Source organism: Heptranchias perlo, chromosome 2, assembly GCF_035084215.1.
Source record: "Heptranchias perlo isolate sHepPer1 chromosome 2, sHepPer1.hap1, whole genome shotgun sequence".
Classification (NCBI taxonomy): Eukaryota; Metazoa; Chordata; class Chondrichthyes; order Hexanchiformes; family Hexanchidae; genus Heptranchias; species Heptranchias perlo.
Window position 1 is genome coordinate 149,693,761 of NC_090326.1, and position 72,089 is coordinate 149,765,849.

The following is a 72,089-nucleotide window of genomic DNA, read 5'->3' on the forward strand; positions in this document are numbered from 1 at the left end:
CTGAGCGACAGTAGGAGGAAGGTGACAGGAGCATATCACCAATGAGGCCGAACACAACTGCCACAGATCCTGGTATGGCAGCTGATCTTTGTGATAAGGCTGAGAAGTTGGGTATGTCTCTCAGGTGGACACCACTAGACTTGCCTCCTGCACCCACCAACCCTCCCAAAAAAAATGTTGAATGCCCTGATGACACCAGGGGATTGGCCTGCCACCAATTGTGATGATCAATGAATTAAACCCTCAGTTAGGTATCAACTGTGGCTCAATTGGTAGCACTCTTGGCTCTGAGTTAGAAGGTTGTACGTTCAAGTCCAAAGATATAAACACAAATTCTAGACTAACACTCCAGTGCAGTACTGTGGGAATGCTTCATAGTTGGAGATGCCATCTTCTGGATAAGTTGTTAAACCTAGCTGCCCTTTCAGGTGAATGTAAATAATCCCTGGTACTATTTTGAAGAAGAGCAGGGGAGTTCTCCTCTAGCCAATATTTATCCCTCAACAAACATCGCTAAAACAGATTATCAGGTCATTATCTCATTGCTGTGTGCAAACTGGCTGCCGCAATTCCTACATTACAAAAGTGACTACACTTCAAAGGTACTTAATTGGCTGTTAAGCACTTTGGGAGGTCGTGAAAGGCGCTATATAAATGCGAGTTTTTATTTTTTAGTCCTTAGTAAAACCAACTAATTTAGGCTTTGAGATAGCTCAGTGGAGATCTCTGGCTATCTCTGAGATTTCTGACCCCAAAAAGAATTTCAAATCTTCTGCACTATAATGGTGCCAAAAGTAGTTAAGCCACTGGATCCCAACCAGAAGGTCACAAGTTTCATCATGTTATCTTATGTCTAATGTTACTCAGGACTGATGTTTGTTAGGACATCTCCCAATCACATCTGCACACTTAACCCCATTTACACTATGGCTGTAAAAGTAAGTTTGTTCTGCGTTTCACCTCTTTGAAATCAAAATGCTTTGTGAACAGCGAAAGCTAATTTACTCTAGTGTTACAGCATACTTCCTTCCTGGGTTGGGTTTAGCACCAGAACACCATGAGTTTGAGTCCTAGGGCTGCCTACCACTCAAACATCTTTGCCTCATTTAGGTAGTTTTTCATAATTTACCTGCCAGAACACACAGTAGTATACTTGCCAATATTTCATCCACGACCACCCCTTTCCTTTGTCAGAATTCCTACTTGACCCAGAAGTTTCTCCAACTGAACCTTGGAAAAACCAATGCCATTCGCCGGAACTTCCAACTATGGCGGTGGTGTAAAATGGCACGAGAAGATTGGCCGCCCCTTATGCACCCCATCTGCTTTTCCATTCCTTGAAAGCTGATCAGTTACCGCCTGTTCTACATCCCCACTGAAGTTGAAAGTTCCGCCCATTATATCGGGCTCCTGCCAAATACTCCGTAACCTTCGCCCCAATTCTATTCCCCCTCCCCAGCTGCACCCTAAGGTTCGACCAGATTGTGAGCTGCTTCGCTGTCCTGTTCGAATCTGAGCTGGGCCTCAGACCCCATCTATCACTCAGGTAGCACACTTCCACCTCTGCAACATTGTCTGCCTCTGACCCTACCTTGCCCTCGGCGACACTGAAACCTTATCCACACCTTCATTGCCTTGAGGCTCAACCTTTCCAATGCCTCTTTGCAGGCTTTCACCTTACATTAACTCCACCACCGGATTCTGTCATGCACTCAGTCCCACTTGCTGATTACAGCGGTCCTTTCTAGTCATCACTGGCTTCCTATCCCTCAAAAGCACTGAATTTAAAATCCTTGCCTACCACCTGCCTGATTGACGCGGTTGGAGGCCCAAACTATTTTCATGGTCCGGCTTCATTAGCGTTCCATCTGCGAGCTGCTCGCACTTTTGGAACAGCTTGCTAATCAGAAAGTCTGACGACTTCATCATGGAACCCGACTAGTGCAGTTAAGTTAAGGGAGGGTCAATCTCAGGTGAGGGCTATGGAGGGTCAGGCATTGGGAAGGCGGTGTGAATTTTGTGGGGTCAGCATTAATTCTCCTCCTGGCCCCACAAAAATCATTTAAGAACCTTTTGCTCATACTTTTATAAGAAGCCTGCAGCCATCCTTTGAAGGACCACTAGTTGGACCACTCTAAACCAAGTATCAATGGGCAGAGCGTGTAGGGCGCCAAGTACCAATGGGCAGAGTGTGTAGGGCGCCAAGTACCAATGGGCAGAGCATGTATGGTGCCAAGTACCAATGGGCAGAGCGTGTATAGCGCCAAGTACTAATGGGCAGAATGTGTACGGTGCCAAATACCAATGGGCAGAACATGCATGGCATCAAGTATCAATGAGCAGAGCATGCATGGCACCAAGTATCAATGGTCACAGCATGCATGGCACCAAGTATCAATGGGCAGAGCATGTGTGACATCAAGTATCAATGGGCAGAGCATGCATGGCACCAAGTATTAATGGGCAGAGCATGTGTGACATCAAGTATCAATGGGCAGAGCATGCATGGCACCGAGTATCAATGGGCGGAGCATGCATGGCACCAAAGTATTAATGGGTAGAGCATGTGCAGCACCAAGTATCAATGGGCAGAGCATGCATGGCACCAAGTATCAATGGGCAGGGCATGCATGGCACCAAGTATCAATGGGCAGAGCATGCATGGCACCAAGTATCAATGGGCAGGGCATGCATGGCACCAAGTATCAATGGGCAGGGCATGCATGGCACCAAGTATCAATGAGCAGAGCATGTGCGGAGCCGCCCCACCCATTGTTACTTCAAAATTGCATCAGGATCCTATTGCCAAGAAGGGACTCTAATTTGTTCCCTTCCCGTTTCCTTCAGGCACCTGAGTCGCACATTTCAAGGCCCCCACCAATATGGCAGTGACCCAGACGTTAGCGGGAACAGGGCGGTAATTGCTGCATTGCCAATTTCATGGCGCTACCGCCCCATTTCCACCCAATGTGTGGATGAAAATTTGGCTCTATTAAGAAAGAAAGCAATAATAAAATTAACCTCCTTAAAACGTATATTTTTCACCATGCCGACTCCCCTTCATCTACTGTCACTCTGCCTGCTTTCCCATGTTGAGTGGCTTGGGATATTTTATTATGTTAACGTCACTATACGCAGGCATGTCATTTTTATTTGGTAAGCAACAATCAGAAGAAGATTGCAGGTAAATGTGCAAGGGGAATCGGGAGTGGTGGAAGATTTCTGATAGAATCCACATTGATCCACTTCAATGGCCTCTCCCATTAAGTATTCATGCAGTGACATCGACAGCAATCAGGGAGAATGGTGCGCTGGGACCATCAAGCCCTTCCTAACAGAAGCAGATGGAGTTGCGGCAAGTGGCCTGCAAAGGCAAAGGAAACTAAGAAAACAACCTTGTCTAAGGCCCTCATCACCATAATTCACACATGCAGGAAGTTAAGGTACTGTGGGAGGAAATTCAATAAGGCCCATTTTCGGGCGCGGGTAGCGTGATCCGCTATTACCCCGCGCCTGATGGCCCCTACGCAGGCGTCATGTGAATTTCAAGCTGCCTGCTACTTACCATGATATCTCTGTGCAGCCAGCACAACTGCGCTGCTGCGAGGCTGCACGGAGAATGAGGAAGTCGGAATTGGGGCGTGCTCAGCGCAGATCATCAGCAGCCTGCACCTCTTAAAGGTCCACTAGGAAGAGGGAAAGATGGCCGCAAGGATGGCAGGACCGGCGCGAGAGAGGGCTCCGTGCTTCTTGGATGATGCACTGGAGGTCCTGGTGGAAGGGGTGGACGAAAGGAGGGCCAACATTTTTTTTATTCATTCATGGGATGTGGGCGTCACTAGCGAGGCCGGCATTTATTGCCCATCCCTAATTGCCCTTGAGAAGGTGGTGGTGAGCCGCCTTCTTGAACCGCTGCAATCCACGTGGTGAAGGTTCTCCCACAGTGCTGTTAGGAAGGGAGTTCTAGGATTTTGACCCAGCGACGATGAAGGAACGGCGATATATTTCCAAGTTGAGATGGTGTGTGACTTGGAGGGCAACGTGCAGGTGGTGTTGTTCCCATGTGCCTGCTGCCCTTGTCCTTCTAGGTGGTAGAGGTGGCGGGTTTGGGAGGTGCTGTCGAAGAAGCCTTGGCGAGTTGCTGCAGTGCATCCTGTGGATGGTACACACTGCAGCCACCGTGCGCCGGTGGTGAAGGGAGTGAATATTTAGGGTGGTGGATGGGGTGCCAATCAAGCGGGTTGCTTTGTCCTGGATGGTGTTGAGCTTTTTAAATGTTGTTGGAGCTGCACTCATCCAGGCAAGTGGAGAGTATTCCATCACACTCCTGACTTGTGCCTTGTAGATGGGGGAAAGGCTTTGGGGAGTCAGGAGGTGAGTCACTCGCCGCAGAACACCCAGCCTCTACCTGCTCTTGTAGCCACAGTATTTATATGGCTGGTCCAGTTAAGTTTCTGGTCAATGGTGACCCCAAGCATGTTGATTGTGGGGGATTCGGCGATGATAATGCCGTTGAATGTCAAGGGGAGGTGGTTAGATTCTCTCTTGGTCATTGCCTGGCACTTGTCTGGCGCAAATGTTACTTGCCACTTATCAGCCCAAGCCTGGATGTTGTCCAGGTCTTGCTGCATGCGGGCACGGACTGCTTCATTATTTGAGGGGTTGCGAATGGAACTGAACAGTGTGCAATCATCAGCGAACATCCCCATTTCTGACCTTATGATGGAGGGAAGGTCATTGATGAAGCAGTTGAAGATGGTTGGGCCTAGGACACTGGCCTGAGAAACTCCTGCAGCAATGCCCTGGGGCTGAGATGATTGGCCTCCAACAACCACTACCATCTTCCATGTATCCACAGGATGGCAGGAGACCCTCCAGACTGCATCTCCGCAGGCATTGGCAGGCTGTGGTGCACGAAGTGAACACCAGGAGCATGGCACCATGCACGTGTGTGCAGTGCCGAAAGAAGTTCAATGATTTGACACGAGTGATCAAGGTGAGTGAATGCAAGTGTCAAGTGGCACATTCTACCAACTGCACCACTGCTCCACGCATCTCACTCCCCGTCACCCACCCACCAACAAACACTGCCCATCCATATGCGATTCTGTACTCGGCATGCTGCATCTCACCCGCACATAGTACCACACGCAACCACTACTCACAGGTCACATACACTGGCAGCTATTCAACCACGACAGGCACATCACCCACACACCTCGCAGGATACTCACTGACACACTGTCCTCTGTCTTGCAGGAGAAGGTGGCGCATAACCGCCGGCAGCAGGAGGGACCTGAGAGTAGATGGGGACGCTTACACATCCTCAATCCCCTAGAGGAGACAGTGCTTCAGATCATTGGGCGGGCCGTCGCTGCAGCCTTGACAACATGCCGCGCTGGAGGTCCCGATGAAGGGGTCTCTGCATATCTAATGCTCCTTCTCCTTTCCCGGATCTCCCTCCGTCCATAATCTTTTCTGACTCACGTGCTGCAGATGCTGTCAGCACGCACGTCTGACTTGCTCCTCTCCCCACTCCACAACTCAACCTGTTTCCCTTTCTCATTGCAGATACCCAAGAACAGGTACCGGCACCATCCGAGGAGGAGGAGGAGGAGGACACTGAAGCCACACCGTCGCTCGATCTCACACTCTCTTCCACCAGCTCAGAGACTGCGCGTCGTGTAGATGCTAATTTAAAAGAGGGATCTACATGTGGTGAGACACCGAGCACAAGTGTGCAGAAACCGAGGTGGGGAACAGATACCACAGGTGCCAGTTCACCGGAGGGCGAGGTCACTCACTGGTTCTGCTGCAGATAAGTCAGATGAGGCCAAGCTACAGAAGACGGCTGATGGACGTACACCACCAAATGCTTGGGGCACTGGAAAGCCTGCCAGAAAGCCTGTACACAACAACAAGGGGCATGGAGGAGTCCAGCTCCAACTTGTGCAGATCTTGGAGCCCATCCTTTCCAACATGGAATGGGTGGTCACCTCCATCAGCGCACCTGTGGAACCCACCATGAAGCAACATCTGATGACCGATGTCGCAGCTTCCATTGCAGCACAGATCAATGTCATCAAAGGTCTCAAGTTACGGTTGCTGCTCAAACTGCTGCTACGAAGCTCAGACTGGTGCTATTGTGGCTCTGGGGACCACTGTGGAACGGGGCTTCCAGGACGTCACAGCACTCCAGTAATCCGTTCTCCAGCTGATCACCAGGATTGCTGAGACATCGCCCCAGGAGAGTGGCAGTGGCGCCATGGCAGTCGGACCTGCTGTCCTCTCTCAGGACGACAGCATTCCTGCTCCCACCCCTGCCACTCTGCCAGTGCCCGTGTTACTGCCTATCAACCAGTCAGGCCAGACAGCTGCAGCCCATACAGAGATTGTGCAGTCTGAAGCTCGGCACTGTAGGACTCCTCCAGACCTATCCAGGCAGTGGAAGCCTTGTTTGAGGAGGCCTATGGTGTGCTCCACGATGTTGCGTGTGGCAGCATGGCTCTCATTAAAGGCCTGCTGTGCACATGTGCATGGGTTCCTGACCGGAGTCATGAGTCATGGTGTGAGGAGATAGCCCTTGTCGCCCAGTAGCTAGCCTTTGACATGCCGAGCTGGGTGAAAGATAGCTGGCACGTTGGACTACCGCATGACGAAAGCATCGTGACTGCTCCCAGGGTAGCGGGCACGACCTCCATGATTCGATGCATGTGGTCACACACCAGCTGCACGTTGAGGGAGTGGAAGCCCTTTTGGTTGATGAAGACGGCCGAGTTGATATGCAGGGCATGCAAGGCAATATGCGTGCAGTCAATGGCACCCTGCACCATGGAGAAGCCAGCAATGCGGGCGAACCCCTGTGCTCGCTCGTTCTGCTTGTCTCTGTCAAGAGGGAAGGTGATGAACCTGTTCCTCATCTGGTACAGTGCATCTGTGATCTCCCTTATGCAGCAGTGCACTGCACACTGCGAGATGTTGCACATGTCGCCAGCAGAGGCCTGAAATGATCCTGAGCCGTAGAAATTCAGCATTACGGTTACCTTCACAGCCACAGGCAATGCTGTCCTTGCCCTGCTCTGAGGCTGCAGTTGTGGTCGCACCAGTTAACAGATCTCAGTCATGGCTTCCTTGGTGAACCTCAGGCGTCAGATGCAATCCTCCTTGGTCATGTTGAGGTCAGAGAATTGATCCCGAAAGGCCCTCATTGGATACGGCCTCCTGCTCAGTGCCTTGCGCCTCCTCATCCTCCCTCTCCTCGCAGCTTGACCTGCTGTGCGTGGCCTCTCTGCATGCTCCCAGTCGTGCTCAATGCCCAGCGGGAGCTCTAGCAGACCACCCATGCTTGGCAGGAATGTTGTTCAACCACGGTTGTAACTTTCAGAACCATAAGGCAATACCTGCCAAAACACTCTCAAATGTATTGTAGCAACACTCTGTAAGTATAGGGAGCTTCAAAAAACACTTCCTATTCCACCAGCAGCCAGAAGCAATCATCCAGCAACTAACCTGTAAATCCTGCATGGTCCCTTTAAATAACGCTGGTTGGGGGTCCTCCAAGCACTTTAAGACATGTTCAGATGGTCGGGGTTAAGACAGTGCGTTGAGTTGAGCGTTAAGGTCCAAAATGGTGTCTTATCACTTTAAATCAACGTTGCACACTGATTGCACGCATTTTCTCCCTACTTTACATGCTTCCGGCGTTCGGTATTTACACATGCGCTAACTCCTATACCAAGATGGCATCCGCGCACATCACGCTGGAAATGTGCGTGCGCAGCCAAGATGCCATCTTGGATGTTCGAGACGCCACGTAGCGCCGAAACAACGGGCGCTACACGGCCCTGCAATCTCAGCTTCCACTTGTATTGTCTAAACATTCAAAGGTTACATTTTCTGTGCAATGTGAGCATGTTGCTGAGTTCAAAAATGTTTGAAGAGATTTAAGTCAGCATAATGGCTCTTTACATTTGAAAATGAAAGAAAATCCAGCGCACATTTAATAGTTTGAAATGACAGGATATGAGTGAAACGAGCCTTTACTTTGCGTATTGTATACACGAACAATAAAATAATTCATCATGCATTACCTATTCATGTCTCATACAAAACAGTACCCACTCATAATCTTCCATTGACAGAAGTCGATATGGAATAATGTGCAAAATAGATTTTAAAAGTTGTATTTCGTATTTGTTAACTCTTTCACTACAGCGATTGGAAAAACCTAGACCAACGAGTTCTAAGTCACATTGGCGGCCGTGCCTTCAGCAGCCCAGGCCCTAAGCCCTCACTAAACCTCTCCTCTCTGCCTCTCTCTCCTCTTCTAAGGTGCTCCATAAAAGCCTACCTCTTTGACCAAGCTTTTGGTCACCTGACCTATTATCTCCTTATGTGGCTCGGTCTCAAATGTTTGTCTGATAACGCTCCTGTGAAGCTACTCAGGACGTTTTGCTACATTAAATGCGCTATATAAATGCAAGTTGTTGTTTGGCTTAGTGATAGCATTCCCGCCTCTGAGTCAGAAGGTGCAGCGTTTGAACCCTACTCCAGACACTCCTGGTGAGTGGATACCAGAGCTCCGGCTCTGAGTTCTGGGATCACGTCCAGTGGGGTATTTGTGTCTGGTGGATGTGGATGGCCTCACCCCTCATTGTATGGGTTGTGGGAGTAAAAAAAACTCCCGCCGTAAAGAAATAGCCACTCTATCAGCTGGTATAAAGATGGTTGCAGCCATAGAGGGAGCATTCATGTCATGGCCGGTCAGACTGTTAATCAGCCTGTGAATCCTTGCACTCCTTCACACTACCCTCCAAGGGAAGAGTGTGAAGGTACAAAAACAACAACATTAGGATCATGAAGGAGCAGGAGTGCTTCATCCAGGCCCAATAAGCTCACCAGGCGTGATTGGACCCTTGCAATCGGCCGCCCGCACGATGGTGGACCCTCCGATGGTGGATCCCTCTCCCCATGGTCGACCCCCAACCCGATGGTGGACCCCCCCCCCCCCCCCAGTAGACCAAGTAGATAGAGAGAAACTGTTCCCATTGACGGAAGGGTCAAGGACCAGAGGACATAGATTTAAGGTGATTGGCAAAAGAACCAAAGGCGACATGAGGAGAAACTTCTTTACACAGTGAGTGGTTAGGATCTAGAATGTACTGCCTGAAAGGGTGGTGGAGGCAAATTCAATAGTGGTTTTCAAAATGGAATTGGATAAGTACTTGAAAGAAAAAAAATTGCAGGGCTACGGAGAAAGGGAGGGGGGGTGGGACTGGCTGGATTGCTCTTGCGGAGAGCCAGCACGGGCTTGAAGGGCCGAATTGCCTCCTTCTGTGCTGTAACTATTTTATGATTCTATGATTCTATGATTTGGAAGGGGATTGGTCCACAGCTGCCATTTTCCTCACTCCCTCCCCTCAATTGTGTCAGAGCCCAGACCTTCCCTCCATTCTCCCAGGTGCCCCTCTCCCCAATCCTTCCACACTGTTGGACAACCTTCCCAGTATTGCCAAATTACAGAATGTCATACCCACAGATTATGGGATTTTCCTCTCGATTCTCCCAGACCTCAGAACCTTGTGCACTGTGCTCTCAGGCCACTGACCCTGCTCCCTAATATTCTCATACACTTGCAACTCAGAGCGCTGGGACATCAAGCACCAGGGGTATGATTTTAGCTCAGAGCTGGGAACCCAGCGCATGTGTAGATATTTGCGTGGCGAACTTGGAAGTCAAGTGAGTGCTTTGCAATCTGCGGCCGCATCTCAACTGAAGGTGAGTCTTTGTGCTTCCGGGTTTCCCACACGCCAGATTGACAGGCTGGCTGCCTGTCGGAAGGGAAAGGAGCCATGAATCAGAGAGGGGGGGAGGGAGGGAGTGAATCATGGGCTGTGAAAGAAATCAGAGGTGGGGTGAAGATGAGGGGACGTGGATGACATAGGGTGGACTTGGAGAAGATCAGGGGGGTCCACCATGGGGTGGTCCACCACTGGTGGGGTCCACCAATTGGGGGGGGTCCACCATCGGGTTGGGGGTCCACCATCGGGGGGTCCACCATCATGGGGGCGGCCGTTTGCAAGGGTCTGAACACACCTGGTGAACTTATTGGGCCTGGATGAAGCACTCCTGCTCCTCCGAGCCCAAAGCAGTGCAATAAAGGCACTCACCTCATGGATCCGGCCCTTCCCGCCTGCGTTCACCTGTCGTGAATCAGAAGCGATGGGAAACCCGAGCAGGTAAGGTTAAATTTCTTTGACCTTTCTAATACTGCCCACTCGCCCCCAACCCACCCGTTCTTGGGGGTTAAAATTAACCCCCAGATGTCACACTTTATTGCGGATGCAAAGCAATTTTAAAATGCTGGGTACTTTAACAGCCAATATACAAGGTCACCAGATGCAACTCCTAAGTGTCACTCTTTGGAAGTGGCCAGCTATTCCCTTCTGAGTCCAGTGAAGGGGTACTTAATATACCTGAATTCTTTTGTTTTGTGATTCACAGAACGTTCAAGGACTTGCTATTTGGAAGCCCTGCCCCCTACCCTCATCTAGTGATGGAAACGGATTGAGAACCAACATCACTGAAAGTCACAAAGCCATTATTAGAACTGTGAAGGTAGCTATCAATGTTTTTAAATATATGAGAGCATCAAAATTAATCTGAGGTAACTTTGGAAGTAAAAATGATACAACTACATTCATTGTATATTTATGCAATAGCAAGTTATAGGGCCAGATTTATTTATTGATGTAACTGTACTATGTGAGGGGAATATATTTAATTCTTTATTTATCTACCTGCAGTGGGTGAGGAAGGTTTACTCATGTGCCCATTTTTTAATCCATAAGAAATCCCTTGAAAGAGTTCTATATGTGAATGTCTTGTGTCCAGAATGTGTTTGTCACACATGTGATCCTGTGACTCAAATTTTCCAAGAGCTCTTCAGAAATTCTCTTCTGCCCGAATACACCTCAGAGAAACTCGTTTCCAACTAAGGTGCACCCCATCCCCACACACCCCACCCCCACACTCCCCACCCCCAAACAGCCCAACCCCACCCTCCCCACCCCCACACACCCCACCCCCACCCTCTCCACTCCTCACCCTCTCCACTCCCCACCCTCTCCTCCCCCACCCTCTTCACCCCCACCCTCTCCTCCCCCATCCTCTTCACCCCCTCACACCCCACCCCCACACACCACTCCCCACCCTCTCCACCCCCAAACACCCCACACACCCCACCCCCACCTACCCCACCCCCACACTCTCCACCCCCACACATCCCAGCTCCACATACCCCACCCCACCCTCTCCACTCCTCACCCTCTCCTCCCCCACCCTCTCCACTCCCCACCCTCTCCACTCCCCACCCTCTCCACACCCCCACCCTCTCCACCCCCACACACCCCACCCCCACCCTCTCCACCCCCACACACCCCACTCCCACCCTCTCCACCCCCACACACCCCACTCCCACCCTCTCCACTCCTACACACCCCATCCCCACACTCCCCATCCCCACACACCCCACCCCCACACACCCCACCCCCACACTCCCCACCCCCACACACCCCACCCCCACTCACCCCACCCCCACACATCCCACCCCCACAGTCCCCACCCCAGCAATATCTCTCAAGTTGATAAGGCGTAACCCGCTGACACATTGAGATATACCACAGGAGATCTACTAATATTTTAAATATTCTTTTGCTTCCCTCACCCCCATTTTTTTTCTCCGTCTTGTCCTGGAGGCTCTGACTCATGTTGCTCTGTGGTTCCGCAGGAACAGGCTCTCCTCTGGGACCCAAACTAACAGGCCTTTCCTCATGTATGAACCTCGACGATGAGTGTTGGCAGGCTGACCAATCGTGAGAGGGATTACAACCAAGCCTGTCCTGTTCCCACCTGTTATTCACTCTTATAAACTTTTCAGTAAGTGTCATTGGTTAGTGATCAGGAACGGGAAACCTGAATGATTCCACTCCCCCACCCCGACCCCCTCCGACCCCAGCCCAGGTGCATAAGGACCAAAGTAGCACCTTTACCACCGCCTTGTCTGAGACTAGCTAGTGATTGAGGTCTTGCTCAGTTCCACACTGAGTTGTGTACTTACTATCTGAACCACTGGGAACAGATTATATCATCTGAGCCTCTTGGCCCTGAAATTCACTGTTGGTGATCCAGTGTGCTTTATGTAGCTGAACATTATCGGTATTGTGCTACTATTATGGATTACGTTCGAAGCCCGCAATCTCATATTGAAACACTGATTGGTGTTGGAAAGCAATCTGCAAGAGCACTCCAAACCGAACATCTTCTCTACTCTTCTGATCTGAAGACTTATTTAGTCATCTGTGGCAGAAACGCCACAGTGTAAATGTAACTCAGCCACAGTGCACTTACAGCAAAAACTCAGGAGCAGTTCAAGAATTTGAGCTTGAAGTACCTGAAGAGCTTGGAGCAGTTGGGATCAAATAACCAAAAGAGGGTGCAATGCAGCAAAACCAGTGAAACTTGCATACAATTACTGAAGGAAAAGAAGGAAAAGCATTTGGCCTCTTGCATATATAATAACAGAAAGGGCAGTCTCCATACAGACGCAACATTTCAATGCTTGAACAAAAGTTCTCAAGGTGCAGACTAACCCTTGGCACAGAAAAAAAATGAAACACTTTGGAATATTTAGTGTCCTTTACAAAGCTATATTGATTTTTAAAAGTTGTCTTTATTCCAACAGGATCATTTTGAAACTCAGTAACTTCAATTTCTCAGTGTACCTGATTCAGCTTTTCCAAATATCCATTAGGAGAGAAAAGAGAGAAACATCAAGAACAACAACCACTAAGGGAAAATCAGGACTGCTGTTGGAGTAGAAATGAACCCCAAAGAATTCTTTTGGATAGAGTTATTGCAGACAATCCTAGGACACTACAGTCTTATAATTGTGCTTAACATATTTATATGATTTTTTTTTAAATTGCTATTTTAGCAGAGGCGATAACCTACTTGCTTTAAATGGTTTAAAGACCCTCTTAAAATAACAGACAAAGGAACTTCATACAAATGTGTTAAGCATTCCCACATTACAATTGTAATTTCAAGACCTGCATGATGAAACCTTTCAGCTGCCCTCAGGAAGTGTACAGCCATGTGTGTGTAATGTAAAGACGGCAATATAAGGAAGATTACAAGGACTGAGATGCAATATACAAATGTTCCATTCCAAATGCAACTCCTAACCAAACTTTTGAATCATTACCAAAAATAAAAGCTTTTCAATTGAAATCCGTTATCTTATGGTTTGGAAACGCCCTATCTGAAATGCGAAACACTGATACCTGCACACTCTTGTACTGAAAAGCAATAAACAACTGAAAAGGATATTCTAAAATGTGCTGTATAGCAGTATTGAGCTGCCATTGTTGTTTGTGGGCACATGGAAGCTAACTTGGCGACATTCAAACTGAATTTATAAAAAGAGTCTGCAGAGGGTTCTTCATTTGATATTTTACTCTGAGGTCCTCTATTTATCTTCACCATCAGTCAGTTGAGGGAATGGAAAATGATGATCTGGGCTATGGATTGTTCCATGACTGCTGTCAATTGGCCAACAGCAGATGTCTGACAGTAGTGTGAGTTGCCTGTGTCCGTTTTCCTCTCTCCCCCTCCCCCACTTCCCCACCATCCTGCTATGGTAAGGTACTCCATCTTGTGGCCCAGTAACAAACTGACCAAACTTGTTTCCAAAGTTCTATGCGATCTAGGATGCTGAGATCACGCATCTACTTTCATGTCTAAATTTCTTGAGTGTAATATATTGGGTTCAGAGTTAAGATAGCTAAAATAGTTACTGCAATCATGATGTTTTGACTAAGTAGCCTTAGCATGCTTTTTAAGTAGAATCACCTCAATGTGCCAGTGACATTGATCCACTGGCCAAACAATAAAACTATAACTTATTGCAACAACTTGCATTTATATAGCACCTTTAACATAGAAGAATGTGCCAAGGTGCTTCACAGGAAGGAGATATTAGGAGAGTTAACCAAAACTTGGTCAAAGAGGTGAGTTTTAAGGAGGGTGTTGAAGGAGAAGAGGAAGGTGAAGAGGGTTTGTGTGAGCTGAAGTTTACAGAAGTTGGAGGATGGGAGGCTGGCCAAGAGAGCATTGGAATAGTCAAGTCTGGAGGTGACAAAACATGGATGAAGGTTTCAGCAGCAGATGAGCTGAGGTGGAAGTAGGCGGTCTTTGTGATGGCGAGGATATGGGGTCAGTAACTCAACTCAAGGTTGAATTGGATGCCAAGGTTGCAAACAGTCTGGTTTAACCTGAGACAGTGGCTGGGATGGAGGGGGCACGGGGTGAAATCAGTGGTAAGAGTACAGAGCTTGTAGCAGGGGCCAAAGATGATGTCTTCAGTCTTCCCAATTGTTTAACTGGAGGAAATTGCGGCTCATCCGAGAACTGGATGTCAGATAATTAGCCTGCTGACAGAGGCAGTGGAGCAGCAGAAAAAGGTGATGGAGAGGTTGATATGGAAGCTGACCCCAATGTCTTCAAATGATGTCACCAAAAGGCTGTAGGTTGAGAAAAAGGTATACACTGTAGTAACATCCTTGTAGGACTCCAGGAGTGAAAGGAGAAGCTACTGCTGGAAAAGCTTGGCTTGATGGACAAGGAGAAGGGGTAGAAGCAATAGGAGAGGCTGAATGGATGCTCTTAATCCTGGTGATAAAGAAGTCCATGAACTCTTTGCACCGTTATTGGAGGTGATTGTGGAGGGGGCAGGGGAGAGGAGTATAAGGAATGAGTTGCTAGTGCAGAAAAAAAGCAGGTATTATCTTTGGTCTCCAGGATGACCATGGAGTAGTGGTTGATTTTGGCAGAAGAGAGTGAGACCCGATAGTGCTTGATGTGGTCCAACTTGATCTGGTGATAAATAGTTAAACCAGTTGTGCACCAGATAAGCTCACATCTGTGCCGCTTGACTGGAGGAAGTGAAGATAGGGGCCACACCAAGACATCGACCTGGGTTGCAGAGTGTTTTACTGGGGATAAGGGCTTCAAAGGTGAAGATAAGGGAGTGATTGAGCAGATCAACAGTTGCAGAAGTATCATGGCAAATGGAAGGCCAAACACTTGGCAGTTGGCAGCTTGAAACTGCAATTGTAAGTGACTTGGGGGAGATTGTGTGCAGGGCGGATACAGAAGAAAGTGTGGTTGAAATGGGGTGGGGGAATGTGGGTGGTGAGAGATACAAAGATGTGGTCGGAGATAGCTTTGTCTATGATCGAGACCATGGGAGTAGAGAGGCCACGGGAGATGACAAGGTCGAGGGGATAGCCATGAATATGGGTAAGAGTGTTTATGTGGAGGGAGAGATCTATTAACAATTTTCTCATAATGCTCTTTGTCCAAACTGGATGGCTTGAACCCATTTGGTTGCATCTAGCTGGAATGTCAACTGTCTAATGGATGGTTGACATAACATAGAGTGTCAGCTAAGTTCAGGTGATAAGCAGCCCTGGGACTCCACACTTGAACATCCAGATGAAGGACAAGCTCTCTGCTGCCTGTGTTACTGGGCTGGGTGTTCAGCAAGCCAACCAATATCTGAAAGAGAAAGAAAAGCTCTCATTTCAGGTGTGACCCTCCGACTAAAAGGGATTTTCTTTTTAGTCTTAAAATAACTGTAGCCTTTAAGCATGTAGTATGTGGCCTTTCAAAGTGACTGTGCAAAATGTATTATGGTAAAATAATGTTTGGTATTTTGAGAAATGGCACATAAAAATATCAAGATGTTTCAATACATCAAAAGGAAGTTAACTTAATTCTTAATGCAGTCGCAGAAATTGAAGTTTAGCAGTGTAATTTGAAGGCCTCCTACATTCAACTGATGGAAGCAAATATAGTTCTCGGACATTATCAGAGCTCAGGTAAACGGCAACATTTGCCCAGTGGAAATCCCAATCTTCTGTATATTTGGCAATGAGAAAAGATAAGATTTCCATTTGACAGTGTGACTGATATAATCATTAAAAGCAATCAGTGCACTGTGAAAGATACCAACTGAGAAGTGTCATATGATGGGTGTATTCAGGATCCCCACTATCGCACTCCTTCTTTGTTAACTGTAATGAGTGTTAAGTCTAAGCGTAGTAACAGTAAAAAAACATTTGAATTTGATCAGAATTTAGCTCAATTGCCACAGAGTTTATGCTGAGGAGGTTAGCAGAAAATGTCTAGCGATTCCCAGTGGTATCTGTAAGAAGGAAATATCTCTATAAAATCTTTAAATCAATTTGGGGCAGGACATGTAGAGTTTTACATGATTCATTAGTAGGCCAGTCAATGACGGGAATTTATAATACTTGCAGCATGCCTTGGATTTACTTCCTAAGGCAAACATGTTAGCAACTAAGAATATGCGTCGAGATCAACTGCTTCTACGCTGCTGGGGCTGGGTAATGGAGTGGGGGTGGGGGCGAGAGGATATGTTATCTGCAAAGGGCAGCCAGCCAGGGTTGAATGGTGGAGGTAGTTGGGTGTTCTGGAGCTGTGCTTGAATAATCTTGAGGATCTGGGAGTTTTTATTCAGCTCTTTCCCTCAAGAAGTTAAATTGATGAGGTAGAGTCCATGAAAGGGTAAATGGAAGGGTCAGGATTGATGGGATGAATGAGCTTTTCTCCCGTGCATGATTTCTTATATTTAAGATGCAATCCTTTATTATTGCATGGCCGAGTTATGTGATATTTCAATATAAGGTGAAAGATTGAGAAGAAATGCCACGGATTGTTTTAGATGCAATAACGTCATATAAAAAAGTAAAATTCTGGCCAATAAATAACACCAAATGATACAACTTTTTACCTTCACCATTTTCCTTGTGACCATCCCAATAAGCCAGGGCAGTCAAGTGGGTGGGGGAAAAGTGAAACAATCTCCAATGTTCAAAATGCAAATTCAGTATGTACCTTCTGCTTAACCAGGCTGTTAAATATAATATTTCTTTAAATAATATATTCTGGAGATTACAGTAATACATCTCTGAACTTTGTTATTGCTTCTTTTAGAAATTAGATTTGGGACAGCGCTTAAGACACTTTTATCTAATTTGCATAATTGAGCTAATTAGACAAGTTTGACTTGGGTTGCTACTTCAGCATCATTGCCGATTAAATTATGAAGAGCAATGCATGTCACAGCTGTACCTTGAGCGTGGAGATTAAGGTGGCTCCATTCTTGCCTGCTCCACTGGTGGTGTTGACCTGGGTTAGTTACAGCAAGGGAACCCTTCCTGGCATCTTCAAACTGAAATCGATTCCTATGCTGTTATTAGAGAGCTTTCATTTGAACAGTTACACAGCAGGAACACACCAGGAAGAAATAAAGATGCATTCAGTAAATATACCATTGAACAAAATGCACACAAAGGACATCCAATTTTCTTGAACATTGAACTGTAATGTAATATTAACGTTTTTAAAGGAGAAGGTACTCTATGTGTAAGTACTGAAAGGCATCTACCTGCTCTTGTTTTATTTTGAAATACTTTTTATTTTCAAATGATTTCTGTAAATTGCAAGATTTTCAAGCCAGGGTCTCCAGATGCTAGAGAGTCTGTGTTGAAGTCCCAGAGGTACATGGAGTCATCAGATTTCTGCATTGTTCTGTATTTGTTGACATATTAGTACTTGAGTTCTGATGCTGTGTACTAATAAAAATTGTTTTCTGCAACGGTAGTGCTCTTTTTCTTTGGGTGACCGACTCTGTCTTCTGGAACTTAGGAGTGTCAGTGTTTGCTAGGGATCTCCCACACAGAAAACATTGAAAACCACTTCTCCAAGAATCATTCTATTTACTTTAATTCATGAGGAACAACTGTGCTAGTCAGCAACAGCATCCACTCCACAGTACAGGGCCAATTACATGGAATTACATAGAATTTACAGCACAGAAACAGGCCATTCGGCCCAACCAGTGTATATGCTCCATACAAGCCTCCTCTCAACATATCCCTTTATTCCTTTCTCCCACATGTATTTATCTAGCTTCCCCTTAAATGCATCTTTGCTCCACCACTCCATGTGGTAGCGAGTTCCACATTCTCACCACTCTCTGAGTAAAGAAAATTCCAGAGCCCCAGTCATTGTATAAGGTCACTACAATGGATAGGCACCGCTGGGACTTCCATAGACCAATCGTAGGAAGAGGGCTATAGTTTTCATTTAGCCATCACTGAGTATTTCTTAATGTCAGTGACATTACTGTACTTAGACACGATATTACCATTCCCTTTAAATCAAAGGAATTAGTTTGATGCCCAATAGAATTTTTTTTTAACTTAAGACTAAAAAGATGAAGCACTGTGCTTTGACCACAGTTTAGTTTGCCAGCTCTTTTTATGCTTCCTCAGTCGTCAAGCACATTGGTATTGATTCAGGCACTGATACCAAGTTCAATTTTATTTAAGAGGTACTGGTACCGAGTTTCATTAGATTTACAAATTCCTTGGGCATAAATCAGTCTTACGTTGTGATGTTACTACTGTATATATTATTCTCCAAGGTATTTTAGCACATTTCTACAATTGTGTAACTGCAATAATAATCTTAATGTATTATAATACCTTTACATGATAGCAGTGCTAGACCAGATGCTTTAATGCATATTATGCCATTGAAAAATGTTCATTTAAAAGAATGAAGAGACTTTGCCCCATATTATCATCTAGAACAAGCCTTTAACCCACCTGTAATAGGAGGGGATGAATTGGCTTACATACTAGGCTGTTCACTTTTGGGACCTGCGTTCAAAACCAGCCTACACCAATGCGATGAATGATCCAACTGAAATAAGTTTGGACAGTCTTAGTCCAGTTCCCAGTAGTCATGAACCCAACAATCCAAAACTATCCCTAATTAGGTACTAATTTGACAATCTCATTCAGAGAATCCATACAATGGTTCTTAAAATGGAAAAAAGGCACACTAATGCAGTAGGATTTGCTCTTCTGAAGTTGTACCTGAGGCAAATTGAAGCAGAGCTTTAGTCTACATCTAACCATTAATAGATAATGGGTGCCTACAAAAGGAAAACATTCCATTACATCCCTTGCCTCAATGAGCACAAAAATGATGTTGAAAAGTCTTTCTATATTTGGTTAGCTCTCTTCAAATGGATGCAAGATAAATGACATGAAGGGCCAAGTGTTAAAAACAATTAAATCTTGTTATTATTGATTATTTCATTATTATATTTCTATTCTACAACATAATATGTTCCACATTTCTCTTAGTATAACATCACTGGAAGCGTGGATCTGAAATAATTCTGTTACTGTCCCAGTTCCACCTTAATCCATTCATAATGCTCCAAACTATGATCTCATTCCAAATACTGGCATCTTATGCTGCTGTTACACCACATCATCCATCTGAGGCCATTAGTTGCACAGTGGGAAGCCTACCTGACAAGACTGGAGTCATACTGCAAACTGCTCCTAGATGTACCTTGCATTCTGCCTGCCAGAAGCAAGATTTACTCATGCATACTTACACACATATCCCCAGTGACTATATTCTAAAATTGGGAGAATGTCCTGCTTTGCATGAAAACTCAGGCATACTGGAGTTATATGCCAGCCGAGCTGTAGCAGAATGGAAAGGATTTAATTCCTTCTCTTATAATGCACGTTGCGAGTCAGAACAGCAATCTGATTCCAAGTTGTAGTTCCAAAGTTGAGTTAATGTTTAGCAGAAATTGACATTACATTGATGCAAACCTCCCAACATCTTCCACGTTTGACAGTACCTCCCAAACCCGTGACTTTCACCACCTAGAAGGACAAGGGCACTAGGTGCGTGGAACACCATCACCTCCAAGATCCCATCCAAGTCACACAATGTCCTGACTTGGACAAATATCGCCGTTCCTTCATCGTCGCTGGGTCAGAATCCTGGAACTCCCTACCTAACAATACTGGGAGCACCTTCACCACACGGACTGCAGCGGTTCAACCGCCACCTTCTGAATGGGCAATAAATGCTGGCCTTGCTAGCGACGCCCAAATCCTGAGAATGAACTTTTTAAAAAGTGGCCATATTAATGCACTTTCAGAGAGTACTGCAAGCAGGCAATATAACCTTGCATTGTCCACTTCACCACTCCAAGACTGAAACAAGTGCTCTACCAGCAAGTAACTGAACTTGTAAGGGACGGTTCATGCTTTACTAATTTAATTGAGGAAATCATGTGAATATATAGGTAAAGGAGATGTGGTGGATTTGGTACTTATGGACTCTCAAAAAGCATTTGATAAGGTGCCACAGAAGAGACTTGTTGCAAAAATTAAGGCACATGGCTTTAAAGGGAATGTAGCCACATGGATAGAGAGAGATGGTACAAGAACAAAAAATAGACAATGAGCTAAATATCAGAATGTGGTTAGTGCTGGGATCTCAGCTGTTTTCTATTTATATCAATGATTTAGACAAACGTACAACGGGAAAAATATTTAAGTCTTCTGATAATAAATTGAGGGCATGGCAAACTGTCAGGGAGGAATGTAGGGGATTTCAGGAAGACATTTGCAGGTTTGCAAACTAGGTTGATAGGTGACAGATGCAGTTCAATGCAGAGAACTGTTAAGTAACATTTTTTGGGAAAAAGATCGGGCCAAAAGGAAGTATACCCTAAATGGTCAGATTTTAAATACAGCAAAGGAAAGGAGACTTCTTGAGATGCAAATAGGTAGATTTTTAAAGGCGGCCGTTCAGGTAGAAAAGGTAATTGCAAAAGCAAATAGGATTCTGGGTTTTATATATAGGGGCATTGAATACAAAAGCAATGAGGTGATGTTGAATTTGTACGGACATTGGTTAGGCTATAATTAGAGTATTGTGTGAAATTCTGGGCTCCCTGTTTTAGGAAGGGTATTGGAACTATGGAAAGATTCATTACAATGGACCAAGAATAAGAGGCTATAGTTATGGAAAACAGTTTGAAAAATTCGGGAATTTTCACTGGAACAGTGAAGGTATGGGAGGAATCTAATAGTGGTCATCAAAATTATGAAAGATTCTGAGAAGGTAAATAATGAACAATTGGTTCCACTGGTTGATGAATCAGTAACAAAGGGGCCTAGACTTAATCTTATCACTGGAACAATGAATGAGGAAATTAGAAGAAATGTGTCCACACAGAGAATCATGAGCGCATGGATTGCTTTATCACAAGTGACTTATCGAAGCAAAGACTATGACACCATTTAAAATGGAATTGGATAAGTATTTATAAAGGAAGAACATAAAAGGGTATGGGGGATTGAGTAGAGAACTGGGACTAGAGTAGATAGCTCCAGTTAGAAAGCTAGCACCTGCAGAAGTTTAATGGGTGAAATGACCACCTTCTGTATTGAAATAATTTTATGATTCCATGAACTATAAGGAATTGATTGGTTTATTTAAAGTGGCAGGAAAATGTCACACAATCCTCAAAGTGTTACCGTAACAATCACATTGTACTGTTTTGGCTATACATTGAAACAAAACTAAGTGACGTAACTTTAGTAGATAACTTGAATACATAAAATGAGTTTAGTTATGGTCAAACTAAACACTCAAATGGATTATGCACAGCTTAGTGTGTTTGGAAGGCACATAAGAACATAAGAAATAGGAGCAGGAGTAGTCCATATGGCCCCTGGAGCCTGCTCCACCATTCAATCAGATCATGGCTGATCTTAAACCTCAACTCCACTTTCCTGCCCGATCCCCATATCCCTTGATTCCCCTAGAGTCCAAAAAATCTATCTCTCTCAGTCTTGAATATACTCAATGACTCAGCATCCACCGCCCTCTGGGGTAGAGAATTCCAAAGATTCACAACCCTCTGAGTGAAGAAATTCCTCCTCATCTCAGTCTTAAATGTCCGACCCCCTTATCCTGCGACTATGCCCCCTAGTTCTAGACTCTCCAGCCAGGGGAAACAACCTCTCAGCCTCTACCCTGTCAAGGCCTCTCATAATCTTATATGTTTCAATGAGATCACCTCTCATTCATCTAAACTCCAGAGAGTATAGGCCCATTCTATTCAACCTCTCCTCATAGGACAACCCTCTCATCCCAGGAATCAATCTAGTGAACCGTCTCTAAGACAAGTATATCCTTCCTTAGATAAGGAGACCAAAACTGTACACAATACTCCAGGTGAGGTCTCACCAAAGCCCTGTACAATTGTAGTAAGACTTCCTTATTCTTGTACTCTAACCCCCTTGCAATAAAGGCCAACTTGCCATTTGCCTTCCTAATTGTTTTCTGTACCTGCATGCTAACTTTTTGTGTTTCTTGTACCAGGACACCCAAGTCTATCTGGACACCAACATTTAATAGTTTCTCACCATTTAAAAAATATTCTGTTTTTCTCTTCTTCAGTTACAGGTACAGTTACTTCTATCTTGGCTGACCTGCTCCCTAAATGCTAATATAAACTTTATATGTATCGACAAAGAGGACACATTCCCCTTTAAATACCCTCACTAGAAAAAGGTCATTTTTTTAAACAGGAACGATTTAAACAGGAAGCTAAGGTGCGGTGAAACCATAATATCCCAGACATACTATGTGATGTTGGGTATATTTTCCAATAGCTGGCAGTGTTCTCAGGTAATGAGAGGCTATAAAAATATCTACAGTGAGAAGACCTTCAAAATATATAACTTATCATGCAATGGCTCTTCTTCAAATGGATGTAAGTTTTTAAGACTGGAACTATATACTTAAAATCTGCTTTAACACCACGCATTATTTTAAAAGTTCTTTAACTTTGGCGCATTATTGATTCTTTCTTAACTTTATTCACCAGCTATTTAACAGATTTTTTTAAGTTCAACGCATTTTGCTCCGTGAAGCAAATGGCTATTTTCTATCTTTGTGAAATCGCCGCTGCGAGCATTTACTGATAAACTTTTATAAAAACTTTATACGATGTTAATCATTTTTATAGAAGCAGAGTAGTGAAATGCCGGTTTTGTAGTTGGGAGAACATCGGTTAAACATATTTAAAAATACATGATTTGTCTAAAAGTTGGGTGAAACTAATGTATCAACAATGTCAAACTTAAGCAAAAAAAAATCTCTCGACTATCAACTCCTTCAATCAGGTTGTAGTGTTTTGTTTTAATAAAAAAAGATGTCATATCATTATATACCCCTACAACATCTTTAAAACCTGGTTATATTTTTCTTTGTTCCTTGTGTGCATGTAAAGGGGGGGGGAGAGGTCTGGGTTTGTGCTCAGAAGGTGCTCGCACTCCCACTGGATTGAGCTGGACGGTCATAAACAAGTGGGACAAACAAAAACTGGGGTGTAAATATGTCACACAAAAAAAGGGTAACATCTAGACTGTGTTTAAAAATAGTCTGCCAATGCGAGAAAAAAGAGCCAGCGCAATTATGCACATACCTCGGACGCTGCCATGGACTAGTGAATACAGTGGTTGCCATGGCTAGTGCTAGCTTCGAGGTGGACTTTGGGGGCGAGGCATTGTCTCCGAGCATTACCCAAACATAGAGCCCCGGCTCTCGGCCGCATGTCTGTGTACTTTGGGCAGACCAGGCCCCGCCTGCCTCGGCCAGAGCACAGGTTCCCTTCAGTTATCACCATGCCATTGAGTTTCTCTTGACACCCCCTTTAGGAGACTGCCAGGTCATTAGTAGACAACGATGGATGTACTTTTACTTAACTCTAAACTTTTTTTGTTGTTGTTGTTCACACGCTCATGTAAGTTTGGTCCTTCCACGGCAACGCAATGGTTTTGCCTCTCTCACGAAATAGCTTGCAGGCTGCAGGGGGAGTTATGGACTGCCTCACGTCACTCTCTTACTTTTCGTAACACAAAAAAATATTACTTTGGATCTACATAATAATCTGTGTGGCCTGGTGGCGTCTAGACTTTCCAATTTTACCACTAAACGAAGATTGTAAGTGCTCTGTAATTTCCTAAATAATGCTGGACTCTATCCCTTAGTTATGAGCATTAAATGATTTTCGTTGACCCAATCCCTCTATCCATCTATCTACTTATCTATCATCTATCTATCTGTCTGTCTGTCTCTATATATTTATCTATCTATATCTATCTATCGCTCTATCATCTATCTATCTAACATCTATCTATAATCTACCCATCTATATATCTCTTTATATCTATCTCTATCTGTCTGTCTGTCCCTGTGTGTGTATTATCTTGTAAAGGTTTATTTTCAGGAGAATAAATAAAGGTCGTCAAACTTTACATTCTATTGTTGCATTTACCAGAATAAAGAAAGAGAAAAACAATTCGCTTCTATATAACGCCTTTCACATCCTCGGGACGACCCAAAACGCTTTATGGCCAATGAATGAATTAAATGATGTAGTGAAAAGGAATAATTTAAATTTAATACATAGAATGTAGATTTCAGGTACATAATTATTGAGTGTGGATGCGTAGATTTAGGCATTCGGTATATTTACAGTTTTAACACTTTCAAACGTTCAGCGTAAAGCTAGAGGATTAAAGTGAGGACAGTGTGAGAGACCTCAGTCAGACCCACTTGTTATACTCCATTCATTGGAATGCATGTGTTAAAATGAACATTTTGTTCAAGGAAGTTTGGGCGATAGTATCGTGGCTGCCCCTTTAACATTTTCACGTGTATCTTTTGGAGATGATCTTCGTGGTGTCGAATGGAGCAACGTTGGGAACAATTCAATGGAATCGCTTCTATTTGTATTTTTGAAAGTCGGAACAATGGTCAGCAATAAGTCATCAAAACCACAGCAACTGAACGTCCCCTGCGGGATACAATCTGGACAACCACAGCCCAAGACATATCAAACTGTTATTTTACTTGATCAACACCTTGTATAAAATAATCCAATGAAACTTAACCGATGTGTTATAGATCATCCAGAAAGTTTTTATTTCTCTTTTTTTTAATAGAAAAAAAATACATTTAAATAAAACATTTTTTTAGAAAATCTCATAGCAATATTTTGACTATTGGGATACCACATGGGTCACCGTTTCCCTCCACTTTATCAAAAAATGTTTTAAACTAAGATTTCTCTTAATTTTCGCGGGGGAAGGGGAGAGGGGGGCATAATCTGTTTTAGTTTTCAACGCTGAAACTCTTCGAGTCGATGTATAAAGTCTCTAATTACAAGGTTTTTTTTATGGGGAAAGTCCCCCACTGTTAAATTAGCTAGTAGGGCATAGAGTAATATAAACAACTCGTTTCTCTTTTATTATTGTTGTTCTTATTATTGTTATTGTTTTAAAAAAGACCTGTGTGATCCCTTCATCGAGCAGGCATCGGTTTTTTTTTATGGAGCAGACGACGGGACGGCTGCTTCAGTTATGTGAAAACTTTTAATAACTTCGCGGGTCCTCCGGCCCACGTGTTGTCTGCGAAAGTTACTTTGATATTGTCCAGCGTTTTGTTTTTGAAAAGCGGTTTGCCACTGGAAACGAGATGAAAGCAATTGGGTTTTTTTTTTGTTGCTGTTTAAGGAAAAAGGAGGGAATTTAAATGGCACTGAAAAGCAAACGACAGCAGACTATCTGAAATGCGCTCCTGTTATTCGGTTTAATCGGGAACATCAACAGGTGTTTTTTTTTCAACACATCAAAGTTTATTTTTTTCCACAGTGACTGCCACGGTCTGAAAACAAAATGATGTTCGGTGCAAAGATGGCACAGACCGATACTAAATCAATCGGGTATTGAGCGTAAATTAGATCTCTGGTTATTGAAAAACAAACTTTCCCAAATAAGATCCAGAATGATCGGTGCACTTTTTCTTAGTTTGAACTGGGAGGCACGTATTTCATTCTTTTTAAAGGGGCAAAGAGATATGTTAAAAGGATGCAGTCTGTCCCGTGCCATAAAAAGAAGGAAAGAACACGAAAAATGTGCACAAATTAAACTGGTGCAAGTGTCTTGATTAATTGACGATTAACCCTTGAGTTTTGTTACTTGGAAATGTATTCCTGTGCTTTTATGCCTTTAGAGATTTTTAGTATTTTTAGGCATGTTATTTTAAACACAGATTAATGTTAAATATAAAGACATAGGTGAAAATCCTAATGCATTAATGTACTTCTCCCGCAATCATCGCTCGCTCTCCCTCTTAAGCAACTTAAAACACCTATGCTTATACTAAACCTTTTCTTAAAGAAAAATAACTTTTAGCATAGCCTCAGAACGGCGAATTTAAAAGAAAATGACCCTTGTTCGCGAGTTCAGGTAGCTTGTTGCATTGATTTGGATCCTGGGTATTTGAATTAATTTGTTAATTTCACTGCTGTGAAGTCCCTTTGCAACAGAAAGTGACCGCGATTTAAGGACGATACAAAACTTCAGAACTTTCCTGTTTAAAAATATCGCTGTATATGAACTGATACAAATATAAATCACTTAAATAGGAAGGGGGAACCTTTAATCTTTAGTTGACAAGTCTAGTCCATAGTCACGAGCTGTGCCCAGTTGCATCGGTGCTAAAAGTTTCCATTTAATAAGTTAGTTCCTGGACGGTCAAAATGCTGTCCCTTTTTACACAGTGTGAGCTGCACCTTCAAGACCATCGCCCTACGACTGTATGTATATGTCATCTCTCCGATTACCAGGTTGTTTTTGAGGGGTTGGGGGTCTGGATACGGACATCATTTTGCTACGTTGCATGAAATAACAATTCATTCAACATTAAACTCATCTTCCTCATTTGCTTTGGGCCGGATCGATCGCTGCTCATTCCATGCCGCTCTTCCCCATCCCGAAAGAGCCGGCCGTCCGTGGCGACCTGTAAAAAGATATATTTCACACCAGATATCAGGAAATGCGGGTTGACAGGGAGAGGAAAGGAACTTTTCCCTCAGCCTTCAATGCTCAAGCAGATAATGTTTTCGGTGAAGTGGCAGCCTGATTAAGTGGATTTTTTTGTGTGATGGAACACTGAATTTTTTTCATAAATATTCTGTTTGTATTATTTAAAATAAAACTGTGGATAACAAAATATTGTGTAAGTGAATGTTCTAAGATTTGAAGTATATACACTTCCTATCATCATTTTACACACATTGCTTCGGGGAAAAAAAGTACGAATATTAACTAACGGTAATACAACTGTTCATAGTTCAACTTTCTGTCAGACACACTAAGTTTCATCGACTACTTTTGCTTTAAAAAGTCAAATAGGCAAATTAAGCAGCTTCAAAAATCAGCCTTTGGACTTTATACCTGCATTTCATTAACCGTACGAGAGTCTAAGGACAAAAGTGTTCCTTTTTATTTAGAGATCGCGATACGAGGTGTTAGTCTTTTGGGAATGTTATTATCAAAAGGGAATTTAAGAAATACCGCCTTAATTGTGCAACTTTGTATATATATATATAAAGTGACAACTATTAAGGCGGTAAATCTTAAACTCCCTTTTGATATATATAACGTAAAATGACAGATGTTAAGGCATCTTTATAATAAATACAATTTTGGATTTAGAACAATTATTTACTTGCAACTGTACCGCGGTTTCGTATGTCAAGCGAGAAGATTTTACATTAAAGCCAATCAATCTCGGTGATTGATTTGCATTTGCAGGGAGGGGGGTGGCGGAGACGTAGCAATGAAAACAAGTGGTAATTGATGTTTTCATAACGAGAGGCAGTCCTCCTCCCGCTCCTGATACGCCAAATTCAGGTGAATTTTCGGAAATTGTTGGTTTTAGTGAACACATCAGAAACCAGTAGCTGCCGGCTGGCCAATCAGATCTCACCGTTGTGCCTTTTGAGGCTATATTACATTGCTGTACAGCCAGTCTCTCGTAAGCGTCTCCAGCCTTCGTATCCTTTAAACAGCATTTTGTCCCTTTTTATTAAAAAAAAACGCTTGTCAAAGCTCCCAACTCCGATGTGTAACCGTTATCGGGGATCTGAAGCTTGCCATTTCAGCACCTGCCTCGATAGGGATCGGAGGACAGTAAGAAAATCAGAAGAAAGGAAGACCAGAGAGATAGCAAGACGGCAGAAAAAGACATAGAAGCCCCGAGTAATTGGATTCAGTGGACATGATGCTGACAAGAATTGTGTTAGCGGGATTGATCTGCTGTTCTTTCGTCTCGTCTGTGAAGGCTTGTGGGCCGGGCCGGGGCTATGGGAGAAGGAGACATCCCAGAAAATTAACCCCTCTGGCCTACAAGCAATATATTCCCAATGTGGCAGAAAAGACTCTGGGGGCAAGTGGCAGATACGAAGGCAAGATTACCAGGAACTCGGAGAGGTTTAAAGAATTGACACCCAATTACAATCCAGACATTATTTTTAAGGATGAAGAGAACACGGGGGCTGACAGGCTGATGACACAGGTACGGTTCAAATCACAAATTACATTTTCCCTTTATCGGTGAATGCTATTTGATGAGCCTGTCCAGCGGTTGCTGCCGTGATGTGTGACAGATAAAAGCAATACGTCGCGGGTGGGGGAGGGGGGGTCACATATACAGAGAAAACTTTATAGATTCCGGTGAATCTGTCCTTTATATGCCTTTTTTTTTTGGTGTGCAACGCTTCTTGTGACTCGGTTTGTGAATCTGTTTGCAGTAGTCCCTTGGGCTGTACTTTGATCAATCAGAGTGTACACAGTGAAGAAGGGGACCCCCAAGTGTATACTGACCGCCGGTCCACTTGTTCATAGCTAACCTGCAGACTCTGACTTTTTTTCTCTCTCTTTTTCTGCCTGCCTTCTATTAAAGTACCTTCTGAATCTCGCAGATCTGAGCTGGATTGACTTAATGAGGCTGCCTCTTCTAAATATAGGAGAGACAGCGAGAGGGAGGGAGGGGGTGGGAATCGACCCGTCTTCCCCCTGCTTGCCTTGTCTTTACAATCTGTGTATTGACGCTGTCCACATCGAAATGCCATCATGTTCCATTGTGTTTATCGAAGCGTTAATATATTGATATTTCTTTAAGAAGGGCGAGTGACAGTGTTGGGTGTGCGTTCCAGCGCTACAGACTTTTTTTGAAAAGGCTTGCATGAAAGTTTTATTGCAATTTCTAAAATTCGGTTAATCACAGAGGTCACAGAAAGTTCCTCTCTTAACGCAACATAACGTGCTTATCTCCTCGTGTGCTATCTAGTGGGACCCACCAAAAGTCATTATTAGAATTTAAACGTGTATATATGTTTTTTAAAAAATCTCTATCACGCATTTAATGAAAATAAACAATGAGAAAAAGACAGAAGGGTGCAAATTTTCCACATACGACGTTATTACCCTTTTAAGCGATTGGAGTCGTTGAATGTTTACAAGCAACGCGTGTAGTTCTTCGGTGCTTCATCGCCTTGTATCGCTTTTAACAATAAGAAGGTGACTGGCTAGGTTCAAGCTTGTTCTATCTGACATTGTGCAGACGGCAAGGTCCATTTAAGTCCCAGATCGCCGACGGTCACCGCGCCTGAAAGCTACAAGACCCAGTTCACTCAGTGATCTCCACCAAGTCACACACACGTCTCGCTTTTTCAGCTCCACTTCCTCGTCTGTTATCGATCGCGACGGGCTAGGATTTCAGTTTTCATCTTTGCCTCTCTCTCTCTCTCTCTATTTTTCTTCTTCATAACCAGTGGCGACCGGAAAGCTCAGCGTTTAGTGTTTGTAGCGCTTTCGAGGACGGAATCATGAATAAAAGATAAAGAGGCTAAAAATAAAATTGCACTGTTTCTTCAGATTGCTTTGGCTGGTGCAGAAATAGCTGAATGCCGCATCGGTTTTTTTTTTAAAAAGCAATATATATGTGTGTGTCTGTGTGTGTACTGACTGCCTGGGAGTAGAGGCGAATGCACAGAATAGAGAGGCACTTCTCTGGGAATAGGCAGCCTCTCGACACGGATCCTGCATTAGCTGCGAGCGTTTGAACTTATGACCTGCTGTCGATTTCTCCCAATATGAAGGCAACGACAACAAATACTTGTGCCTTCCATATGTATTTAGTCAAATAGTCTCCCAAATATATATGAATGTATATATGAACAGCGTTCTGGATGTCAAGTTCAACTGTAATCGTGCCAAAGCAACACACCTCCCATAGAATTAGAACCGGCAGCCCGCGGCCGAATCTGTATGTCTGCGCTTCAGATAACGTTTGATATACTCGGCGGAGGGGAAAGCTGCGACGTTGCGTTTTGCGGGACCCGTAATAATCGATTGGCGATCGATATGTGGAATTTTGGGGGAAATGAGCCACCCCTTTCGCCTTTAACAGCCCAGGCGAGCTGTTTGCATTGACAGGTATCTGTTAAGTGTTTTCTTTTTCTGTTTCGCAATTCATTTCACAATCCCAGCGTGAATAGATTAAGACCTTAACACAAGCGGTCGCTGTTTTGAAGCGCTTTGTCGCCGCATAAAAGCGTTAGCAAAGGTGTCACGCTGAGCATTACTGGTGGCTGGTCAGAATTGGGCTCGATTCGTGGCACACGACCCAATGAATTAATAAATAGTTTTTTTGGCTTCGCTGCTTTTGACTCTGACGGTCTATCGCTGCTTTATATATCTTTGGGTAAAAGCCCAGGACTGCGACCTCCTGTCAACGCTGGGCTCCTTCTGCTGTTTTTTTTTTCTATTTTAAAGGAGCCGCGTGGCTCTGCGTGTCACGCTTCTTTTAAAAACCCGTCCAGAGCTGCTCAGCATCTCCTCGAATATAGACCCGCCCTATCAGGTTTCCTCCAGAATCCGTCCAGAAATGACTTGCCCCAGAGGGGTTGTTTGGGGAGCCATAATGGGGGGTCTATCGGTAGCACAGACCTGCGTGTGCGCACTGGCGACCTGGTGCAGTGGAAGACGTTTTAAAGTGATATCACGATGATTCGGACAGTTCGGCAACAAAACATGTTCAAAATCCGCATCCGATTAAAGAGGACGGTGCAGAAACCTTCCGGGTGCATATTTAGGATGTAAAGTCTCTCCTCTGTGTGTGCGCGCACTGTGTATGAGTATACACATACAGTGTGTGTTTGCGAATATTGCATGTGTGTATGCACCGTGTTGTCTATTAATCGAGAATATGTCTCAAAATCGCTCCCTTCAACTTCTCATTGTGTTACCAGCAGAGCCGATACAACCATTCATTTATTGATCAATTGACCGTTTATACAAAGTCTGCTCACCATATCTTGCCGGGGACCCTAATAGGGAAAATTACCAGCAGCACTTGCCTTTCTGCAGAAACGTTCCGTTTACTATCTGGATTGCCCTTAATAATAGAACATACTGCTCACAGTGAAGACTTTCTCCGCGCAATGTTGTCACGTCTTACAGAAGTACTGATGACAGGCAGCAAGAATAATGCACGTTTCTCTTCACGCCCCTCTCCGTTCTGAAAAGAGCCTTTGTGGCACAGGACTGATGTGTTTTATTTCACACATTGGTATAGTGTTGTGGAGAGTTGTCCTGGAGAAGGCCAAGTATCCCAGCACCGAATCCTCGCAGAGGTTAGAGAGCAGCCCACTGGCCAAAGCACTCTCTTATTCCTCCCTCTCTGTGATTTTTCGCGGCAACGATGCAGATTTTGTTTTGTTGGAGAATTCGGCTAAAATAAAACCGTAAAAGCTGTCTTTGAAACAGGCTGGTTTTTATTTGTGTTGGACAGACTTCCAGAGCATCTTCCAGAGCATCTCCGTCAAATTAGCGAGGTTGAAGAGCTCTCCCACTATTGCACCACTGAGAGGATACTTGTGTGAATATCGTGTGAAATCCATTCTTCCCGCACACGCGGAGACCGATCTTAAGTGTTTGTGACTATTTATCCTGAGATTATGAGAAATGTGAACTCTTTTCCTAAAACTAATTTACATTCAGCAGACATTTTTTTCGTTTCTCGCTTACCTTTACTTGACGTTCCATAAAGAAGTGATAAAATAAGCAAAATATACTTAGGGGGAGGGGCATAGGGCGATGGGTAGGGATAGAATAGGTGGGGGAGCAATGAAGAGGCTAGACGACACCTTGCATGCATTGCTCTCGGAATCAGACAGCTCCACCTTACCAATGGCAAGCTGGAGGTCCCAAATTTATTTCCCCTATCATAACTGTCATCTCTTTAGTCTAAATGGTCACGTGTGTATATAATTAGCCGATATATAAATAAATAAGAGACAATGGATTGCTACCTTAATGACTAATGCCTCATTCTGTCTCACAACCAACCACGAAACCGATCAAGATTCACAAGTTGGACGGGATGCTTTATTGATATCTGAGTTATTTTTTCTCTCTCTCTTCCTTCTTTGTATTCTTGACAGAGGTGTAAAGATAAATTAAATTCTCTGGCGATCTCAGTGATGAACCAATGGCCCGGGGTGAAGCTGAGGGTTACAGAGGGCTGGGATGAAGACGGTCACCATTCCGAGGAGTCCCTACACTACGAGGGCAGAGCCGTGGACATCACCACCTCGGACCGCGACAGGAGCAAGTATGGCATGTTGGCAAGGCTGGCCGTCGAAGCGGGGTTCGACTGGGTCTACTACGAATCCAAAGCCCATATTCACTGTTCGGTCAAAGCAGGTGAGGAAGCACTTTCAAGAAATGTACGCCTTTCTCATCCGCCGGTAGGCTGTTATGATTAACACGATCAGATTTCATATCTGCATTACACATTTCTAATCTTAAGACACCCCAGGCGCCAGCCAACGCTTCCTGTCACTCCCTGCAGGGTGGAGGCGCTGAAACTTTACAGAGTAGTTTCACTGATCTTGCAATAAAGAATCTGGGTCATTATTTCATGATATGAGTTGGGAAGTATGTAGGCGACAAGGAACAAGTTATGATGTTTTTTTAAAGAAACGATAATCATTGTCCCTGGTCCATAATCCAATCGTTTCATTTTTGGTCATCACCAGTGCAAATTCAATCACCAAATCCCCAAACCAAACTAGTGAGAAGTTCACATAAGTCGTTTCTGATTGTCTGCTACTGAATGTGGGGATAGAATAAGTGGGGGCATTGAAGGTGCGCTCCCCATAGGGACACACCCCAATTACCAAAACTGAGAGAAAACTAACAGTTTGGCAACAGCAAAAGTTTAGGGGCTCTCTCCCTGTGCATAAGGGGAATCTGGCTGAAGTAGCAGTTTAAGAGCACAGAGTGCTGACAAGCTCCCCGCTATTTGTTTGGTCAGGACCATCCTCCCTGTTAGGTCATTGGTTTGCAACATTATCTGGAACCTGTTTCGGGGGGGGGGGGAGGTCCTAATCTACGTGGGCAGATGTATCCTTCCATTTTCCATCGATGAACCAGGCTGGTTGGTCAGTGAGCAACAGCACCCCGAAATAATGGGAACCTGATTGACTCTGGTATCAGCTAAAGCCACTGATGATCCGTACCTCCATTACAAAGGGTGTCATCTTGGAGTTAACTCAAACCCTCTTACCTCTAAACCCCTCCCCCAAGAAAATAGTTGGTTAGTAGCTGATTGATAAGCAGTGGTCTGAACCCACCCAGGGGCCAGCAGAGGTACCACGTTGGAGGATAACTTTCGAAAGCAGATCGGCATGATTTATGTACTAAAACACTGAGGTAGATCTCGCATCAGTTATTTCAACCTATAGTTCATACAAGCATGACGTGTAAATAAATCGTTAACAGTACTTACAGATATTATTCCCCATATATTCCGAGGCCTTGGGCCGCGTTTCTACACATTTTCTGATTCATTTCGAAATGCAATGTCTGTATCTCTATTGAAAAAGGACATGGTCTCTTTAAGCATTTTTTCTCCTCCGGTCTCTAAGGACACATAAAGAAACCACAACTCAGGTCACGTATGCTCTCATACTTAAACTGTCCCAGCCCACAGATATATATGTAATGAAAATACTTCCTAGAGTTTAAGTAGGAAAACGTGTGGTGAATGCTTAGTAAATATAGATCCAGGAGCCGGCAAAACATTAACAACAGTTTGACAAAATGAAAAGAAGTACATTTAGAATATATTTTTCAACAGGGCACTCTTACTGTTGTGTAGATAACACGTTATTTGTACTGTACGGAGAACTAGTTGTAAATAACACGGTCTTGAGTGTGAATCACACTTCTCCCAGCGAAACCCATGCATATTTTTGCATAAATCATTAACACGGGCACTTTCTGGGACACTAAATGCGCGGCTAGTTTCATATATTATGTGAATGAAACTATAGGGATACTCGAATAAATGCCTACACCTTGGTTTTAAAATAGAACAGGTAAGTTATATTTAGCTCTACAAACGTAGCACTCAGGTAGTTCAATGAACAATAAGAATTTGTGTAATAGAATCAATAATAATTGTCCCTTTTCCAAACAGTTAAGTTGGGGGCTCAGGCTTTTTATTATTATTTGCTGAATCCCTCACTATTTTTCCGCTGTGTTGGAGTTAATTGGCGATTTTAACTCCGTTAGGTTGACATGCATTATTATAATCAAACAAGAACTATCTATCTCTATTTATCGATCTATCTCTATCTCGTTTTCTCTCTCTCACATACACACTATATTCCTGTAAAAAAATTGCTTCCCATTCTATAGACCGTGCAGTTTTGAGATGGCAAATTCCCAAACTTCCTTTTGTTCACAAGAATATTCAGCAAAGTAAGAATCTCCACCTCTGCAAACGAACTGTGAACAGTTCACAGGACACAGCACGGTCTCAATCACTGAATTGCTGTTTTAAAAACACAACACTGAGTCCCGAAATCCTCTCGAGTATAGAAAGCTGCAGCCACTCTTTCACCGTACTTGCAACGCCACACACTGTCATAATGAAGAATTAACCGAGCTGTGCGAGCCAAAAAGATCTTGAATTACAGATAAGAACTCCGTGAAGACTTATCTAATATCTAGTGTAATCCCGCCCTCCTATTATTAGTCTTTAAATAGGAGAGTGACAAATCTAAAATTTAAAATTCCAAACACACTGAGCTTTCCAGACTCATTTTAGTCCATGTCATGTGGGTCGTGTGACTGTACCAAATGGATTTGCCCGAACTATTGGAGGATACTGTTAGCTCAGGCTTCCATCCGTTTGTTCCGCCACCATTTCATGTCAGTGAATCATATGAGAAGATTAAATGCTGTCTACAGAGGAGAAAAATTCCAGCGAGGAAGATTCGCTTTCTACATCTCTATTTGCTGAAAGTATGATCCCGGCGATAGGAATGCAAAGCTGAGTTGTCTCAAGCCCTGAATCATTGTCAGGCGAACAGAGTGAGAGAAGGAGGCATTGATGATGGGCTATAGTCAGCATCTAAAGCCCAACCTCGTTCATTTAAAATTCAAATACACATCTCGAGTGTCCAGGAAAACGAACAGCGTTTCTGCTGTGCAAATACTGTTTGCAAGAGCCTGTATTCTGGCGTGTAGTGTATGTGTGAATTGACACATAGGGGTTTCTGCACCTGAGCAAACAGGGAGAGGAGCTGGGAAAAAAAGTGGAAGTGTCCTCTCTTCCACGAGTGTCGCCTCCATTAGCTGAATCAGAATGACAATACAGCTCCTTTATTGGATTTTAATTAGACGACATGGGCCGAGTACTTTCAAGTAGCAGATCCCAGCCCTACGTCCCATTCACAGACCAACTTTAGGGGAGTTTCTGGTCCAGCACTTCTCACCCACAAAAACCTAAAGATTGCAACTATTCTCTTTCGGTTTGGTGCAGAGGTCGGCCGCCTCTGCCGGCTGCAGTTGTCCACTGCCCAAAAAACAAACACCCTTTTTGTCGTGTTTGCTTGCATGTAACTTGTGACAAGCCCTTGCAAATTCGTTCAGTTCCATTAAACGGAGGCGAGAAAGTCGTTAACAAATCAATAAAATGTAATTTGCTGCTCTTTTTCGCCAATTAAAAAGTAATTTCCTGAGAAACAGACGGGACTTTTTTTTTAAAATGCGATCGCGGCGTGTTATGAGATGGTAATGTATTTTCAAAAGAACGAAGGAAATTTGCTGTCTTTTTTCTTTTTAACATTGCGATCCTTGTTTTGATCACCATGGCGATTCAAATGACAGAAGCACACATTCCACGCTGAAACAAACAGGCGGCACCTCACTTGTTGATGGCCGAAACCTTTCGGGGCTTTTGGCTGTTCAAGTAAGCGACTTTATCGGAGTTTCGTATCCCGGTGATCAGCTCATTCTGCTCCTTCCTTAAGTGCCCGTCCAAATACAAATAATAAATAAGATTTTTGCTCGAATGATTTTCTTAGAACAATGTTTTATAAATTTTAAAATAAAATTGCTTAACTGTGACCTGAAATTAATATTCTACTTTTCTAACTGGTATCCAATTTTAAATTCGGTGCAAATAAATTGAATTCCGATTTCCTTCAGAAAAATATGAGGGAAAACTCAGGCCAGAGAAAGAAAGGAAGATGAGGGGAAATGATAGACAAGCTAAACACATAAAGCCCCAAACAGTTAGGGAACTCGAGTCCTTTAAAATGGAACAGTCTGACTTTGCGGTTTAATCAGTACATGTAATATGCAAACTGGAAATATCCACAAATCATTGCTTCATCATACTTGGTAAATTCTGTCCCTTCATTTGCTTAATATATAATTAATGATAATCGTCCTTTCTTTTTTTCTTACTTTCTTTCTGTCTATTTTTCAGTGTGTAAGCGTGCACGTATCTATCTACCTATTGATCTATCCACACATGTATGTACCTATACATTTATCTATGTATTTATCTTTGTATATTACCTGAACATATAGCACAGCCGTACGTGACACTGAAAGCTGAATGCATATTAAAACTTCTATATTAATATTTCTTTCTTATGTAAGGTTTTATGTAACCTCAGATTTCCATTTAGAGGAGGCACTGGTTGAAGTTTCACATTTCAGAGGGTGGTGGGTATAATGTTAATGCCATTGCTCTCACACTTTGTAACCCAGGTTAGTCTGGGGGCAATGAATCATAACAGCCTGTTGAACATGAGATCTTCTTTAAAAATAGACAAAATAAAAATGTTGCATTTGAATTCGTTATTATTTTTAAATACAGGGTATAACTTGCACCTGTGCGTTAGAAATATCGGAAGTTCATTTAGAGGAATCAGCCCCCTGACTCTGGTGAGACTTGCCCAGAATCCTATTATCGGTGTCACGTTATGTCTTTCACTGTATCTCAATAATATAAAATAAACTCAATTATACCACTCTTTAACACATGACAACTTTTACAGTTTCATGCAATTAATAATGGACCACACCGCTAGAGAGATTTAGGGGTTCATTTACAGAAATCACTAAACGTTAGTGGACAGGTACAAAAAATAATTTAAAGGGCTAATGGAATGTTAGCCTTTATCTCAAGGGGCCTGGAATACAAAGGGCCGGAAGTTATGCTACAGTTGAATAGGGCCTTGTTCAGATCCCATCTGGAGTACTGCGTTCAGTTTTGGGCATTGCAGTCAGGAAGGATATATTGACCTTGGAGTGGGTGCAGCACAGATTCACCAGAATGATATCTGGGCTAAAGGGGTTAAATTATGAGGACAGGTTACATAGACTAGGCTTGTATTTCCTTAAGTATAGAAAATTAAGGGGAAATCTAATTGAGGTGTATAAGATGATTAAACGACTTGATAGGGTAGATAGAAAGAAACTATTTCTTCTGGTAGCGTGTCCAGAACAAGGAGCCATAACCTTAAAATTAGAGCTAGGCCGTTCAGGGGTGCTGTCAGGAAGCACTTCTTCACACAAAGGGTAGTGGAAATCTGGAACTCTCAACTCCCACGAAAGCTGTTGAGGCTGGGGGTCAATTGAAAATTCCAATACTGAAATGTTAGATTTTTTTTAGGTAAGGGTATCACAGGATATGGACCACAGGTGGGTCAGTGGAGTTAAGATTCAGATCAGCAATGATCTAACTGAATACTGGAACAGGCTTGAGGGGCTGAATGGCCTACTCCTATTCCTATGTTCCTATGCTCCACAGTACCCGCTTGAGGTAGCACAGCAAGAAAGAGATCTGGGGATTTTGGTGGATAGATGGTTAAATTATTCAGTTCATTGTTCCCAAACGGCCAAGAGAGCAAACAAAATGTCGGGATGTGCAGCAAGGGTGTGATTTAGAAGTCAAAGGAGGTGATGTTGAAATTGTATCTCGCCCTCACTGAAGCCACATCTGGAATAGTAGGTTGTGTTTTGGTCTCCCTTTTGTAGGCAATATGTAGAATTTTTGGAGAGTGTCCAGACCTGGGGGATTCCTGAACTTAGAGAGCTGAGGTATGATGAGAGAGGGTCTACTCTTGGACTTTGCTCTCTGGAGAGGAGGAGGGTGTGGAGGGGAGGACTTGATACAAGTCTTTTAAGATTTTCATGAGTGTGGAGAAGGTTTTATCCAGGAAAACTTTTTTTTTCTGTGAGTACAGGAATCAAGGACTATGGGGCGCTATTAAAAGTTAAGGGGAAATTAGACATTCATTTGGTAAGAGGGTAATAGAATCGGGGACCAGAATACCAGGCTGGGTGATGAAATAGAAAACAATGACAGTTTTCTTTTTAAAAAAAAAAGGACTGGATAGATTCCTGCTAGTTAAAGGGATGCAGGGTTATTCATCCCAGATTCACGGGCAAGGAAAAGGATTGGCAATGTAAGGTAGATAGACCAAAGATCCAGTCCTGCCTGAAACATTGCTATGTGTGTATGTGCAACAATGTAACTGAATTTAAAGGAGCCTGACCTTCAGTTTCTTTTTAAACCAGGCTGTAGGTATGATACAGAGAAATAAAATAACTATAACCTTCTTTCATTTTATTCTTGTGCATTTGTGTGATTGATCTGTGGGAGTTGGGAGCAAACTTAGAGAAGTTCACTTGAGGGAACCCAATTAGCAGTCTGCACACTGTTGAAATAACAAATTCTCCATGAAGCAGTTACCTAATGCCCGTGTGTCTACTGACCTTAATTCATCGCCGAGATATTACAGGGCTCTGTAACCACTTCCAGTCAGCTTCCCGAGGATGTCATCCGCAATGATGATATAAATAAAAATATAAGCTGAAACAGAAATGTATGCAAGGACATCAGCGATCATTACAGTTCTATTCAATTGTTTTTGAAGGAAGGCTGTTCCCTCTTTCGGGTCGGTGAAGAAAATCAGCAAGTGTCCTAAACTCGAGGTGCCGGTGTCAGCTTTGGGCTATTGACTAAATCTAAGCATAAAAACTGCGCCCCTGTAAATTGAAAAGAACAAATATTAACCAGAAGCGTCCCTGAGTAAGAAGGCTGGAAAGACAATTGCAGCAAAATGTATCCACTTACTAACAAAACCAAGGCAAGATTTACACGGTCCATCAATAGTGTCTGCAAACGCTGCACCTCTACTCCTATTTGCCTTCTCCTACAGTTTAGGATACGGGTATTCCATCGGAAATTACACCTCTTCAGTTACACGTTGAATTTGAAATAACTCAACCCGTCTGATAAAAGTTGCTGCTTTATTTCTGGTAGAAAGTGGGGATGCCGGGGACAATGTGGAATGTCGTTTTAAGCTCCAGTTAAACTGCAGCTACTAGTCCCATACCGGTATTAATGGAGTGTCATATGCAGTCCAGAGTCATACTGCCATCTACGTATCGCAAAGGGTTTAGCCACAAGGTAGCGTGCAGACATGTGCAGAAGTTCTCCTCCTCCAAAGACTATTTTTGATCTTAGAGTAAAGCGGGCGGGAGTGTCAACCTCGTACAATAAATTTACAAAGTCCTCGGGAGGTCCAACAGATCACCTGAGCACGTTTCTAAAACCTACTTCTTTGACCAAGCGTTTAGTCACTGGTCCTAATATCTCCTTCTTTGGCTTGGTGTCAATTTTTTTTTGTCTGATTCAGTTGCAGCCTTGGGACTTGTTACTACCTTAAAGGTCCTATATAAATGCAAGTTACATCGAGTCTACTGCACAAAAATTGGCCATTGGGCCCAACGGGTCTATGTCCATGTTTATGCTCCACAGGAGCCTCCTCCCTCCATACTTCATCTAACCCTATCAGCACACCCTTCTATTCCTTTCTCCCTGGTGTGCCTATCTAGCTTCTCTTTAAATGCATCTGTGCTAGTCGCCTCAATTACTCCTTGTGGTAATGCATTCCACATTCTTACCACTCTTTGGGTAAAGGAGTTTATCATGAATTCCCTATTGGATTTATTAGTGACTATCTTATATTTATGACCTCTAGTTTTGGACTCCCCATAAGTGGAAACATTTTCTCTACCTCTACATTATCAAAGCCTTTCATTGTCGTAAAGATCTTTATCAGGTCAACCCTCAGCCTTCGCTTTTCTAGAGGAAAGAGCCCAGGCCTGTTCAGCCTTTCTAGAGCCCCCTGGATGTCAAGGAGCATTCAGGGTAAGATAAGGCAAGAAAGGAAAGCTTATGTCAGACACCAAGAGCTCAATACTACAGAAAGCCGAGAGGAGTATAGAAAGTGCAGGGGTGAAATTAAAAAGGAAATTAGGAAAGCAAAGAGAGGGCATGAAAAAATATTGTTAAGTAAAATCAAGGAAAACCCAAAGATGTTTTATAAATACATAAAGAGCAAGAGGATAACTAAGGAAAGAGTAGGTTCTATTAGAGGCCAAAAAGGTAACCTGTCTGTGGAGGCGGAAGACGTGGGTATGATTCTTAATAAATACTTTGCGTCTGTCTTCACAAATGAGGGGGATGATCCAGACATTGTAGTTAAGGAGGAATGTGAAATATTGGATGGGATAAACATAGTGAGAGAGGAATTATTAAGGGGTTTAGTATCTTTGAAAGTGGATAAATTGCTAGGCCGGGATGAAATGTATCCTAGTCTGTTAAGAGAAGCAAGGGAGGAAATAACGGAGGCTCTGACCATCACTTTCCAATCCTCCCTGCTACAGGTGTGGTGCAAGAAACTGGAGGACTGCTAATGTTGTACCATTGTTCAAAAAGGGAGAAAGGGATAGACCGAGTAATTACAGGCCAGTCAGCCTAACCTCAGTGGTGGGCAAATTATTGGAAAAAATTCTGAGAGACAATATTAATCCACATATAGAAAGACACGGAATAATCAAGGACAGTCAGCGTGGATTTATTAAGGGAAGGTCGTGTCTGACTAACTTGATTGAATTTTTTGAGGAGGTAACAAGGAGGGTCAATGAGGGTAGCGCATTTGATGTAGTCTACATGGATTTTAGCAAGGCTTTTGACAAGGTCCCACATGGCAGACTGGTCAGAAAAGTAAAAGCCCATGGGATCCAGGGTGGCAAGTTGGATCCAAAATTGGCTCAGTTGCATAAAGCAAAGCATAATGGTCGACAGCTGTTTTTGTGACTGGAAGGCTGTTTCCCATGGGGTTCTGCAGGGCTCAGTACTAGGTCCCTTGCGTTTTGCGGTATATATCAATGATTTAGACTTAAATGTAGGAGGCATGATTAAGAAGTTTACAGATGATACCAAAATTGGCCGTATGGTTGATAATGAGGAAGAAAGCCTTAGACGGCCGGAAGGTGTCAATGAACTGGTCAGGTGGGCAGAAAAGTGGCAAATGGAATTCAATCCAGAAAAGTGTGAGTTAATGCACTTGGAGAGAACAAACAAGGCAAGGGAGTACACAATAATTGGTACCACACTGAGAAATGTAGAGGAACAGAGGGACCTTGGAGTGCATGTCCATAGATCCCTGAAGGTAGCAGGACAGGTAGATAAGGTGATTATGAAATCATACAGGATACTTTCTTTTATTAGCCAAGGCATAGAATATAAGAGCAGGGAGATTATGCCAGGACTGTATAAAAGACTAGTTAGGCCACAGCTAGAGCACTGTGTACAGTTCTGGTCACCACATTACAGGAAAGATGTGATTGCACTGGAGGGGGTACAGAGGAGATTTACGAGAATGTTGCCAGGACTGGAGAATTTTAGCTATGAGGAAAGATTGGATAGGCTGGGGTTGTTTTCTTTGGAACAAAGGAGACTGAGGGGAGCTTTAATTGAAGTGTATAACATTATGAGGGGCCTAGATAGAGTGGATAGGGAGGACCTATTTCCCTTAGAAGAGAGGTCAATAACTAGGGGGCATAGATTTAAAGTAATTGGTAGAAGGATTAGCAGGGAGTTGAGGGGAAATGTTTTCACCCAGAGGGTGGGGGTGGGGGGTTCTGGAACTCACTGCTTGGAAGAATGGTAGAGGCAGAAACCCTCATCGCATTTAAAAAGTACTTGGATATGCACTTGAACCTACAAGGCTACGGACCAAGAACTGGAAAGTGGGATTAGGCTGGTTAGCTATTTTTTGGCCAGCACGGACACAATGGGCCGAATGGCCACCTTCCGTGCCGTAAATTTCTATGATTCTATGATTCATTCCTGATAGAACTTTCAGTTCTGGTATCATCCTTGTGAATCTTTTTAGCACCTTCTCCAATGCCTCTATATCCCTTTTATAATATGGAGACCAGAACTGTTCATAGTACTCCAAGTGTGGTCTAACCAAAGTTCTGTACAAGTATAACATAACTTCCCTGCTTTTCAAGTCTATGCCTCTAGAAATGAACCCTAGTGCTTGGTTTGCCTTTTTATGACCTCATTAACCTGCATTGCTACTTTTAGTGATTTGTGTATCTGTTCCTACAGGTCCCTTTGCTCCTCTATCCCGTTTAGACTCTTATTATCTAAGCAGTACGCGGCCTCCTGATTCTTCCTCCCAAAATGCACCACCTCACACTTATTTATATTCAAATTCATTTGCCAATTACACGACCATTCTGCGAGATTATTAATGTCTTCAAATGTTGTTTCAAATGTGTCTTGGCTTTGGGCTGGAGTTACTATTGAACCACCTGTGTGAACTGGAGCTCTGTGAGATGGGCTTCCGCGGGAGTCTCACATCGATGGGCTCCCCGGAGTCAGATTCGGGCCTGGTCCCTGAGTAAAGCTGCTTCTATCGCGCCCGTGCACACCACAAACTATTTCAGGTTGACGTGAAAGTTGGCAATATAACTACATCCATTAACGCCTGTTGCTTCCGAATTGCAGCCAAGTCAGTATCACCGGGTTGAGAGGCTTGCCTTGTAATCTATCTGCTTATTCTATAACCCATATAACAGTAGTCTCAACATAATTCTAAAAATGTTTCTGCTCCTCTTTTTTTTCGAACAGAAAACTCGGTCGCTGCTAAGTCTGGAGGCTGCTTCCCAGCTTCAGCCAAAGTAAGTCTAGAGAACGGTGGGACCAAATCAGTGAAGGATCTGAGACCGGGAGACCGGGTACTGGCGGCAGACGACGAGGGGAACCTTCTCTACAGCGACTTCGTCATGTTCTTGGACAGGGCGGAAGAGGCCAAGAAAGTTTTCTATGTGATCGAAACGCGAGAACCTCGGAGGAGGCTCACCCTCACAGCGGCGCATCTACTTTTCGCGGGGCAGGAGTCGAACCAGGGGCAAACTGTGTTCAAGGCAACTTTCGCCAGCAACGTGAGATCCGGACAGTTGGTGTACATCACGGCCGGAGACGGTCACCGGCTCCAGCCCGCCAGAGTCGAGAAGGTTTACTTGGAGGAGATGACAGGTGCTTACGCCCCACTGACTGTCCAGGGCACCCTCGTGGTCAACCAGGTCCTGGCCTCTTGCTATGCCGTGATAGAGGAGCACACACTGGCCCATTGGGCTTTCGCGCCTATACGAATGAGCTACGCGGCCTGGTCTTCATTTTTACCGAGCGACCCCTTAATGGTCAACAGTACTGTCCAGGAAGACGGGGTTCACTGGTACTCCAGCGCCTTGTATCAAATAGGTAGATGGGTTTTGGACGGCGCATCTATCCATCCACTGGGAATGGCATTGGACTCTAGCTGAAATAGTTTAAAAGGGGAGGGCGAGATTACAGGGGGGAGGGGGGAAACAGACTTTACAGTAGAACACACACAAAAAAAAACAAAGTAGAATTTCGACAGAGACCCCAGGAAGTTTTTGGGGGATATTTATTTCGTTCACATTTGTATTGGGTTTTTTTTCCCCTGTGTTTGTTTCTGTTGTCTTTTTGTTTATTTACTTGTAAAAACTGGAACTTCAAGAGCCTTAAAACTCCATTGATAATTTATTCCCACGTGAACATTTTTTTGGCCCCACCAGAAAGGAAATTATTTTGTGTGGTCAATCAAGAAGCGCAGAATATATTTTTCTACGTGTCTAATGTCATGAAACATTTCAGAAATGCCTACAACGAATTCCGTTAGGACTGTTGGTGCATTTATATTTACTTGTGTTCCGCTCTTGCATTGTGTTGGGGTTTTTTTTCTCTCTTTTTGGACAAAGGTACACTTCGTTGGGGGGTCCATAAATTATATTTTTATACACAGAATTGTAAATTAGATTTTGGAGAGATCATTACTTAACTGAATCACATTTCGTTATTTGAAATAGTGTAAAATACGAGAATATATTATTTTAATTTAAAGTCTAGGTGCAAAAAAAATATAACGTTTTGACCATCCCATTTACGGTTTTTTGTTTCTTGGTGTTAAACGTGCTATTTTGTAAACCAGATGTGCTGCAAATATGTGCGCGCTCATAAACAACTGTCCGTTCAGCATTAGCGACGCCCTCGTCATTTCCATCTGGGACTGAATTTTATTGGAAGAAATTATTTTTTAAAAAGTGAGGAAGCTTGATTATGAATATTCATATTCTAATGAAAATAGTAGTTTGTACAAAGTTTTTTTTGCATACGAATTAAAATTCGACAAAAAACAGCTGTAAATTTACTAAACCGTATTATTTGCATATTTTGTAATAGTTTAATACAGTAGTTTTATAATATAGAAATGTGCCAAAATGCTCTGTTTGAATATTATTAAAATATACAGCATTTCAGTTACACTCAACTTTTGATAATAGGGAGGAAAAAAAAGAAATTGTGTACAGATACTTTAAAATATTTTGCAAAATGAGAAGAAATATTTATGTTTTAGCGTCATCTCTTTAAGTCACAACATACTGGAGATAGAATGGTTGTATTTACTACGACAGGGTGTGAAAGACCGGGCTACATTTTACATTCTGTTTCGTTCAATCATTCTGGAACTTTTTTTAAAAAACAATGTAAGAAACGAAAATATTGTTTGTAGCAAACATTTGGTCGCTTGCGATCAACAGACTTTTTTTCTCAGTGCTGCTTTTGTTTTTGAACAAATTTTTTTTAAAATAAATTTTCTCTGAAGCCTAATGTAACTGTGATACATTGGAGAAAGGTGTGCGCGAAGGTTTGTTTAAATGTATGAACTGCAAAAGATATTTTTCCAACGTGTTTTATGACTGCATCTTCTTTCTTAGACATAAACATGCTGAGGGTTTTTTTTAAGACATTGGACACGCAAACGATGCTGACAGAGTGATGTAAACTGTAGCCGGGTAATAACAGTACTATAGGAATACTGGTTTGAACAGTTATACTTATAAAGTTTCATCAGCTCCGGTGTCAAAAGCTGGTCAACTGAATTCATAGAATCCATAGAATCTACAGCGCAGAAGAAGGCCATTCGGCCCACTGTGCCTGTGTCGGCTGTTTGAAAGAGCCAACCAATTAGTCCCACTCCCCCAACTCTTTCCCAATAGCCCTGCTAATTTCTCCTTTTCAAGTATTTATCCAATTCCCTTTTGAAAGTTACTATTGAATCTGCTTCCACCGCCCCTTCAGGCAGTGCATTCCAGATTGGGGAGGACTCTCCCTTCACTGCCCAAGTGTCTGTGTGGGGGTTAATGGAAAGATCACGGACAAGTGACACATTCCCAGTGCGGAGAAGCAACTGTTTGTTCCAGTCTGCATTTTCTAGGATGGAATGGGATGGGCTGGATGGAGCTCGTGTATACAAGAGCGGTTTGCTATGATAAAGAACTTACATGAAAGAACTCATATGGGCGAGAAGTTCAAGGAATGGGCTTCCTCTAAACCACCATTTAATTTCCTTATGGAATAGTTGCCCCAAATAATTAAAAACACACACACACGCGCATACTTGAAGGGATTTCATAGGTATTTTAAATATCTAAGCTGCCCTGACAAGGAGGCACTAACTGTTAGGAGTATAATGACGGCTTCAGTTCGCTTTGCACAGCACTCACAGCACATACATTCTTTACTGTACTGGGCTTTGTAATGTTTACATGTGGAAAGTTGAACCAATCTACCAAACGCAAAGGTACACAAAGGCAGCCGAAGAGAAAGACTCCCACTGTTAATAATGGAGACTGGCCCGCAGATTAAATATAACACAGCTTCAAGGCTATGACATTTTAAAAACACATTTATAAAGAAAAGGCAGTATTCTCCCTAACAGACTGGACAGTAATGACCAAGAGGTCACTTCTAGGTTGACAAGCTCACACTGACACCTCCAAAATTCAATCCTACTTTCATTGTCTGAAAACAATTGATGCTATTGCACACTAACATGATGATATCATAACACACGTGTACAAAACAGTTTTTTAAAAAATTTAGGAGTCATTAAAAAGATTTTTGCCTTTATCTCCAGGAGGAAAAACCAATTGGAGAAAAAAAGATTAGGTTAATTTCAATTTTTCCTACCCTACTCTGCCCTTGGAACCCACATTACAGAAGACCATTTTTATACTGCAGCCTGCGATCTGCAGATTGGGTGTCAACCCATCAGGTGCTCTGGGTTCAACTTTTGGGTCTACAGATGGATTCGCTCCGACATGGACCCTGTTTGCGTATCATCCTTAGCGTCAGGGAGAAGGGGGCAGAAGGGGGCAGTAAGAACCTATGAAAAATTAAATGCGAGGGCCCCCTGTTGTTAATGGTTAATGGCCTGGAACTTCTCTTTGTCACAGGATTCGTTTTCCCAACAATTGTAGGGTTGGTGTCAAGCAGTTTGAATTCTGTGACAGTGCCCCATCTGACACCTGGAACCAAGTGGAGTCAGACGCCCCTGCAGAAGGGAATCTCTCTCGGCTTTGCACGGGCGTTAGTTTGGGCTTTCATACTCAATTTACAGTCTGCGTTTAGCAAGGGTTCAGAGCCCAAACCAATTGGCACTAACCCTAGAGTTGTGGAGTGTGAATGCACTATTAATAATTTATTCGTTTGGTTTAAGTCTTTAAAATGTGAAGCCAATATCCATAATTTTGCTCTCCCAACACAATAGTAGCAATCTGGGGACTAGTACAACGCCTGATACTAGACAAGGAAAGGTCAAGGTCTCCTCTTCTGTAGAATGCACTCCTGGTTTATGGTTCCAATCTCATGAGGAAGGTGCCTCAGGTTCTAAGAGAATTCTTAGGCTATGGGCTCACTGGAAACACCTAGGCTCTGGGCCCTCAAGGGGTCAATCCAGACTGATGAAGAGTGTGTGCCAGGCTCTTGACTCAACTCCCATTAGCTAAAGAGTGCCTTGCCTGTAAAGAACGTGCTCCAGACTCAACGGGCAATGTGCTCAAGACTCATGGGAACTGAGCTCCAGTCTCCGACTCAAGAGGAATGCACTCTAGACCCGCGGGATGCATTGCACAATTTCACTCAATCCAGACTTAGATTCATGGAGTATGTGCTTGAGGCTCCAGATTCAAGGGAAATTTGCTTCAGATTCAAAGGGACTGCACTCCAGATTCAAGGGGAATGTGTTCCACATTTAAAGAGAATCCAAACTCCTGGACAGTGGACTCCAGTTTCCAAGCTAATGGGAAATGTGCTCCAAGCTTTGGACACCTACCGTCTGGCTTCTAAGGAATGCATTCTAAACTCACTGGCTGGCTTTTCAGTGAGGCATATTTTCCTTCTGAATGTTTAAATCAGAGATGCAGTGTAGTGATGCAAGAACGTAAATCTCTGCTGTCAAGTAACGATCATCGCAGACTGCAATTTGTTGTCTGGGAAAATTAGGGCTGTGAGAGTTGCCAATGGAGCTTCAGGGCACAACTTTTTTTTTAAAATGATGGTTCCATGTCTTCCAGATATTGTAGAACAAGAATTACATCATTGATGATTGGCATTTTAATAGTGATTCACTGGACCTAATTTGCTATTTTTAAGGAAAGTGTCAATTATTCCTGTGATTTATTATGCTTGCGGCATTTAAATGCTTTCCAGAATCTCCAGCAAAGGTGTGTTGGTGACAACCACTTGTACAGTTAAACTCTAAACGGTTTATGAAATTAATTTCATTTAATTAAGGAGAACGGACAAGGATAATTTGGCATAATTACTGTCTGAGTTTATCTGAGCTACTCATTCAGCCAACATTATGAGAGGAGCAAGTTGGTTTGTGTTGGGGGATAATACATAACCCCCCCACCCCCGCAAAAAAAAACATGTGGTTTTGGGAACCTTATGTAGGTGCTATTCCTTACTATTTGAATGTTCTTATTGTCAGTAATAACAATATTGGAACAATAACAAGAATAGAATAATAGTTATAAACAATAGTAACAGCAGTTAAAAAAAAGCAATAATTATAACAATATCGGCAATAAAGACAGTGACTATAAACAACAATAATAAAGAATACAGGAATATAGGAACAGGAGTAGACCATTCAGCCCCTCGAGCCTGATCCGCCACTCTATTAAATCATGGCTCATCTGTACCTCAACTCCAGTTATCCACCTTTGGTCCATATCCCTTGATACCCCTAAACGATAGCAGTTGGAAGAACAATAATAGTAACAGTAACAATATCAGCAACCATTACAGCAATAATGAAGCAGTCCGAGCCCGCATGCAGCAAGACCTGGATAACATCCAGGCTTGGGCTCATAGGTGGCAAGTAACATTCGCGCCAGACAAGTGCCAGGCAATGACCATCTCCAACAAGAGAGAGTCTAACCACCTCCCCTTGACATTCAAGGGCAATACCATCGCCGAATCCCCCACCAACAACATCCTGGGGGTCACCATTGATCAGAAACTTAACTGGACCAGCCACATAAATACTGTGGCTACAAGAGCAGGTCAGAGGCTGGGTATTCTGTGGCGAGTGACTCACCCCCTGACTCCCCAAAGCCTTTCCACCATCTACAAGGCACAAGTCAGGAGTGTGATGGAATACTCTCCACTTGCTTGGATGAGTGCAGCTCCAACAACACTCAAGAAGCTCGACACCATCCAGGACAAAGCAGCCCGCTTGATTGGCACCCCATCCACCACCCGAAACATTCACTCCCTTCACCACCGGCGCACTGTGGCTGCAGTGTGTACTATCCACAGGATGCACTGCAGCAACTCGCCAAGATTTCTTTGACAGCACCTCCCAAACCAGTGACCTCTACCACCTAGAAGGACAAGAGCAGCAGGTACATGGGAACAACACCACCTGCACGTTCCCCTCCAAGTCACACACCATCCCGACTTGGGAATATATCGCCGTTCCTTCATCGTCACTGGGTCAAAATCCTGGAACTCCCTTCCTAACAGCACTGTGGGAGAACCTTCACCGCACGGACTGCAGTGGTTCAAGAAGGCGGCTCACCATCACCTTCTCAAGGGCAATTAGGGATGGGCAATAAATGCCGGCCTCGCCAGCGACGCCCAGATCCCATGAATGAATAAAAAAAATATTGATAACAACTACAGCAGCAACAATAATGTAACAATATCAGACTACAATAGTAACATTAACTTCTACAGTAACAACATAAGTAATGGTAAAAGCAATAATGAGAGCAAGAATAACAATATCAGGAACAGTAATGATAACACAGGAACACCAATATCAATCACAGTGACAATAACAGTAACATAAGCAACAATAGTAATGACATTTTCAGTAGCAATAACAGTATCATTGTATCGTAGTAGGTACAGCACAGGAGGAAGCCATTTGGCCCATTGTGCTTGTGCTGGCTCTTTGAAAGAGCTATCCAATAAGTCCCATTCCCCTGCTCTTTCCTCTAAATTTTTTCCCTTCGAGTATTTATCCAAATCCCTTTTGAAAGTTACTGTTGAATCTGTTTCCACCACCCTTTCAGGCAGTGCATTCCAGATCATCATAAAAAAATGTTTCCATGGCAATAGCAAAAATAACAGCAGCAGTAACAATATCATACACAATAACAATAAAAACAGTGGTGAGCTTGAGAACCAGCTGACTACAATCTGCAAGATGTGGGGAGGAAAGGCTAATGGAAGATACATTCTGGAAGATGGTCACCCCTCCCTCCCACAGGCTAAGGGGAACAGTGAAGGAGGGGAGATGAGATGAAGTTAAAGATGGCCCGCAGAGGGAGCAAAAGGAGACAGGATTAGCTCTGTGGGGGGTGATTTTTTTCTCACTTCCTCCCTATTTATGTCTAAAAACAGTCGAATGGGAAACAGGACCACCAACGTGCCACTCACTGCCCATTCCAATTTTCAGGTGGACCTAGTTGGAAACGGGCTAGGGCCGAATGACAATATGCGAATTGGGGGTCAGATGACATCATTGGGGCCTCAAATGCCATTTTCGTCTCTGCCCATGTTGCTATTGCCAGTTCCAAAACCACGGGTGGCTGTCTCCAGCAATATTTAAAGAGATCCTCAGTGGCTCTCAGGTAAAACGGTAGAAAGTTTTGGCTTACTTATATTACATTGTGGTTTTTTGCTACTTTAGACCATTTCAAAGTGCTTGCATAGGCTGTAGAATGTTTTGAGCCGTTATGGGGCTTCTAGCAGTGCACTTTTTTTCTTCATGGTGGACTGACTCCCCAAAGCCGTTCCACCATCTACAAGGCACAAGTCAGGAGAGTGATGGAATACTCTCCACTTGCCTGGATGAGTGCAGCTCCAACAACACTCAAGAAGCTCGACACCATCCAGGATAAAGCAGCCCGCTTGATTGGCACCCCATCCACCACCCTAAACATTCACTCCCTGCACCACCGGCACACTGTGGCTGCAGAGTGCACCATCTACAGGATGCACTGCAGCAACTCGTCAAGGCTTCTTCGACAGCACCTCCCAAACCCGCGACCTCTACCACCTAGAAGGACAAGGGCAGCAGGCACATGGGAACAACACCACCTGCACGTTCCCCTCCAAGTCACACATTATCCCGACTTGGAAATATATCGCCGTTCCTTCATCGTCATTGGGTCAAAATCCTGGAACTCCCTTCCTAACAGCACTGTGGGAGAACCTTCACCACACGGACTGCAGCAGTTCAAGAAGACGGCTCACCACCACCTTCGCAAGGGCAATTAGGGATGGGAAATAAATGCTGGCCTCGCCAGTGACACCCACATCCCATGAACAAATAAAAAAAAAACTTTTTTGCAATTCCATTCTTGCAAGAGGAGGAGGAGCAACAACAGAAGGAAGGAACAAACAGAGCTACTGTATGCTGCACAGCTTTGTTTTGCAATGGGACAATGCGTAGAGCCGCTATTGGAGAAGGGCCTTCAGCAAGATGAGGAAGACAATGCTGAAGACATGTAGGATGCGAGGAAGCCTGAGAAATCTAACATATGTTTGCTGCCAGAGCTCTCCAATAGCAGCTCACTGAAGAGCACTTCAGCTGAACAATCCCTGCACCCCTGCATTAAAAGGCATGAGCAAACATCAGTCCCAGTCCTTGCACCAACGAATAAACTTGTTCTGCTCAAAGACCAACATTAATATTCATGTCAACTAACATTGCAGGATCATCAGCTACTACAGGAATACACAAACATTTCAAAAAGGGTTATCATTTTACTGCACAAATACCAACAAACTAATTATCACCCTGTGTGAGCCTCTAGTACCTGTCTTAAGTGCTCTTTATAATCTGGTGTTTCCATGATGTGTTTCTCCCCCGCCCCCCACCTTCCCCACCCCTGGGTGCCACATGGGAGGAAGAAGGCTGCTGTGGCTCAGTCAAGGGCTCTTCAGATGCCTTTGATTGAGTCACTAGAAGCTCAGGCCTGAGAGGGCCTGGCTGCAGACAGAGAATTACATAGAGTATACAACACAGAAATAGGCCATTTGGCCATTATGCTCCACACAAGCTTCCTCCCACCCCTCTTCATCTAACTCTATCAGCATACCCTTCCATTCCTTTCTTCCTCATGTACTTATCTAACTTCCCCTTAAATGTATCCATGCTATTCACCTCAATTATTCCATGTTCCACATTCTAACACCTCACTGGGTAAAGAAGATTCTCCTGAATTCCCTATTGGATTTATTGGTGACTATCCAAGATTTATGGCCCCTAGTGCTGGTCACCCCCACAAGTGGAAACATCTTCGCTACATCTACCCTATCAAACCCTTTCATAATCTTAAAGACCTCTATCAGGTCATCCCTCAGCTTTCTCTTTCCAGCCTGTTCAATCTTTCCTGATATGTGTACCTCTCAGTTCTAATATCAACCTTATAAAACTTTTTTGCACCTTCTCCAGTGCCTCTAAATCCTTTTTATAATACGGAGACCAGAACCGTGCACAGTTCTCCAAGTGTGGTCTAACCCAAGGTTCTATGCAAATTTAACATACGTCTCTGCTTTTCAATCGTATCCCTCTGGAAATGAACCCTAGTGCTTTGTTTGCTTTTTTTATGGCCTTATTAACTTTTAGTTATTTGTGTATCTGTACCCCTAGATCCCTTTGCTCCTCCACCCTGATTAGATTCTTATATTCCAAGGAGTATGTGGCCTCCTTATTCTTCCTACCAACATGCACCACCTCACACCTATCTATATTGAAATTAATTTGCAATTACACGCCCATTAGCAAGTTTATTAATGTCTATAGCAACTTGACATTTACCAGGGCAGTCTGGTCCAGCTGGCTTTCTTGCACCAGGGCAGGCATTGATTCAGGGGATTGCAAGGGTCCAGATATGCTATCATCACGAGAGATGGCATCATACTCCATTCCCATTGCATGAGTGCCTCTGTGACCAGGCTGCGGCTCAGCACAACCACTGATCTGCAGGAGAGCCTACTGTAGGACATTCATGGCCCGACTGCCGGCCTTATCCATTCGGTTTCTCATCCTGTCCAAGGTAGAGGAGGTGGTTGTGATCACCTCAATGGACGCTACAGCTGAGCTTTCCCAGAAGGACCCAGTATGAGCATCCATGAGAGATGCTATTACAGGTGCCACAGACTCCTTCAGGGAGACCTCAGCTGTAGTGTCCATTGAGGTGATCACATGCTCCATGACTGACTGCAGAGTGTTGATATCATGCGCGAGAACCCGACACAAGTTGGAAATGGACTCCTCCACAATCTCCGACATGTTATGGAAGCTCACTGGCAGGCAGTCCAGTGCATTGAGCAATTACTGGTGCACAGAAATCAGTCTTCTTTTAAAGGCTGGCCCCCTAAAGTCTGCATCTGTGAGGGAGCTGTACTGTGTCTGAAATTTTTTTTAAAGGCAACACCATGATATATCTTTGACAAATTTTGACTCAAAAAGTACCTAAAGAGCACAGGGAGCAGATGAAGCAGTCAGCATGGTTTTAGGTAAATAGTTGGTTTAATGTAATAGGTCATACCTTACAGTTCTTTAGGTGGTAACTAAGTTACAGAAAATACTAGAAACGCACAAGTCTGACAGCACCTGAAAAGAGAAAATAGAGATTTACATTTTGGATATTTGTGTCTCTGTGATCCCATACTCCCAGACCTGTCATAGATATGCTATTGGCTGCTGAGCTTTCTTAAACAAGAGTGCAAGGATAAGCAGCAGGCAAGTGGGCATTGAGAGAGTCTTTCATGGCCATACCCGCCAACAGTCAAAGATTTCCTGGGAAGGCAAAGGGTGTGTCATGCATGAATACTGTTGCCTTGTGTTAGAGAGCAAACACAAGCGTTAAAGAGCAAAAGGGTGCGCAAAGATAAGGAAAAATCCCATGTAAGCATGAAGCTGCTTGAGGAGAAAGTCCTTGTGTGTGTGTTAAAGGTGTGCTACTGTAGGAGATTGCTAAGAGATCAGTGCAGGACTCACTTACTTGGAAAACTTCAACTCGGGTTGAATTTCTTCCTCATTTGGGAGGGTGACCTCTTTACTGTAGACACTGCATTAACCTGCTCACCACCTCTTCTCAGGCAGCTTGCTCAAGAGGGTGGGTTTCACATTAATGTTTCTCTTTGTTTGTCTATCAATGTTGTGTAAATGGACTTCCAGAAAGCATTTGATAAGATTCCACACCGAAGATTATTAGAAAAAATGAAAGCACATGGAATTGGACTTAACCTTATGACATGTTTTGGGAATTGGTTAGGAGGTAGGAATCATAGAATCATATAAAATTTACGACACAGAAGGAGGCCATTCAGCCCATCGTGTCCGCGCTAGCTGAGAAACGAGCCACCCAGCCTAATCCCACTTTCCCACATTTGGTCCATAGCCCTGCAGGTCATGGCTCTTCAGGTGCACATCCAGGTATTTTTTATATGAGTTGAGGGTTTCTGCCTCTACCACCCTCTCAGGCAGTGAGTTCCAGCCCCCCACCACCTTCTGGGTAAAAAAACCTTTCCTAATTTCCGCTCTAATCCTTCTACCAATCACTTTAAATCTATGCCCCCTGGTTATTGACCCCTTCGCTAAGAGAAATAGGTCCTTCCTATCCACTCCAGGCCCCTCATAATTTTGTACACCTCAACCAAATCAGCCCTCAGCCTCCTCTGTTCCAAGGAAAATAACCCTAGCCTATCCAATCTCTCATCATAGCTAAAATTCTCCAGTCCTGGCAATATCCTTATAAATCTCTTCTGCACCCTCTCTGGTGCAATTACATCCTTCCTGTAATGTGGTGACCAGAACTGTGCGCAGTACTCAAGCTGTGGCCTAATTAGTGTTTTATACAGTTCCAGCATAACATCCCTGCTTTTATATTCTATGCCTCGGCTAATAAAGGAAAGCATTCCATATGCCTTCTTAACCACCTTATCCGCTTGAACTGTTATCTTCAAGGATCTGTGGACATGCACTCCAAGGTCCCTCACTTCCTCTACACCTCTCAGTATCTTCCCATTTATTGTGTATTCCCTTGCCTTGTTTGCTCTCCCCAAATGCATTACCTCACACTTCTCTGGATTGAACTCCATTTGCCACTTTTCTGCCCATCTCATCAGTCCATTGATATCTTTCTGCAGTCTACAGCTTTCCTCCTCGCTATCAACCATACGGCCTATCTTTGTGTCATCCGCAAATTTCTTAATCATGCCCCCTACGTTTAAGTCCAAATCGTTAATGTATACCTCAAAAAGCAAAGGACCTAGTACCGAGCCCTGCGGTACCCCACTGGAAACAGCCTTCCAGTTGCAAAAACGCCCATCGACCATTACCCTTTGCTTCCTGCCACTGAGCCAATTTTGGATCCAATTTGCCACATTCCCTTGGATCCCATGGGCCTTTACTTTTTTGACCAATCTGCCATGTGGGACCTTGTCAAAAGCCTTGCTAAAATCCATGTGGACTACATCAATTGCACTACCCTCATCGATCCTCCTTGTCACCTCCTCGAAAAATTCAATCAAGTTAGTCAGACACGACCTCCCCTTAACAAATCCGTGTTGACTGTCCTTGATTAGTCTGTGCCTTTCTAAGTGACAGTTTATCCTGTCCCTCAGAATTGATTCCAATAATTTGCCCACCACCAAGGTTAGGCTGACTGACCTGTAATTACTTGGTCTATCCTTCGCTCCCTTTTTAAACAATGGTACAATGTTAGCAATCCTCAGAATCATACAGCACTACGCCTGTATCCAGTGAAGTTTGGAAAATGATTGTTAAAGCCTCTGCTATTTCTTCCCTGGCTTCTTTTAACAGCCTGGGGTACATTTCATCCAGCCCTGGTAATTTATCCACCCTTAATACTTCCTCTCTCAATATGTTTATCCCATCCAATATTTCACACTCCTCCTCCTTAACTACAATCCCTGCATCATCCTTCTCCTTTGTGAAGACAGATGCAAAGTATTCATTAAGAACCATACCCACATCTTCTGCCTCCACACATAATTTACCTTTTTGGTTTCCAATAGGCCCTACTCTTTCCTTAGTTATCCTCTTGCTCTTTATGTATTTATAAAACATCTTTGGGTTTTCTTTGATTTTAGCTGCTAATATTTTTTCATGCCCTCTCTTTGCTTTCCTAATTTCCTTTTTAACTTCACCCCTGCACTTTGTATACTCCTCTAAGCTTTCCCTAGTATTGAGTTCCCGGTGTCTATCATAGGCTTTCTTATGCTGCCTTATCTTACCCTGAATGCTTCTTGACATCCAGGGGGCTCTAGATTTGGTAGCCCCTCCCTTTTTCTTTGTGGGAACATGTTCACCCTGAACCCCTTGAATCACCCCTTTGAATGGAGGCAGAGAGTAGGGATAAAGGGAACATTCTCTGATTGGTAGGATCTGACAAGTGATTTCCCTCAGCTTTTCACCATATATATATATATATTAATGACTTTATTGAAGGAATAGAGAATTCTATATTCAAATTTGTAGAAGACACTACGGTAGGAGGCACAGTAAGTTGTGTAGATGGGAGAAGGAAATTAGAAAGGATGTAGAAAGGACTAAGTGATTGGACAAAACTATGGCAGATGGAATTCAATGTGGGGGAAGTGTGAGACCATAAAGCGGAGTGAGAGTGGGACCTGGGAGGGACCATAAAGCGGAGTGAGAGCGGGACCTGGGAGAGACCATAAAGTGGAGGGAGAGTGGGACCCGGGAGAGACCATAAAGTGGAGGGAGAGTGGGACCTGGGAGAGACCATAAAGTGGAGGGAGAGTGGGACCCGGGGAGAGACCATAAAGCGGAGGGAGAGCGGGACCCGGGAGAGACCATAAAGTGGAGGGAGAGCGGGACCCGGGGAGAGACCATAAAGCGGAGGAAGAGCGGGACCCGGGGAGAGACCATAAAGCGGAGGGAGAGCGGCGAATTTGAAACAGACAGATGAAGCAAAAAGTGACATCACAGCACAAGCAGGAGCGGCGGGGGTAAGTTACAGGTAATTATTTAGTTTATTGGTTCGTGTTTTTGGTGGTTAGTGTTAAGTTAGTGTAAGTATTTAATTGATCGGTTAGAGTTTCTGGTAGTGGTTAGTTTTTTTTTAATGATTAGACTCTTAGTGTTTTAGTGTTAACCTTAAAACCTTACAGCTAAACAAACATTTTAAATAGCTGTTAGCTAACATGGCAGGACAGCTGGGGCCCGTCACATGCACATCCTGTGCCATGTGGGATCTCCAGAAGACTTCACGTGTCCTGGAAAACCACATGGGCAGGAAGTGCCGCCAACTGCTCGAGCTCGAGCTCAGGGTTTCTGAGCTTGAGGGATGGCTGGCATCATTACACTGCGTACAGGAAGCTGAGAGTTTCATGGATTGCACGTTTCAGGAGGTGGTCACCCCGCAGCTACACAGAGTTCAGGCGGAGAGGGTGTGGGTGACGACCAGGCAGACTAGAAGGAACAGGCAGCCAGTGTAAGAGTCCCTTTGGTGTGTGGCACTGACAAATCGGTATTCAGTGTTGAATACCAGAGAAGGTGTTGAGTCCTCAGGGGAGCGCAGTCAGGAGCAAATCCATGGCACGTGGGAGAATCGGCTGCACAGGGGGGGCAAAAGAAATGCAGTTGTTATGGGGATTCAATAGTCGGGGGATAGACTGGCATTTCTGCAACCACAGAGGTGAGTCCCGAATAATGTGTTGCGTCCTTGATGCCTGGGTAAAGGCCATCACTGAGAGGGTGCAGAACATTTTGAGGGAAGGAAGGAGAACAGCCAGAAGTTGGGGTCCATGTGGGAATCAATGACATAGGAAGAAAAAGGGTTGAGGACCTGCAGTCATAGTTTCAGGAGCTAGGGAGGAAGTTAAAAAGCAGGACCACAAAGGTAGTAATCTCTGGATTATTCCCAGTGCCACACGCTAATGAGTATAGGAATAGCAGGATAAAACAGGTTAATGTGTGGCTGCAGAAATGGTGCTGGAGGGAGGGCTTCAGATTCCTGGGGCATTAGGACCAGTTCTGGGGCAAATGGACCTATACAAGCCGAATGGGTTGCACATCAACAGAGCTGGGACCAATGTCCTCATGGGGAGGCTAACTAGTGCTGTGGGGGAGGGTTTAAACTAATTTGGCAGGGAGGAGGGCACAAGAATGAAACATTAGAAAGGAGAAACAAGGTGCACAGAAGACTGGGAGAGACAAATAGCATTAGAGTAAAGAATATTTCAGAAATAGGAGGGATCAGACAGAGGCAAATGCGAGGCAGTCGAAGATGAGTTTGGAGTGCATGTGCGTAAATGCACGGAGTGTGGTAAATAAAGTTGGTGAGCTGCAGGTACAAGTCGCCACATGGGACTATGATATAGTGGCAATAACAGAGACCTGGCTCAAAGAAGGAGAGAATTAATATTCTTGGCTGCAAGGTATTCAGGAAAGATAGAGAAGGAAAGAAAGGGGGATCAGGTGGCAGTATTGATCAAAGAAACTATTATAGCACGAGAAAGGGATGATGTAATTGAGGGGTCAAAGACAGAATCTATTTGGTTAGAATTAAGGAACAATAGAGGAGCTATTACACTACTTGGTGTATACTATAGGCCACCAAATAGTGGGAAGGAGATAGAGAAGCAAATTTGCAGGCAAATTACAGAAAGATGCAAGAACTATATAGTGATAATGGGGGACTTCAATTATCCCAATATAGACTGGGACAGTAACAATGTAAAGGGCAAAGAGGGAGAGGAGTTCCTGAAATGTGTACAAGAGAATTTTCTTGATTAGTGTGATTCCAGCCCAATGAGGAAGGAAGCAGTGTTACATCTAGTTTTACAGAATGAAGTGGGGCAAGTGGAGCAAATTTCAGTGGTGGAGCATTGGGGAACAGTGATCATACCATTGGTTTTAGAATAATTATGAGAAAGGACAAGGAACAATCAAGCGTAAAAATACTTAACTGGAGGAGGGATAATTTCAGTCAGTTAAAAGGGATCTGGCCCAGTTGGATTGGAATCAAAAATTGGTAAGCAAAGCAGTAATTGAACAATGGGGGGCCTTCAAGGAGGGGACGGTTAGGGTACAGAGTAGACACGTTCTCACAGGGGGGAAAGGAAAGCTAGAGCTCTGTGGATGACTAAAGATATAGAGATTAAAATGAAACAGACAAAAGAGGCTAATGGCAAATGTACGGTTCATAATTCAGTCAAGAACCAAGCTAAATACAGAAAGTATAGAGGAGATCTAAAAAAGGTAATAAGAGGGGCAAAGAGTGAGAATGAGAATAGATTAGCGGCTAACATAAAATGGAACCCAAAAGTCTTTTACAAATATAAAAATAGCAAAAGGGTAGTAAAAGGGAGGGTGGGGCCGATTAGGGTCAAAAAGGGAGCTCTTCTTGTGGAGGCAGAGAGTATGGCTGAGGTACTAAATGAGCACTTTGCATCGGTCTTCACTAGAGAAGAGGATGCTGCCAGTGTAGCAGTAAAGGAGGAGGTAGTAGTGACATTGGATAGGATAAAAACAGATAAAGAGGAGGTACTTAAAAAGATTGGCAGTACTCAAAGTAGAACAGTCACCCAGTCCAGATGGGATGCATCCTAGGTTACTGAGGGAAGTAAGGGTGGAAATTGCGGAGGATCTGGTCACAATCTTCCAATCCTCATTAGATATGGGGATGGTGCCAGAGGACTAGAGGATTGCAAATGTTACATCCCTGATCAAAAAAGGGTAGAAGGATAAACCCTGCAAATACAGGCCAGTCAGCCTAACGTCAGTGGTGGGGAAATTTTTAGAGACAATAATCCGGGACAAAATTAATTGGCACTTGGAAAACTATGGACTAAAAATGAAAGTCATCATGGATTTGTTAAAGAAAAATCGTGTTTGACTAACTTGATTGAGTTCTTTGATGAAGTAACAGAGCGGGTTGATGAGAGTAGTGCGGTTGATGTTGCATACATGGACTTTCAAAGGGGTTTTGATAAAGTACCACATAATAGACTTGTTAGCAAAATTAAAGTCCATGGGATTAAAAGTGTGGATACAAAATTGGCTAAGGGATAGAAAGCAAAGAGTACTGGTAAATGGTTGTTTTACAGAATGGAGGGAAGTATACAGTGGTGTTCCCCAGAGGTCAATATTAGGAACACAGTTTTTTTTAATATATATTAATGACCTAGACTTGTGTATACAGGGTATAATTTCAAGGTTTGCAGATGACACGAAACTCAGGAATGTAGTAAACAAGGTAGAGTGGCTGGAGTCATACCTAGCACAAAGGAAGATGGTAGTGGTTGTTGGAGGACAATCATCTCAGCCCCAGGGCATTGCTGCAGGAGTTCCTCAGGGTAGTGTCCTAGGCCCAACCATCTTCAGCTGCTTCATCAATGACCTTCCCTCCATCATAAGGTCAGAAATGGGGATGTTCGCTGATGATTGCACAGTGTTCAGTTCCATACTCAACCCCTCAGATAATGAAGCAGTCCGAGCCCGCGTGCAGCAAGACCTGGACAACATCCAGACTTGGGCTGATAAGTGGCAAGTAACATTCGCGCCAGATAAGTGCCAGGCAATGACCATCTCCAACAAGAGAGAGTCTAACCACCTCCCCTTGACATTCAATGGCATTACCATTGCCGAATCCCCCACCATCAACATTCTGGGGGTCACCATTGACCAGAAGCTTAACTGGACCAGCCATATAAATACTGTGGCTACGAGAGCAGGTCAGAGGCTGGGTATTCTGTGGCAAGTGACTCACCTCCTGACTCCCCAAAGCCTTTCCACCATCTACAAGGCACAAGTTAGGAGTGTGATGGAATACTCTCCACTTGCTTGGATGAGTGCAGCTCCAACAACACTCAAGAAGCTCAACACCATCCAGGAAAAAGCAGCCCACTTGATTGGCACCCCATCCACCACCCTAAACATTCACACCCTTCACCACCGGCGCACTGTGGCTGCAGTGTGTACCATCCACAGGATGCACTGCAGCAACTCGCCAAGGCTTCTTCGACAGCACTTCCCCAACCCGCGACTTCTACCACTTAGAAGGACAAGAGCAGCAGGTACATGGGAACAACACCACCTGCACATTCCCCTCCATCCCGACTTGGAAATATATCGCCGTTCCTTCATCGTCGCTGGGTCAAAATCCTGGAACTCCCTTCCTAACAGCAAAGGTGGGAGAACCTTCACCACACAGACTGCAGCAGTTCAAGAAGGCGGCTCACCACCACCTTCTCAAGGGCAATTAGGGATGGGCAATAAATGCTGGCCTTGTCGGCGACGCCCACATCCCATGAATGAATAATGAAAAGAGGATAGTAACAGACTTCAGAAGGACATAGACAGACTGGTGAAATGGACAGATTAATTTAACACAGAGAAGTATGAAGTGATACATTTTGGTGGGAAGAATGAGGAGAGGACTATAAACTAAATGGTGTGATTTTAAAGAGATGACAGAGAGACCTGGGGATGTATATAAACAAATCTTTGAAGGTAGAATGACAAGTTGAGAAGGCTGTTAAAAAAGCATACGGGATCCTGGGCTTTATTAATAGAGGCATAGAGTACTAAAACAAGGAAGTTAAGTTAAACGTTTATAAAACACTGGTTCGGCCTCAGCTGGAGTATTGCGTTTATTCTGGGCACCACATTTAGGAAAGAACATAAAGGCTTAGAGAAAGTATAGACGAGATTTACTAGAATGGTGCCAGGGATGAGGGACTTTCAGTTATGTGGAGAGACTGGAGAAGCTGGGGTTATTCTCCTTCCATAGAAACATATAGAAAATAGGAGCAGGAGTAGGCCATTCGAGCCTGCTCCGCCATTCAATATGATCATGGCTGATCCTCTATCTCAATGCCATATTCTCGCTCTCTCCCCATACCCCTTGATGCCTTTTGTGCCTGGAAACTTATCTAGCTCTTCCTTAAATATATTCAGTGACTTGGCCTCCACAGCCTTCTGTGGTAGAGAATTCCACAGGTTCACCACCCTCTGAGTGAAGAAATTTCTCCTCATCTCAGTCCTAAAAGTCTACCCCATATCCTGAGCCTGTAACCCCTCGTTCTGGACCCCCCCAGCCAGGGGAAACATTCTCCCTGCATCCAGTCTGTCTCGCCCTGTCAGAATTGTATATGTTTCAATGAGATCCCCTCTCATTCTTCTAAAGTTGTGTGAATACAGGCTGAGTCAACCCAATCTCTCCTCATACGACAGTCCTGCCATCCCAGGGATCAGTCTGGTGAACCTTTGCTGCACTCCCTCTATGGCAAGTATGTCCTTTCTTAGGTAAGGAGACCAAAACTGCACACAATACTCCAGGTGTGGTCTCACCAAAGCCCTGTATAACTGCAGTAAGACATCCTTGCTCCTATACTCAAATCCTCTTGCAGTGAAGGCCAACATACCATTTGCCTTCCTAACTGCTTGCTGCACCTGCATGTTTGCTTTCAGTGACTGGTGTACAAGGATACCCAAGTCCCTTTGTACACCAATATTTCCCAATCTATCACCATTTAAATAATACTCTGCCTTTCTGTTTTTCCTTCCGAAGTGGATAACTTCACATTTATCCACATTATACTGCATCTGCCATGTATTTGCCCACTCACTCAACTTGACTAAATCGCCCTGAAGCCTCTTTGCATCCTCCTCACAACTCACGATCCCACCTAATTTTGTGTCATCAGCAAACTTGGAAATATTACATTTAATTCCCTCATCCAAATCATTGATATATATTGTGAATAGCTGGGGCCCAAGCACTGATCCCTGCGGTACCCCACTAGTCACTGCCTGCCACCCCGAAAAAGACCCATTTATACCTACTCTCTGTTTCCTGTCTGTTAACCAATTTTTAATCCATGCCAGTATATCACCCCCAATCCCATGTGCTTTAATTTTGCACACTAACCTCTTATGTGGGACTTTATCAAAGGCCTTCTGAAAATCCAAATAAACCACACCCATTGGTTCTCCCTTATCTAGTCTACCAGTTACATCCTCAAAAAACTCCAGTAGGTTTGTCAAACATGATTTCCCTTTCATAAATCTTTGTCTAATCCCGTTGATATTTTCTAAGTGTCCTGTTATCACATCCTTTATAATAGACTAGCATTTTCCCTACTACTGATGTTATGCTAACCAGTCTGTAGTTCCCTGTTTTCTCTCTCCCTCCTTTTTTAAATAGTGGGGTTACATTTGCCACCCTCCAATCTGCAGGAACTGTTCCATAATCTATAGAATTTTGGAAGATGACAACTAATGCATCCATTATTTCCAAGGCTACCTCTTTTAGTACTCTGGGATGCAGATTATCAGGCCCTGGGGATTTATCAGCTTTCAGTCCCATTAATTTCTCCAGCACTACTTTTTTACTAATACTAATTTCCTTTAATTCCTCCTTCTCACTAGTCCCTTGGTTCCCTAGCATTTCTGGGAAGTTATCTGTGTCCTCTTCCGTGAAGACAGAACCAAAGTATTTGTTTAATTGCTCTGCCATTTCCTTGTTCCCCATTATAAATTCTCCCATTTCTGAGTGTAAGGGACCTACATTTGTCTTCACTAATCTTTTTCTTTTTACTTACTTGTAGAAGCTTTTACAGTCCACTTTTATGTTCCTTGCAAGTTCACTCTCATACTCTATTTTTCCCCTCTTAATCAATCTCTTGGTCCTTTTTGCTGAATTCTGAACTGCTCCCAATCCTCAGGCTTGCTACTTTTTCTGGCAACTTTATATGACTCCTCTTTGGATCTCATACTATCCTTAATTTCTTTTGTCAGCCATGGTTGGGCCGCATTTCCTTTTGTGTTTTTGTGCCTGAAAGGAATGTATAATTGTTGCAATTCATGCATTCATTCCTTAAATGTTAGCCATTGCCTATCCACCGTCACGCCTTTTAATGAAGCTCCCCAATCTATCATAGCCAACTCACTCCCTCATACCTCCGTAGTTTCCTTTGTTTAGATTTAGGACCCTAGTTTCAGATTGGACTACTTCATTTTCCATCTTAATGAAGAATTCTATCATGTTATGGTCACTCTTCCCTAAAGGATCCCGCACAACAAGATTATTAATTAACCACTTCTCTTTGCACAATACCCAATCTAGGATAGCCTATTCCCTGGTTTGCTCCTCAACGTATTGGTCTAAAAAACCACCTCGTACACACTCCAGGAATTCATCCTCCTCAGTATTATTGCTAATTTGGTTTGGCCAGTCTATATGTAGATTAAAGTCACCCATGATTACTGTAGTACCCTTGTTACATGCTTCTCTAATTTCCTGTTTGATGCCATCCCCTACATTACCACTACTGTTTGGAGGCCTACAGACAACTCCCAACAGTGTTTTCTGCCCCTTGGTGCTTCTTAACTCCACCCAGACTGATTCTACATCTTGATTTTCTGAGCCAATATCCTTTCTCACTATTGCTCTGATTTCACCATTTACTAAGAACGCCACCCCACCTCCTTTTCCTTTTTGCCTGTCCTTCCTAATTATCAAATACCCTTGGATATTCCCCTCCCAGCGTTGGTCACTCTGCAGCCATGTCCAGCCATGTCCACCTTCTAGCAGAGAAGGTTAAGAGAAGACTTGATAGAGGTGTTCAAAATCATGAGCGGTTTTGGCAGAGTAAATAAGGAGAAACTGTTTCAAGTGGCAGAAAGGTCGGTCACCAGAGGACACAGATTTAAGGTGGTTGGCAAAAGAGCCAGAGGCGACATGAGGAAACATTACTTTATGCTGAGAGTTGTAATGATCTGGAATGCACTCCCTGAAAGGGTGGTGGAAGCAAATTCAATAGTAACTTTCAAAACGGAATTGAAGGGAAAAAATTTGCAGAGGAGTGGGACTAATTGGATAGCTCTTTCAAATTGCTGGCACAGGCACGATGGGCTGAATGGCCTCCTTCTGTGCTGTAACATACCATGATACAATGATACTATGATAGTTCATCCACTTTGGGTTTGAGAAAGACAAATCAGAATATTTTCTTAAAGGTGAGAAACTAGGAGCTGTGGAGGAGCAAAGGGATTTAGGTATCAATGTTCAAAAATCACTAAAAGCTAGTGCACAGATACAAGAAATAATCTAAAAGACTAATGGAATGTTGGCTTTTATCTCATGAGAACTGGAATTCAAAAGTGAGGAAATGATGCTTTAGTTGTACAGAGCCTTGGTCAGACCCCATATGGAGTATTACATTCAGTTTTAGGCTTCAAACCTCAGGAAAGATATATTGGCCTTGGAAGAGATGTGGTGCAGATTCACCAGAATGATACCGGGGCTTAAAGTGTTAAATTATGAGGTCAGGCTGCATCAACTCGGTTTATAGTCCCTTGAGTTTAGAAGGTTGAGGGGTAGTTTATTTGAGGTGTTTAAAATGATAACGGGATTCAATAGGGTAGAAACAGAAAAATTATTTCCTCTGGTGGGGGAATCCAGAACGAGAGGGCATACTCTTAATATTAGAGGTGGGCCATTTAGGAGTGAAATCAGGGAGCACTTTTCCCACATAAAGGATAGTAGAAATCTGGAACTCTCTCCCTCAAAAGGCTGTGGATGCTAGGAGCTTTCAAAACTGGGATCGATAGATTTTTCTCAGGTAAGGGTATCGAGAGATATGAAGCACAGGCAGGTAAATGAAGTTGACATACTGATCAGGCATCGAGCATGTCAGCGCAGATGTGCTTTTGGCACCTACCTGTAAACAAGTGGTCCTTTCTGCACCTGGCAGCATCTTGTTCTCCTAACAGAAAAGTCATCTGAAAAGGTTGGAAGCTGAAGGAGCACATGCACAATGACAAAGGTGTATAACCTGCACACCAACCTGGTTTCCAAGAAAGTGACTGTGCGGCATGCAGGTTATTCCAAAATGATTTGCGGTGTTATGTCCTTGAAAGAAAGTGCTCATGGTAAAGATTCCCATTCCTCATTTGAATCTTGAAGGTGCATCTTCATGAGATGCAAAGAATGAGCTTTAAGTTTGTATCAGATAGGTTGTGTCAGGTGGTAGAGAAGGCTTTAAACTAAATAGTGGGGGCGAGGGATCAAGTAAGGGAAGATGTGATAAATTAAAGAAAGAAGACAAGGCAAGAGAGCAAGGTAGCAACAAGGGAAATGATAATCAGAGAGCGGCAGGAAAGGACAGAGCATGCAAACTTAAGAGAGCGCCAGCAGATAAGACTAGAGGTTGTAAAAAGACAGCACTAAAGGCTTTGTATCTGAATGTGCGTAGCATTCGTAACAAAATGGATGAATTGACAGCTCAAATAGAAATAAATATGCATGATCTGATAGCCATTACAGAGACATGGCTGCAAGATGACAAAGGCTGGAACCTGAATATTCAAGGGTACTTGACATTTCGGAAGGACAGAAAGCTCGGAAAAGGTGGAGGGGTAGCTCTGTTAATTAAGGATGACATCAGTATAATAGAGAGAAATGACTTTAGTTCTAAAGAGCAAGATGTAGAATCAGTTTGGGTAGAGGTAAGAAACAGTAAAGGCAAGAAGTCACTTGTGGGAGTAGTTTATAGGCCCCCTAACAGTAACCACACTGTAGGACAGGGTATACAAGAAGAAATAAAGGGGGCTTGTGAGAAAGGAACAGCGATAATCATGGGTGATTTTATATAGATTGGAAGAATCTGATTGGGAAAGATAGCATGGAAGATGAGTTCATAGAGTGCTTTCGAGACAGTTTCTTGGATCAGCACATTCTAGAGCCAACCAGAGAGTAGGCTATTCTAGATCTGGTAATGTGTAATGAGACAGGATTAATTAATGACCTCATTGTAAAGGAGCCTTTAGGTAGCAGTGATCACAATATGATTGAATTTCACATTCAGTTTGAGGGAGAGAAGAGCAAGTCTAAGACTAGTGTTTTAAACTTAAATAAGGGCAATTATGAGGGCATGAAGACAGAGCTGGCTAAAGTGAACTGGAAACTTAGGTTAAGGGATATGTCAGTAGAGATGCAGTGGCAGGCATTTAATGAGATATTTCATAACACTCAGTAAAGATACATTCAAGTGAGAACTTGCGAACAATCTGATTCAGCCTCAGACAGTGGCCAGGGAGGGGGATGGAATCGGTGGCCAGGGAACGGAGTTTGTGGCAGGGACTGAAGACAATGGCTTTGGTCTTCCCAATATTTAATTGGAGGAAATTTCTGCTCATCCAATACTGGATGTCGAACAAGCAGCGTGACAAATCAGATGCAGTGGCGGGGTTGAGAGAGGTGGTGGTGAGATAGAACTTGGTGTCATCAGCGTACATGTGAAATCTGATGTGTTTTCGGATGGATCCTGGAAGTGTGCTTGTGGGGCTTAGTTGTTATGTTGGATAACTTGCAGTCACCGTCAAGCATCACAAATGAATAAAGGCCAAATGGGCAAAGTACTAGAAGGGAGGAGCTCCTGTGCAACCTTACCTCAGCATGGAATCAACATCTTAAAGAAGGGATGAGGAAATGATTGATAACAATTGTTCAATAGACCAGAAATCAAAGATCTATAATAATTGGATAACTTTTTCAAAGAGCCGGCACAGGCATGGCTGTATGATTCCATAATATTATTCCGTTTTCACAAAAATTCAGGAACTTTTAGCATGATGTCACAGATAGATGACAACTGATCTCTCTCAGCTTCTCATGTTGTTTAGCACCTTTAAGTACAACTGGGAGACTAATAAGTGGGAGAAATTATTATATGTTGCCAGTGTGCTCTAAAATGCAGCTTTGAAGTGCTCCTTGCAGAATTGGATTGTGCAGTGAACTAAGCTACAACCTGATCCTTAAATGCATTCTTTGGGTCTCTATGGAAACCATGCCATTAGGTAGCCTGATGGGAGCAACTCCATCCTGGAGCTACTTCTGATTGGCACCAGTAACATTAAATTGACAGTCATTTGGAAATGAATGGACTCTAAATACAGACAATTCATAGAAGGGGGTTAAAATAACAATGATGACCGCACAGCTGTTTTCAATTTACTAGCAGATCTCCCGTGGCATTGCTCCCAGTGAATCAATGGTCATGGTGTTGGAAGGGAGAAGTAGGAAAGTGGAGGAGAGGATCACACGTCCACCGAAAGGATTTGGAAAGACATCAGCTCAGAAACGTTGAGATAAGTGTTTTTGATTGGATGCTAGAAAATAAATAGCATTTTCCTCATTCACTACATTTAGGAAAATAAATAATTTATTCCACTCAGTCACATAAATGAATACATTTCTGCTTAGAACATGGTCTACCTTTAGGGTCCATTTGTTTAGTTTATGGGTTTTTATAATGAGGACCAAGAAATAGAACCACAGAACCATAAATGCTTACAGCACAGCAGGAGGCCATTCAGCCCATTTTGTCTGTGCTGGTTCTTCACTAGAGCAATCCAAAACTAATCTCACTACCCTGCTCCTTCTTCTGTTTCAAATGTTTATCTACACTTCCCTTAAAAGATGCAATGGTCTCTGCCACAACCTGTGGCAAAGCATTCCATAATCCAACAAATCTCCAGGTAGAGAAATCTCTTCTAACTTCTCTTCTCATTCTGTCAGTGAAAATGTTAAATTGATGCCCCCTTGTCACTGACTTCCCATCAAGAAATAATAGTCTTTCCCTAATCACGCTAGCAAAACCCTTCCTCATTTTAAAAACCCTATTAAATCTCCTCTTAGCCTTCACTGCACCAGCATCTCATGTCTCGTCTCATAACTATGGTTAGTTATCCCTGGTATGACCCTGGTGAATCTGTCACGCAATCTCCAAGCTTTAATGTCCTTTCTATAATGGGGTGCCAAAAACTGCACAGCACTCGAATTATGGCCTAACCATTGCCGTGTGCAAATTTATCATAACCTCCTTACTCTTCTAATCTATGCTGCTATTTATAAAACCCAAAATATTATTGGCCTTGTTTATAACTTTATCTATAAATATATAAACATTAAGGAAAGATTAACCTAATTTGCAAATTTCCTTCTTTGTCAAATATATCTGCAACAGCACTTAATCTAACCAAAAGATCTCCTTAAATAAATAGGCTTTAATTCAGGACTTTTATTTAGAACCTCCCACCAAACTTGAAAAATGGCACAATCCTTCCAGAATGCCTTCTGTTTATATTAATCAATTTTGCTGTTAATTCTTCAGTTCTGAGATAAACATTAAAAAAAGAATCAAAAGCAAAATACTGCAGATGCTGGAAATCTGAAATAAAAACAGAAAATGCTGCAAACGCTCAGCAGGTCAGGCAGCATCTGATGGGTCAAGGCAAGGAGGGTGGTAATGGGACAAGTAAAGAAACAAAAGATGGGTCTAGAGGAGATGTAAATGGCAACAGCGGAGCCATTACTAGCACCTGCTGTCTGATAAAATGGGAGCAGTGTTTATGATCTGAAGTTATTGAAATCAATGTTAAATCCGGAAGACGAGGTGCTATCGAAAGACGAGGTGCTATTCCTCAAACAGTGTTGTCGGCCGAGGACAGAGGTTAGAGTGGGAGTGGGACGGAGAATTAAAATGGCGAACGACTGGAAGGTCAGGGTCACGCTTGCAGACTGAACGGAGATGTTCAGCAAAGCAATCACCCAAATTGCATTTGGCCTCCCAATGTAGAAGAGACTGCGTCGTAAAGCGAATACAGTATAAAAAAATATTTTTTTATTCATTCATGGGATGTCGGGGTCGCTGGCAAGGCCAGCATTTATTGCCCATCCCTAATTGTCCTTGAGAAGGTGGTGGTGAGCCGCCTTCTTGACAACTGAGTGGCTTGCTAGGTCATTTCAGAGGGCAGTTAAGAATCAACCACATTGCTGTGCGTCTGGAGTCACATATAGGACAGACCGGGTAAGGACGGCAGGTTTCCTTCCCTAAAAGACATTAGTGAACCAGATGGGTTTTTACAACAATCCAGTAGTTTCATGGTCACTATTACTAATGGTTTTTATTCCAGATTTTATTTTAATTAACAGAATTTAAATTCCCCAGCTGCTGTGACAGGATTTGAACTCATGTCTCACAGATTATTAGTCCAGGCTTCTGGATTACTAGTCTGAGTAACATAACCACTATGGTATCATACCCGTCTAGCTGGTATAGCCATTTTGAATACATTACAAAATATAAAGAATAAAGAACACCAAATTTCAAAGTGCACCAAGTCATATAGGTAAAACGTTGTTTTTGCTAAATAACGCCATTGTTCTGGTTACTCTTATTGCTTCTATACGTGGTTTCCTGGGGATTTTATTCTCAGTAATTTTCCATTGATGTACAGGAATGGACAAGGAAGCAGGGATTGTAGACTGATACCTTGTTCAGTCTCCTTAGCTGACATTGATGGCACTGGGATGCACTTGGCTTCTAAGAAAAGCACAGGCTGCAGTAGGAAACATTGTTGGACAAATTTTAAACGCAGAAAATGCGATTGCAGAGGTAGGTTTAATCATTTTTCTCAGATGCAAGTGTGACACAGAATTTGCATATGCAAAATATGACACCCAAAGTGTAATGGATAAAATTCATGCTGGTTACAAGAATTTAATGTAGACCATCAGATTTCATGCAAGACGGAGCATATGTTATTTTATGGCAGGCGTGTTATACCATGTAACACACAATGTATATAATAACTTATATAATATTATATCTCCAGTGATGTTACTTCAAGCTTAATTTGTCACACATGCAACAATATAGCAGGCATGATGGGCTGAATGGCCCTCTGCGCGATAATTTCTTTGATTCTATCATTTACCTGCAGTGGGTCCCATCAGTCTACTCTCAATCATCAGCAAAGTGATGGAAGGTGTCGTCGACAGTGCTATCAAGCAGCACTTACTCACCAATAACCTGCTCACCGATGCTCAGTTTGGGTTCCGCCAGGACCACTCGGCTCCAGACCTCATTACAGCCGTGGTCCAAACATGGACAAAAGAGCTGAATTCCAGAGATGAGGTGAGAGTGACTGCCCTTGACATCAAGGCAGCATTTGACCGAGTGTGGTACCAAGGAGCCCTAGTAAAATTGAAGTCAATGGGAATCAGGGGGGAAACTCTCCAGTGGCTGGAGTCATACCTAGCACAAAGGAAGATGGTAATGGTCGTTGGAGGCCAATCATCTCAGCCCCAAGACATTGCTGCAGGAGTTCCTCAGGGCAGTGTTCCAAACCCAACCATCTTCAGCTGCTTCATCAATGACCTTCCCTCCATCATAAGGTCAGAAATGGGGATGTTCGCTGATGATTGCACAGTGTTCAGTTCCATTCGCAACCCCTCAGATAACTAAGCAGTCCGTGCCCACATGCAGCAAGACCTGGACAACATCCAGGATTGAGCTGATAAGTGGCAAGTAACATTCGTGCCAGATAAGTGCCAGGCAATGGCTATCTCCAACAAGAGAGTGTCGAACCACCTCCCCTTGACATTCAACGGCATTACCATCGCCGAATCCCCCACCATCAACATCCTGGGGGTCACCATTGAACAGAAACTTAACTGGACCAGCCACATAAATACTGTGGCTCCAAGAGCAGGTTAGAGGCTGGGTATTCTGCGGCGAGTGACTCACCTCTTGACTCCCCAAAGCCTTCCCACCATCTACAAGGCACAAGTCAGGAGTGTGATGGAATACTCTCCACTTGCCTGGATGAGTGCAGCTCCAACGACACTCAAGAAGCTCGACACCATCCAGGACAAAGCAGCCCGCTTGATTGGCACCCCATCCACCACCCGAAACATTCAGTCCCTTCACCACCGGCGCACTGTGGCTGCAGTGTGTACCATCCACAGGATGCACTGCAGCAACTCACCAAGGCTTCTTCGACAGCACCTCCCAAACTCGCGACCTCTACCACCTAGAAGGACAAGAGCAGCAGGCACATGGGAACAACACCACCTGCACATTCCCCTCCAAGTCACACACCATCCCGACTTGGAAATATATCGCCGTTCCTTCATCGTCGCTGGGTCAAAATCCTGGAACTCCCTTCCGAACAGCATTGTGGGAGAACCTTCACCACATGGACTGCATCGGTTCAAGAAGGCGGCTCGCCACCACCTTCTCAAGGGCAATTAGGAATGGGCAATAAATGCTGGCCT

The 72,089-nt window shown here is 43.5% G+C and overlaps 1 protein-coding gene across 1 annotated transcript; it reads left to right on the forward strand.

Moving 5' to 3' along the window:
- Positions 1–28,017: 28,017 nt before the first annotated feature.
- shha (sonic hedgehog signaling molecule a) lies at positions 28,018–43,923 on the forward strand. The gene is made up of 3 exons (XM_067999246.1): positions 28,018–28,410; positions 32,342–32,603; positions 43,204–43,923. Exons 1-3 carry the CDS (start codon positions 28,114–28,116, stop codon positions 43,896–43,898), a joined length of 1,254 nt encoding a protein of 417 aa, XP_067855347.1. The 5' UTR covers positions 28,018–28,113; the 3' UTR covers positions 43,899–43,923.
- The last annotated feature ends 28,166 nt before the right edge of the window (positions 43,924–72,089 follow it).

Bases quoted from the DNA above. Each gene is read 5' to 3' on its own strand.
- shha (XM_067999246.1), top strand. From the start codon at position 28,114: ATGATGCTGACAAGAATTGTGTTAGCGGGATTGATCTGCTGTTCTTTC. The intron at 28,411-32,341 runs GTACGGTTCAAA...TATTCTTGACAG, and splicing joins CTGACAGGCTGATGACACAG to AGGTGTAAAGATAAATTAAA. The intron at 32,604-43,203 runs GTGAGGAAGCAC...TTTTTCGAACAG, and splicing joins TCACTGTTCGGTCAAAGCAG to AAAACTCGGTCGCTGCTAAG.